Below are 72,089 nucleotides of genomic sequence, written 5' to 3'. Positions count from 1 at the left end.
ATCCATCCCACTGTCTGCTTTCTTTGCTTTATTATCCTCCCCCCACTCACCTAGTTTAAATACTCAGCCACCCCTTCCAGGATTCTCTCCCCCAGCACAGCAGATCCCCTTCCATTCAGGTGCAAATTATCCGTAGAATAGAGTTTGTACCCCAATGAAAAGTCAGCCCAGTGCTCTAAAAACCCAAACCCTTCCCCCTCACACCACGACTTAAGCCATGCATTTAACTCCCTAAGCTCCCGCTGTCTTTCCTGCGATGCGCATGGCACAGGAAGTATTCCAGAGAACACAACCTTAGAGGTCCTTCCCTTCAGCTTGGCACCTAGTTCCTTGTAATTATTCTTCAAGGACCTCCACCTACCATGTATTCTGTCGTTGGTTCCCACATGGACCACGACAGCTGGGTCATCCCCAGCCCCCCTAGTAATTTGTCCACCCTTTCCACCACATGCCGAACCCTGGCACCAGGGAGACAGCAAACCATTCGGTTGAGGTGGTCTTGGCGACAAATTATTCTATCCGTCTTCCTGATTATAGAGTCCCCTACCACAACTAACTGTCTTGGCCTACCTGCGTTACCATCCCCCACACTACTAGTTGAGCTGTTCCCCCGGCTGTTAGGGAGACCAGTATCCACTAGGGTTGCCATCTCTGATACTGAGGCCCTCGCATCATCGCCCAACTTGGCAATTTTACTTGGGAGATCAGAAGCATCTTCCCCTTATCCCCTTACACCCTTCCCTTCAATTCCCTGGTTGAACTTGATGGACGTATGTCTTTTTTCAACCATACTAAGTATGTAACTATGTAACATCAATAGGAGAAAAAACAAGGCAAAAAAACACATGGCTGAATAACGTAGCCCCTAGAGGCAATCATGCATGCAAAAGTTGCAATATATGTCAGTACAATATGCAAAAAGCTGAGTTTACACTAAGTGGCAAAACCATTCAAGTCAAACAATTTATAACATGCCGCAGTACACACGTAGTCTATGTGCTCGTGTGTACTTGCGGCATGTTTTATGTAGGAAAGACTAAAAGAAATCTAAATAAAGGGATTAAGGAACACCTCCATAGTCTGAACACAGGCAAAGGGTCACAGAAGTTCATAGCCCATATGAAAAATGTCCATGGAAACAATGTTTCACATCTCAAATTTGCAGGTATCGAGAGAGTAACTGTTGCAGGACAGGGGATGGATTGGGATAAGATCATGCAAAAAAGGAATTAAGATGGATAAGTTACCTCAATGCGTTAAGCGCTGCAGGTCTTAATGATAGGAACGATCTTTCCCCTTACCTGCAATAAGTTTGCTGTTAGTTTGTTTTAAAGGTGTACACTCTATATATATGGTGAACGGTTTTTGTATGTGTTGTATTCACATTGTCCGTTTTTGCTAAAAGCGAATTTACCCCGCCCAGTATTGGGACTTGGGTATTTAATCACCCCACACCTGTACCTGACCAAGACCGGAAGAAGCATCATTTGATGCGAAACTAGCTGGTCGTCTTGGAACCTCCCCGCACCGTCCACACATTCCTCTCTCCCCCCCCCAGCACAGCCCGATGTCCATATACCAATTGTAAGATGTCTACATGGTAATAAAGACAAGCAACAAGGTGGTGAGTCGCAGCGTTTTCTTTCTACATTGTTTTGCAATATATCTATATGTTTTTTTTTATTTATTTATTTATTTATTTATTTTTTAAATCAACTGGTGCAAGAAAGTTAAACAGATTTGTAAATTACTTCTATTAAAAAAATCTTAACCCTTCCAGTACTTATCAGCTGCTATATGCTACAGAGGAAATTGTGAAGTTCTTTTCAGTCTGACCACAGTGCTCTCTGCTGACACCTCTGTCCATGTCAGGAACTGTCCAGAGTAGGAGCAAATCTCCGTAGCAAACATCTCCTGCTTTGGACTGTTGGCAAAGAGCACTGTGGTCAGATAGAAAAGACCTATACAACTTCCTCTAGAGCATACAGCAGCTGATAAGTACTGGAAGGATTAAGATTTTTTTAATAGAAGTAATTTACAAATCTGTTAACTTTCTAGCACCAGTTGATTTTTTTCCCCCCACCGGAGTACCCTTTTAAGCATTTGGTGATTTACATAGTAACATAGTTAATAAGGTTGAAAAAAGACAAGAGTCCATCAAGTTCAACCTATATCCCTAATGAGTCCCTACTGAGTTGATCCAAAGGAAGGCAAAAAACTCTCATACTAGAGGTAAAAATTCCTTCCCGACTCCAAATATGGCATCAGAATAAATCCCTGGATCAACGTTCTGTCCCTATAAATCTAGTATTCATAACCAGCAATGTTCTTACTCTCCAAAAATGCATCCAGCCCCTTTTGAATTCTTCCCCATGACCACCTCCTCTGGCAGAGAGTTCCATAGTCTCACTGCTCTTACAGTAAAGAACCCCGTCTGTGCTGGTGTAGAAACCTTCTTTCCTCAAGACGTAGAGGATGCCCCCTTGTTATAGATACAGTCCTGGGTATAAATAGATCATGGGAGCGATCTCTGTACTGTCCCCTGATATATTTATGCATAGTTATTAGGTCTCCCCCAAGCCTTCTCTTTTCTAAACTAAATAAACCCAGCTCTGATAATCTTTCTGGGTACTGTAGTCCTCCCATTCCCTGTATTACTATGGTTGCCCGTCTTTGAACCCTCTCCAGCTCCACTATATCTTTCTTGTGCACTGGTGCCCAGTACTGTACACAGTATTCTATGTGTGGCCTGACTAGTGATTTGTACATCTGTAGAATTATTTCCTTGTCGTGGGCATCTATGCACCTTTTTGATGCACCCCATGATTTTATTTGCCTTGGCAGCAGCTGCCCGACACTGGTCACTACAGCTAAATTTACTGTTAACTAAGACCCCTAAGTCCTTTTCCATGTCAGTCGTCGCAAGTGTTCTCCCATTTAATACATAATCCCAACCTGGAGTATTCTTTCCCATGTGCATAACCTTACATTTATCAGTGTTGAACCTCATCTTCCACTTCCCAGCTCAAACCTCCAACCTGTCCAGATGCATTTGTAACAGTGCACTGTCCTCTACTGTGTTTACCGCTTAACAGAGTTTAGTATCATCTGCAAAGATTGCTACTTTACTATTCAACCCCTCTACAAGGTCATTAATGAATATATTAGATAGAACAGGACCCAAGACTGACCCCTTTGGTACCCCACTAGTAACAGTCACCCAATAAGAATAAGTACCATTAATAACCCCACTCTGTTTCCTATCACTGAACCAGTTACTTACCACTTACACACATTCTCCCCCAGCCCCATTCTTCTCATTTTATGCACCAATCTTTTATGTGGCACGGTATCAAATGCTTTGGAAAAATCCAGATTAACGACATCCAGCGATTCTCCCTGGTCCAGTCTGGAGCTCACCTCCTCATAAAAGCTGATCAGGTTAGTTTGACAGGACCGATCCCTCATAAAGCCATGCTGATATGGAGTCATACATTTATTTTTATCTAGATACTTCAAAATAGCATCTCTTAGAAAACCGTAAAACAATTTACATACAATGGAGGTTAAACTAACAGGCCTATAATTCCCGGGGTCACTTTTGACCCCTTTTTTAAATATTGGCACTACATTTGCCATGTGCCAGTCCTGGGGAACAGTCCCTGTCACTATAGAGTCCCAGACAGTAACTATTACAATTAAATTCTAAGTAGACCTTGTGAGTTAAAGTCTCTACAGTGTAAGTAAAGTAACACTCACTGCGATCTCAAACTCCTGCCTTCAAACTCTGAGTTTTATAACTCTCACTTCATCTCTTTGAAAGCCCACTCAAACAGAGCATGCTCAGAACTGAGTCCCCTCCCCCCTAGAGTTTGACTACAGAGAAAGAAAAAAAAAAGAGTGAAAAGGCTGTGATCAGTGATCCCTCTATGTGCAAATGTAAGTACTCACACAAGTTACTCCAATTTCACAGATTCACAGATTTCCATCCTTTTCATCCAGTGTTTTTGAGAGCAAGAATAATATAGCCTGCATAACTAGTATTGCCATCAAAAACAGCAGACTCCTGTCCTCTCCTCATTTCACATGAATAAGATGTGCCATAAAAAAAAAAAACAGATCCATCATAATGGCTCCAATAAGAATGCAAGGTACAAATTAATGGGCCTAGATTTATCAATCTGACTGAGACAAAAATGTTTGCAAATATACAAAAAATTTGGGAGCTCAACGTAAAAACCTATACCGAGGATACTGCGTTGCACATACCCATGTGCCAAAAAAAGAGTACTAATGGTACAAAAATGGAGGCAGTCCTGCTAGGCTAGGTAAGAGTAGAAGATATATGGTCAAAAATTAGAAAGAAGAGAAAGAGAAAACCTGTCTAAAATAGCATAAAATAATGACATAAATGTCATTATTTTATGCTATTTTAGACATGTTTTCTCTTTCTCTTCTTTCTAATTTTTGACCATATATCTTTTACTCTTACCTAGCCTAGCAGGACTGCCTCCCTTTTTATACTATGTGACAAAAATGTGTCTGATTTTTGTCTTAGACAGATATCAACCAATCTCAGCTCAGCTTTTGTTTCTCAAAATGAGCTGTGATTGGTTGCTGTCCGAGACAAAAACACATTAGCTGACATTTATCATTGTCTTTAGACTCTTTTTTTGTGTCTACAAAAGGCGCTAAAAAAGCACAAGCAGGGTTTATTTGCGCCTTTTTTGCGCCTTTTGGTTTACAAATCAGCTGATTTTGAGTTGCAATCCATTGATTTTGGCAATACACATGATATGAAAGGGTTTTATGAACGGTGCCTTTTTGTGAAAAGGCGCAAAAAAGGCGCAAAGCCCTTAAAAAGTCTCTAAAACTACACCAGCCCAGCCTTAGCTTAGCTTTTTTGTGTATGTGAAGAGAGAAATTTCAGAAAATGTGACCTGCACAAAATGTATCAAATGCTCTGTTACCATTTAATAAACTTGGTGCTCCTACACATTACCAGCACACACAAAAAGGTGTAGAAAAATGCTTCACTTACACCTACAATGATAAATGCCAGCCATTGTCCCGAGACACATTTTTGTTTCAAATTAATCTGGCCAGGATCTTTGGTCTGAAAAGCTTTATCCATCCCTGACATTGTTCCTTCAGTCAGGCTGTGTTGACATTACATTTGGGCTGTATGTATATGTATGAATCGTGTATTTATGCCATTCATTAGGATACTGGCAAAATTTTTTAGCTGATATGTACTGCGTACCCTTTCACCCAATGGGACCATTCACTTTAAGGGTATGTTCACAGTACGTAATGTGAACGGAATCTCCGCTCGCAGAATTCTACGAACGGAGATTCCATCTGGCAGCGGACACAGAAATACTTTGGTGGTAGGAGTACGCGGCACTGCACCATCACCATTGATGTCTATGCAATGCTCGCGGATTTCGGTGCAAAGAATGAACATGTTCTTTCCTTGCGCTGAAATTCCTCAGTGTGAATGCCTCTTGTGGAAGACTCATTCACACTAATGTTAATGTTCACTGTGGGTAATTCTGGTAGCGGAATTCCCCTCATGGAATTCTGCGGAAATTACGCAGTGTGAACATATCCTTATGGATCGAATGTAGACTCCTTGGGGGAGATTCATCAAAACCTGTCCAGAGGAAAAGTTGCTGAGTTGCCCATAGAAACCAATCAGATCGCTTCTTTCATTTTGCAGAGGTCTTTTCAAAATGAAAGAAGGAATCTGATTGGTTGCTATGGGCAACTCAGCAACTTTTCCTCTGGACAGGTTTTGAGAAATCTCCTCCTGGTGACTACATTTAGTCTATTTCACAAATGTATACTGTGTATTTTTCAGGACTTTAAACACAGTGGACTATGGGGGAGATTTATCAAAACCCGTCCAGAGCAAAAGTTGTTGAGTTGCCCATAGCAACCAGATCATCAGATCGCTTCTTTCATTTTTCAGAGGCCTTTTCAAAAAGGAAAGAACCGATCTGATTGGTTGTTATGGGCAACTGGGCAACTTTTCCTTTGCGCAAGTTTTGATAAATTTCCCCCTATGTTCTGAGGTTCTGCAGATTAAAGGGGTATAACAGGAATTTTTTTCATTTGACTATGCTACAGGGGCTGTAAAGTTATTGTAGTTCATAATATTGTGTCTGTACATGTGTGTGACAGTTTTCTCACAATTCTGATCTGATTTTCCCCCCAATATTGCTTGTCTCAGATTCTTCCCAGGTTGCAATGCGGCTGAGACCTGACCTCACTAGTCAGCTGATGACAGGGAGCCTGTCTGCTTCAATGGGTGGAGCGATCGTTTGGTGGGAGAGAGATCAATCTACAACTACTGCAACAGCTGTAGGCACCTTGGTTGAAAACCATAGGTTTTTTGAAATGATGCAGCTCATTTATGTTTTAAAGGGTGGGGTGGCTGATGTGTGGGAGAGAGGAAAATGGAATTATGGGATTTGTAGTCAAAAAAAGAAAAAACAAACAGGAAATACCATTTCACAAAAAGCTAGCCACAGTGTTATGGTAATCTCATGGAAGATTCTTCCTAAGCATGTCCATTACTGCCTGCCAGGTACATACTAAAATCACCTTATGGTGGATAACCCTTTCAAGAATATGTTTGGGAAATAAACTGAATGCAGTCACTAGCACACTACATATGGTCCAATAAAGTGAATGGGCCATCCGTGGTATATATTGGCATACCATTTTGCTGATTTGCTGAGCTATATTGACAATTTACAGCCCAAATGAGGTGTAATCCCACAATAGGATTTACACTTATCTCCATTGCATGAGATGCTCCCCCATACCGGTAAAGCACAGTCTAGTGAACAGAGCAGACAACCAGAGCTGGGGATTTACAGTAACTCACCTGTACCTGGTTGGACTGGCCCGTAGTAGTTCAAGAGCATTCTCTGGTGGGCCCAGGCTCTTACACTAAGCCCCAAGCATTCAGCAAAAAATAAACCCATTTGCAGTTGACTTTGGAGCCACTAGTCTATTTTTGCTGAGTAGTAGTCTACTAAAAAACATACAGTTTCCCCTTGCTCACCAGCTCCAGCAACTTCTGAATTGGCGTCCACTGACTGGGTATTAGTAATACCATTGTAGCTCAGCCATAAAGGAATATGTCCAGTGGGGTATGGGCTGTGATGCAGGGTAGATGGAATTACCCTAGGGGCAGAAGGCATTAACCCCTTGTATTAGTGGTGTGGTTTATCCTCAATTCCACCCGAATGTATACCGCTGGATCCTGGGCTAGGCACGGGGGCAATAATGACTCCAATGCCAAGTTAAAGACAACGGTAGCTTTACTGAGTGACAGATTCACAGTACATTCTATACAGTGTAGTCGGACGGAGGTGACCAGTGACTTCAGAGACCTTAAGAGCCTGCTGGAACTTGCAGTGGTTTGGGAAAATTTAGTGCAGGCCATGTTGACTTGACAATAGATGACAGTGACTGACTTGACTTGACTGGAGACAGACTAAGCTGTGACTTTAGCTTACATGTAGACTTGTAACTTGTGACTGCAGACTTGACTTGAGTCTCCTATGACTCCAGACACACTCTTAGGCTTAACTGCACCTTAGCAAAGACTCAGGAACTAAGAGAAAGAAGAGACTCCTACCAGGGCAGGGGAGGGGCTCAGGGGACACTGCAGGGAGGCTGCCCTACAGGCAGGGCCAGATTAAGGCTGCCTGGAAGACGGAGCACTTCATTATGAAGGCCCCCCCCCCCCCGACAGTTCCCCCACATTAGGTGCAGTATAGTTCCCCCACATTAGGTTGGCAGTATAGTTCCCCCGCATTAGGTTGTAGTTCCCCCACATTAGGTGCAGTATAGTTCCCCACATTAGGTGCAGTATAAGTCCCTGCACATTTGGTGTGCAGTACAGTTCCCCCACATTAGGAGTGCAGTACAGTTCCCCCACATTAGGGGTGCAGTACAGTTCCCCACATTAGGGGTGCAGTACAGTTCCCCCACATTAGGGGAGCAGTACAGTTCCCCACATTAGGGGTGCAGTACAGTTCCCCCATATTTGGGGTGCAGTACAGTTCCCCACATTAGGGGTGCAGTACAGTTCCCCACATTAGGTGCAGTACAATTCCCCACATTAGGTACAGTACAGTTCCCCCACATTAGGTGCAGTAAAGTTCCCCCTCATTAGGTTCAGGACAGTTCCCCACATTAGGTGCAGTACAGTTCCCCACATTGGGTGCAGTACAGTTCCCCACATTAGGTGCAGTACAGTTCCCCACATTAGGTGCAGTATAGTTCCCCCACATTAGGTGCAGTACAGTTCCCCAGATTATGTGCAGTATAGTTCCCCCACATTAGGTGCAGTGTAGTTTCCCCATTAGGTGCAGTATAGTTCCCCCCACATTAGGTGCAGTATAGTTCCCCAAGTTCCCCACATTAGGTGCTGTACAGTTCTCCCCATTAGGCGCAGTATAGTTCCCCCCAATTAGGTGCAGTATAGTTCACCCCCATTAGGTGCAGTATAGTTCCCCACATTAGGTGCAGTACAGTTACCCCACATTAGGTGCAGTATAATTCCCCCCACATTAGGTGCAGTATAGTTCCCCCCACATTAGGTGCAGTACAGTTCCCCCCACATTAGGTGCAGTACAGTTCCCCCACATTAGGTGCAGTATAGTTCCCCACATTAGGTGCAGTATAGTTCCCCCACATTAAGTGCAGTACAGTTCCCCCACAGACATACAGCCTTCAGCCACATATACAGTGTATAGCTGGAGGCTGTATGCCTGTTTACTGCCCCAGTGTTCCGACCACCACTCCTCCGGTCCGGGCTCATGATCTACTGCTATGGCCTATGGGCCATAGCAGTAGGTCCAGGGACCAGAGGAGCGGTGGTCGGAACCCTGAACATGACGTGCTGTTGAGTGGTGACTTACCATGCTCATGTCCTCCTCATTGCTCCGCTCCGCTCTACTCTTCTATTCGCGCACGCACGGGATGTCAGTGATGTCCCTGCGTGCGCTACCTCCCGGTGGCCCCTGCATTTTTAAAGTTAATGCGGGCGGCAGAGAGGTAATAGGGACATCCTTTGTCCTGAAAAGATTTTTCGGGGCACAAGGATCTCCCGAATGTGACGGGGGCCCCCTGCGGACACGGGGCCCGGAGCAGGTGCTCCATGAGTGCCAGTGATGATCCAGCCCTGCTGACAAGGCAGCAAGGGTACAGGGTAATAACTCCCGTACTGGGCCACCACATCCAGCACCACCTGGGATGTTAAATCTTGTTTTATTAGGAGCTTGTTGTACATGCATAATGTCTTACACTAAAAAAAAACTATACCTTCCAAGGCCTTAATAAAGAGTGCAGTTAGCATAACATTCCCAAATATTATATGGACAACATGTACTTTTATTTTGACCATCAACTAGCTTTATTCACAACGTACCAGTACATCATTTTCTTTTATTTTATTCTGTTAGTATAAAGTCCCCCAAATAAGGCTACCGGTATTTAGTAAGATTTCCACTTGCATTACTTTTAAAAAGCTCAAACATTTGTTTACAAAGCAATGAATACATATATTTTGGGACTGTCCTGGAAAATTCCCATTTTGGTTAGGTTAAGTCTATATATGTGAAGGCTGGTGAAAATCCACTTGTCACTATGAGTGGCCTTCTCTTCAGAATTGTATAGCCTCAGCCCTGTATATTACTGGTACTGCCATACACATGAGATGTTCTAGAAAGAATATGGAAATAAGCCACTCTTTCTCAACATTGACTACTTAAAATGCCACTTCAATGAAAATTCTTTGGGTCAATGTTTTAGTAGCGCAACACGGAATCGTGCCAACACACAATGGCCCTGATTTACTAAGAGTAATGGGTTTTTATTAGTTTAGAATGTTGTTTCAGACTTGTATGATTCCCTTTTGTTTACTATGGGGGAATCACAGGTCAGGAGCTTTCTGACCAGCTTTTTCTTGGTGAGAATTTCCAGCCATTTACAGAATTTTTTGTCTATTCAATAGAAAATAGGTGGGGTTGTGAGGACACACCCATTTTCATGACCAACCACATCCGTTTTCCAGCCGCCATGCCCCTTGTTCGGGTTTGTAGGTTTATTTTGGTGCATTGTGCCACAAATTCTGGCACAGACTCAATTGATGGTGCTCAGCACCACAGTCTGGCACACAACTCGACAAAGGCAGGTTGGCATGACAACTGTTGGGGCAAGCCGTGTATAACTGCAGAGCTTAAGTTGTAAGGCACTGTAGGGGTTAATTTTCCTTTCCCCAGCTCCAGACTTTGTGTCTCCCTGCTCCTCCCCCCCCCCCCCCCCCTTCTAAGCTGCCTAGTGACGGGAGAGCTGGCAATTACACCAATCACGGGTATGCCTTTTCCCGGGTCTTTTATCCCCCCTCCCACTAGGTTAAAAGGAGCCCCCCCCCCTCTCCTTCACCTCACTCTGCCCCTGTTACCCGGAGAATTTTGTCCCGACCTCCCTCCCCTGTTGGTGTGTTTGTTTTGTGCTTATGTTTGAAGTTACAGCTGGCGGTAGAAGATTGAAGAGTTTACATCCTGGGGTAGACCTGTACACCGGAGGGTGTGGCAGCACCTCTCAGGAGGAACAGAGTTAATTTATACGGTTTATTTTTTATACGGTTATTTAATAAAAAAGTTAATTTTATATTTATAATAAAGCTGTGGCCTACCCTCACCCACAGATAAAAGTTAATTTGTGTTTGTCTTTATTTAACCCCTTAAGGACTCATGACGTACTGCTACGTCATGAGTCCCCTCCCGATCTATAACGCGGGGCCACGGCGTGGCCCTGCATCATAGCGGGTCGGGCCCGGCCTCTAACAACGTCCGGGATTGATCGCGCGCTATTAACCCTTTTGACGCGGCGTTCAATGTTGAACGCCGCGTCTAAAGTGAAAGTGAAAGCATGCTGGTTAGCTCAGGGAGCTGTTCAGGATAGCCGCGGTGAAATCGCGGCATCCCGAACAACTTACAGGACAGCAGGAGGGTCCCTACCGGCCTCCTCGCTGTCTGATTGCCGAATGACTGCTCAGTGCCTGAGATCCAGGCATGAGCAGTCAAGCGGCAGAATCATCGATCATTGGTTTCCTATGAGAAACCAGTGATCAATGTGAAAGATCAGTGTGTGCAGTGTCCCTATGGGACCTATAACACTGCAAAAAAAAAAGTGAAAAAAAAGTGAATGAATATCATTTAACCCCTTCCATATTAAAAGTTTGAACCCTTTTCCCATAAAAAAAAAACAGTGTAAATAAAAATAAGAATAAACATATGTGGTATCGGCACGTGCAGAAATGTCAGAGTTATAAAAATATATTGTAATTAAACCACATGGTCAATAGCGTACGCGCAAAAAAATTCCAAAGTCCAAAATAGTGCATTTTTGGTCACTTTTTATATCAAGAAAAAATGAATAAAAAGCGATAAAAACATCCGATTAATGCAAATATGGTACCGCTAAAAACTTCAGATCACGGCGCAAAAAATGAGCCCTCATACCGCCCCATACGAAAAAAAAAGTTATAGGGGTCAGAATAGGACAATTTTAAACGTAGGAATTTTCCTGCATGTAGTTATGATTTTTTCCAGAAGTATGACAAAATCAAACCTATATAAATTGGGTATCATTTTAATCGTATGGACCTACAGAATAATGATAAGGTGTCATTTTTACTGAAAAATTTACTGTGTAGAAACGGAAGCCCCCAAAAGTTACAAAATGGTGTGTTTTTTTTAAATTTTGTCTCACAATGATTTTTTTTCCCATTTCGCCATAGATTTTTGGGTAAAATGACTGACCTAATTACAAAGTAGAATTGGTGGTGCAAAAAATAAGCCAGCATATGGATTTTTAGGTGCAAAATTGAAAGAGTTATGATTTTTTAAAGGTAAGGAGGGAAAAACGAAAATTCCCTGCACAGCTAGAAATTTTTACCGAAAACCCAACCTTTTTGAAAAGTCCTTTGAACTCTACATACATGATATTCATCTAGATCTGTATAGTTGTGTTTCTTAAGCTATGTTCACATGTCAGAATGTCCGCAAGGAAGATCTCCATGCAGACATTCTGCAGACTGTGGGTGCCGGCATGACATGCCGGCGCTAGGACCACTCAGGAGTGCGCCGTCTTATAGTTGGTAATGCATTCATTGTGTTCACTGACATGTCCATTCTTATTGCGGACACTGCATTTGAATTTCTGCGCCAGATGTTTCTGGCGTGGAAATTCGGCCATGTGCACAATGCAGCAGAATCCCATTGAAATCAAGGGGACTCTGCTGCTGCGAGATCTCTGTGGAAATTAGTGAACATAGCCTTAGTGTAAGCTCACACATGTAGGAATAATACTTTTAAGAATGCACAGAAGAAATTCAAGACATACCCTCTGGTTTATACAGCAATTTTCTATGTGTATTCAGGTTAGCCTGTATTTTAGCTTCATTCTATGAGGGTTACCCACATCTAGGCTGCCTAATGTTGACTATGCATGGACCAGTGTCAAAGAAGTTACATTGATTTGCATTGGAAAAAGTTAGCTATTTTACACATAGAAAGCTAAAGGAAGCCGAATTCATTCAGGTTTTACAGATTTCACAAAGAAATTTGTGAGAAAATAAACTCAGTGTGAACAAGGCCTTACAATAAAAGAATTGTCAAGAAATGAGCTTTTTATTGCCATTTACTGGCCATTATTGCAGCCTGCTTAGCTCTTGATGGCGCACAGAAATGGGGGATACCTTTTGGCCTTCATAAGCTAGACAGTATAGTTAAAGTATACCTGTCATTTGCAAAAACTTTTATGGAATGTAAATATAAACATTATGGCCAACATTTATCATTGTCTTTAGACGTTTTTTTGTGTCTACAAAAGGTGCAAAAAAAACGCGCAAACAGAGTTTATTTGCTCCTTTTTTTCCCACTGATTTTGGCAATACACATGATATCGGAAGGGTTTTATGAACTGCGCCTTTTTGTGAAAAGGCGCAAAAAAGGTGCAAAGCCACTGAAAAGTCTCTAAAACTACATCAGCCCAGACTTAGCTCAGTGAAGAGTGAAATTTCAGAATATGTGTACCTGCACAAAATTTATCAAATGATCTGTGACCATTTAATAAATTTGGCGCTCCTACACATTATTAGCACACACAAAAAAGGTGTAGAGAAATAGTTCACTTGCACCTACAATGATAAATGCCGGCCTATATGTATGTTTGTAATATACATTGGTCAATATGTGTATATATTTGTGTAAAAAAATTAAGTCTGTCTTGTCCCTTCAGCTAATGCTTGTGTGTCTCTGTGCCGAGACAAAATACAGGAAGTTTGGGTGGACAAGCAGGGCTCTGTACACTGAGGACAAGCAGGGCTCTGTACACTGAGGACAAGCAGGGCTATGTGCACTGAGGACAAGCAGGGCTGTGTGCACTGAGGACAAGCAGGGCTCTGTACACTGAGGACAAGCAGGGCTCTGTACACTGAGGACAAGCAGGGCTCTGTGTACTGAGGACAATCATGGCTCTGTGCACTCAAGACAAGCAGGGCTTTGTACACTGAGGACAAGCAGGGCTCTGTACACTGAGGACAAGCAGGGCTCTGTGCACTGAGGACAAGCAGGGCTCTGTGTACTCAGTACAAGCAGGGCTCTGTGCACTGAGGACGAGCAGGGCTCTATACACTGAGGACGAGCAGGGCTCTGTGTACTGAGGACAATCATGGCTCTGTGCACTCAGGACAAGCAGGGCTCTGTACACTCAGGACAAGCAGGGCTCTGTACACTGAGGGCAAGCAGGGCTCTGTACACTGAGGACAAGCAGGGCTCTGTGTACTGAGGACAAGCAGGGCTCTGTGCACTGAGGATAAGCAGGGCTCTGTGCAGTGAGGACAAGAAGGGCTCTGTGTACTCAGTACAAGCAGGGCTCTGTGCACTGAGGACCAGCAGGGCTCTGTACACTGAGGACAAGCAGAGTTCTGTGCAGTGAGGACAAGCAAGGATCTGTACACTGAGGACAAGCAGGGCTCTGTGCACTCAGGACAACCATGGCTCTGTACACTGAGGACAAGCAGGGCTCTGTGCACTGAGGACAAGCAGGGCTCTGTACACTGAGGACAAGCAGGGCTCTATACACTGAGGACAAGCAGGGCTCTGTACACTGAGGACAAGCAGGGATCTATACACTGAGGACAAGCAGGGCTCTGTACACTGAGGACAAGCAGGGTTCTGTACACTGAGGACAAGCAGGGCTCTGTGCACTGAGGACAAGCAGGGCTCTGTACCCTGAGGACAAGCAGTAGAATGGAGGATTTTCACAGATGTGGTGGAAGGTCTCCCTGCGCTTGCCGGTGATGAGGGTCAGAAGAAACGGATCCACGACTGGACAATGGTAGGTAAGTAATCTTTAATTACACGGGGCATGTAATTAAAGATTACTTACCTACCATTGTCCAGTCGTGGATCCGTTTCTTCTGACCCTCATCACCGGCAAGCGCAGGGAGACCTTCCACCACATCTGTGAAAATTCTCACTTCTACTGTTACGCGCCAACCCGGCGTTGCAGCCGTGATCATTATTGCAAGCTTGCATAAGTGTTGTGCCTTATTTATGCACAACCCCTCAAGATTAGCATAACTGATACATTATTGCTATTCCTTCAATATTTATTGGGTTTTGCACATAGGAGCGCTCTGTGTCTTTCTTTTCTTGCTGAGGACAAGCAGGGCTCTGTGCACTGTGGTCAAACAGGGCTCTCAACACTGAGGACAAGCAGGGCTCTGTCCCTTGAGGCTCTATGACACACCCATGGCTTACACAGCAGGATGATTGACAAGCCAGAAGCCTGCACAGATCCCTGCTTGTCCTGCCCTCACTTCCTGTATTTTGTCTTTATACAGACACACAGGCAATAGCTGAAGGGACAACATTTTTTCACCCAAAAATCTACAGATTTTTTAACCCTCTAAAGACGCAGGGTGTAAATGTTTGCCCTGTGCCTGCTCTTGTTCTATGGCATGTGCACTGGAGCTGATGACGGTGATATCCAGCATTAACTCCTTAGATGCTGCAAAGTTGGTCATGCGTGTAAAATGTAAAAAGATGATCCTAGCTGCTCTGTCAGGCTGATCGGGACACCCACGGTGGAATCACGGATCGGTGCTCCAATGCTCCAGGAAGCCATGGCAGGCTGGAGCAATGGAGCGCCGATAACAGTGATCAATACTGTGCAATGGCATAGCATTGAGCAGTGTATGCAAATTAAGGATTGCATGTACACTGTGTTCCAAATTATTATGCAAATTCTATTTAAGTGTCACAAAGATAAATTATATTTCAGTTTAACTCATGGATGGCATTGTGTCTCAGGGCTCTTTTGATCACTGAAAACAATCTCGGACACCTGTTATAATTATATTTTCAGGGGAGCCCAATTTAAGGAAAAACTACTAAAGGTGGGTGTTCCACATTATTAAGCAGAGCACCATTTTCAAGCAATATGGAGAAGAAAAAGGATCTCTCTGCTGCTGAAAAGAGTGAAATAGTTCAATGCCTTGGACAAAGTATGAAAACATGCGATATTTCACAAAAACTTAAGCGTGATCATCGCACTACTAAGAGATTTGTGGCTGATTCAGAGCACAAACAGGTTCTTGCAGATAAAGGCACATTGAGGAAGATTTTTGAAAGATCCATGCATCGGATCAAGAGAGCAGCTTCTAAAATACCATTACATAGCAGCAAACAGATATTTTAAGCTGCTGGTGCCTCTGGAGTCTCTAAGTGGATGCTTAGTGGATGGCCACCCTGTTCCAACAAGGCTGCGACATCAGCAAGGCGGTGGTGGAGTCATGTTTTGGGCTGAAATCATGGGAAGAGAGCTGGTCGGCCCCTTTAGGGTAACCAAAGGTGTAAAGTGTAACGGAGCTGGATGTGGATCCTCTAACCTGTGTGGCTGATGACTCGGACCGTATCAGGGAGCAGAGTCTAAGGTGCCGCTGGTCTTCACCAGAGCCCACCGCAAGGCAGGATGGGCTTGCTGCAGCAGGCGACACCCAGGTCGCTACCTCCAACACGGCTCGACCACACAGGTAGCTGGGCAAGGCGAGGTACCAAAGGATAAGGCAGTAGCGTAGTCAAACGTAGCAGAAGGTCAAGGCAGGCGGCAAAGGTGCGAAGTCTAATAATGTAGCGGAAGGTCTGGAAACACAGGTAAGGCTAACAGGCTATAAGAGTTGCTTAATCTCAGGCTAGGGGCACTGAAGATCAAGCAGGGAAGTGTGGGAGGTGCACGAACTTATAATGTGATGTCAGGTGCAAACACTAATTATGGGTGCACTGGCCCTTTAAATTTCAGAGCTCCAGCGCGTGTCCCCATCTCCTAGGGTGCGTACCGGTGCTGAGACGCAGAGGCAGTGGAACGAGGTGAGTGGCGGGCTGGGATTCGCATGCGGGTGCGTCCCACAATGCGAATCCCAGCCCCGCCGGCAGACGGGGACACTGCGCTCACGGCCGGAGTTTGCAGCAGGAGCACAGAGCGTAACATAAAGATGACCTCTGCAAAGTATATGGAGTTTCTGACTGACCACTTTCTTCCCTGGTACAGAAGGAAGAACTGTGCTTTCCGTAATAAAATCATCTTCATGCATGACAATGCACCATCTCATGCTTCAAAGAGCGCCACTGCATCAATGCCTGCTATGGGGATAAAAGGAGAGAAAGTCATGGTGTGGCCTCCATCCTCCCCTGACCTCTATCCTATTGAGAACCTTTGGAGCATCCTCAAGCAAAAGATCTATGAGGGTGGGAGGCAGTTTACATCCAAACAGCAGCTCTGGGAGGCTATTCTGACATCTTGCAAACAAATTTAAGCAGAAACTGTCCAAAACTCACAAGTTCAATGGATGCAAGACTTGTGAAGCTGCTATCAAATAAAGGGTTCTATGTTAAAATGTAACCTGACCTATTAAAATGTTTAAAAAGTTAAAATGTTGTTAAAAGTTTGATTGAAATAGCTTTTGATTTCAGTAAATATGCTGCAAACACAACAAATGACAATACAGTTCTTTACAACCTATAAAGTGTTTTGAAACTAGTGGCCCACATTTATCATTGTAGGTGTAAGTGAAGCATTTTTCTACACTTATTTTTGTGTGCTGGTAATGTGTAGGAGCACCAAATCTATTAAATGGTCACAGAGCTTTTAATACATTTTGTGCAGGTAAAATTTTTCTGAAATGTCACTCTTCACATACACCAAAAAGCTAAACTAAGTCTGGGCTGGTGTAGTTTTAGAAACTTTTCGGTGATTTTGTGCCTTTTTTTGCGCCTTTTCACAAAAAGGCGCAGTTATAAAACCTGTCTATATCATGCGTATTGTCGAAATCAGTGGATTACAACTCAAAATCAGTAAAAATGTGTAAACCAAAAGGTGCAAGAAAAAAGGAAACTTGCACCAAAATAGCACCAAATATAGACGGAGAAAAAAGTGTAAACACAATGATAAAAGCCGGCCACTGTGCGTAATAATTTGAAACAGTGCATTGTAAGTTTTTTATGTTTAAAAAAAAACATACTGTTATCATTAGGAGATTTTTTCAATATAATTTGAATTGTACTCTTAATAGTTGATAACATAAGAATTATGCTGACTGTTATTTACATCAATTATTTAGGTAAATGAGAAAAATATTATTTGCATAATAATTTGGAACAAGGTGTAATATTCACCTATGGGGACAAAAAAAAATTTGTAAAAATATATTAATAAATGTGAATTAACCACTTCCCTAATAAAAGTTTGAATTGCGCTTACTGAACCTCGGTGTCTACACCGATCCTCCCCACCAGGTGCCCGGGTGACGACCGGAGTTCGTGCCCGAATTGACTTTTACTTCGGATTGTTGAATGTATATGTTGCTCTCACCGGACCTCTCTCTTTCCCTCCCACCCCCCTCGTCCCTTCTCTCCCTCTATCTTGCTCTTTTTCTCTTCCTCCCTGGCTTTGTTCTTTTTCTTATTTCTTTCTCATTTCCTGCCTTATCCCTTCCCACATGTCTTTATCATCACCCTATTGTGGTTAGGTATCCCCCCTTACCGAGGCCCAAGGTAAATGTTTTCTTGGTCACGCTCCCCCATGATCTACCTGAGTATGCTCCCTGGGGTATACAGACCACTCGTGGACCCGTGCGGTCTCCCGCTGGACCTTACCCAATCCATACAGGTCCATGCAATAGACTAGGTTGCTCACATACTTACAAATTTCCTCCAACTGGATAGACTTAGTACGACCCCTGGGGCCCACTAGTCAAGACACCATAGAACCCCTGAGAGTAGTAGTGACTCCCCTGAGGAACATCGTGTCCATGGAAACATTTATCTCACATTCTCAATGTTCTGTTTTTTTTTTTTTGACATTGGCACTGTTATATTTGACTCATTGATAGTCATCGCCTAACGGCCTCGCCTGATATTGTTAAAGTTGTTATTGCTTTTTCTTGACATAAAATCAATAAAAACTTACTTTGGAAAAAAAAAAAATTTGAATTGCCTCTCTTATGTAAAGAAAAATAAGCATAAGCATATGTGGCATTGCTGCGTGCATAAATGTCTAAACTATTAAAATATAATGTTAATTAAACCGCATGGTTAATGGCGTATACGTAAAAATAAAAAAAAAAATACCAAAGTCCAGAATTGTGTATTTTTGGTCATGAAATATTGATTAAAAGAGATTTAAAAAGTCCCATCAAAACTAAAATGTAAAACTACAGATCATGGCACAAAAATGAGCCCTCATCCATCCCCGTATACAGAAAAATAAAAGCATACACATTTTCATACAAAACTTTATAATCTTTTAAAAGTAGTAAAATAGAAAACCTATATAAATTAGGTATTATTTTAATCAAAAGAACCTACGGAATAAAGATAATGGCCCTGATTTATCAATCAGCCTGAAACCCTTCTTGTCTGGTTTTTCTCACAGCAACCAATCACAACTTTCACTTCACCATAGCTTGTTAAAGGGGTACTCCGGTGGAAAACTTTTTGTTTTTAAATCCACTGGTGCGAGAAAATTAAACAAATTTGTAAATTACTTCTATAAAAAATCTTAATCCTTCCAGTACTTACTAGCTGCTGAACCCTACGGAGGAAATTCTTTTCTTTTTTAAACACAGAACTCTCTGCTGACATCACAAGCACAGTGTGCTCTCTGCTGACATCTCTGTCCATTTTAAGAACTGTCCAGAGTAGGAGAAAATCCCCAAAGCAAACATATGCTGCTCTGGACAGTTCCTAAAATGGACAGAGATGTCAGCAGAGATCAATGTGCTCATGATGTCAGCAGAGAGTTCTGTGTTCAAAGAAGAAAATAATTTCAGCCGCTAATAAGTACTGGAAGGATTAAGATTTTTTAATAGAAGTAATTTACAAATCTGTTTAACTTTCTGGCACCAGTTGATTTAAAAAAAAAAAAAGTTTTCCACCAGAGTACCCCTTTAGGAAGCTCTGGTAAAGTGAAGGTTGAGCTGTGATTGGTTGCTGGGAGAAAAACCAGACAAGTAGGGTTTCAGGCTGATAAATATTGATAAATCTCCCAAAATGTATAATTTTTACCGAAAAAGGCCCTGTGGAAAAACGGATGTCTCCAAAAGTTACAAAATGGCTTTCTTTTTCAATCTTGCTCCACAAATAATTTATTTTTGTTTCACAGTAGATTTGGTGGTAAAATGAGTTATGTAATTTCAAAGTACAATTTGTGGTGCAAAAAAGCCCTCATATGAGTCTGTAGGTGGAAAATTGTAAGCGTTATGTTTATTAGAAGGCAAGGAGGAAAAAAAGTGCAAAAGTGACTCCCTGCATCCTTAAAGGGGTACTCCGGCCCTACTACATCTAATACAAGATGTATGATCACGGGGTCCCGCTGCTGGTGACCCCCGCTATCTGTCATTGCACACCTACCTTTGTGAGGTCTCCGCAGCACTGGAGGCTCCGTCACGCCCCCTCCAATAGACTTGCATTGAGGGGGCGGAACGTGACGTGACATGGGGGCGCATACTCCGGCCCCGTGGTCTTCGCGCTACACACTGGGGGCCTCTGGCGCTGTGGAGAGCTCACAAAGGTGGGTGCGCACTGACAGATTGTGGGGCGGGACCCCCACACCATACATCTTATCCCCTAACCTTTGTGTGGTGTCCCGGTACCGTGTTGCATCCAGTACCTAGTGTAGAGGTCCCCAAAGTCAGAGTAACTACGTTCCGGTAGGGTTCCACAGGTGGGACAGACCCTAGTCGCCTCTCCTTAAGTCTAATAAATGTATATATTTAATATTTATATCTATATTCTATAGGATTGTATAGTACTTGTTCAGCGTTGCAGGACCTTCGATCATGTGACCATGTTAGTAACCTCTATGGTATGTTGCAGGAACTTAGGAGGTCCATGGGTCAAATGTTACTCACAAATCTCTGTAATGGTGATTGACATCCGTTTGGACCAATTAGCGTTAGTCCAGCCCAAGCCCATATCATGCATCCAATTATCGCTCTCTTGGGTTGCTGCTCCCGTGGATGCCGGACTAACAGGACGGTGCTACGCAACTTTCAAAGACACGCTAGGCCTCTAAACCTACGGCCTCAGCAAAACCATAATTGTGAGTTCTAATCTAATTCCTGCTAATAGTAGCGTGACTACTGGACCGCAACTAATTCCCCTAAATCCAGTGGAACAGTGCAATAGACTAAAAGACTCTTAAAGCTAAAGTCCCAACCATTGTCAATCTTCCAAGGAAGCTGTTGTTATGATAAGAGACTGTTATGTTGTTGAAGCGTACAGAAAATCTTCAGTAAAAGTTAACGCTGTTTACAGAAGCTTTCCGGTTGTGTACAATCCTTTATTATCTACCTCAAGCATATTAACATCTACCTCCCTATCATTCCTGGGAAGGGTGGCAGTAGGAAAAGCAATATTAAGGAGCCCCCACCCTGGCATCACAAATAGCAAGGGTTAACAAGCACCCTTTAATACCTGCACAGCTACATTCCCCACAGAAATGTGTAAAGTAAGGAATGAATGTATGGTACGATCCTCTGGTCCGGTCAGCACTGCAAGAGTTAACTCGCTGCCGGAAAAGCGTGCGAATAAGGCTCGCGCTGCGCCACGACCCGCCCCTGGGCGTGGCTATCAAGTGAGTGTATCTCAGCCGAAAGGGAACTTAGAGACGTGGTTGTTGTCGGGGCTGCACCGATGACGTTCTTCCATCCGGCAGCCATTTTGGCGAAGCCCAGTATAAAGGGAACCCTGCACAGCGACCTCTTCAGTCTGCACAAAGGAGAGCCGGAAGGTACAGACATGGCGGAGAGCAGAGTTCCACGTGGCTTGCGCACAAAGATGGCACCGGAACAAAGGAAAGTCGCGACGGTCGCAGCCCAGCTGTTCCACGATCTTGCCGACCGTTTGTAGCGGTTGTCATTGGAAGAAGAGGGGGCCTGCAATCTTCCCCCACTGCCCGATGATGACGACTGGGAGGATACCCCTCCGGGGGACACTGCAGGGACACCTGGAACTCCATCACGGGTGAGATTATCCCCTTCCTCCACCAGCCCTGTGCCAGAGATATCCTTATCTGCCTTGCAACATGCACGACTGTGCTCACCAAAATTGCCCCAATGGGTCTTTGGGGATGAACCTGGTTTTATACAATATATGCATGATGTGCTTCAACCCCTGCCTGGGAAATCTCTACCATCGGTTCCTAAGGCACAGCAAGAAAGGGCCCGCCAGGAGGCCGAAATAGCCGACCTGATGGAAAAATTAAAGGCCCGTCACAGAGAACTTTACGCCCCCAAGCGTGTACGTCTGCCTCTTGAGGAGAGGATACGCTATCAGGAGAACACCAAGGAGATGGAGGCACTCTTTATTCGCAGATGGGATCATCCCCAAGAAGGGCCAAGTTCGACAAGGTCAGGTCATATCTACACAAGAAGTTCCATTCCCTGGAGGTGGGTGAGATAGTGGAATGCACCCCCGTCTGGGGCCTGTGAGGAGAGTGAAGGCCGCACTCACCAGGCCAGCAGCTCCAACCCAGTTGCCTTTCAAGTATTTTCCTTCAAATGATTGGGAAGCGGACCCCTTCCAGCTGAGGCCGAAGGGGCCTGCTCCTGATGCCTCCACCAACGTACCCAAGGAGTAGGAGCCTCTGCCATGACCACCAATTCCTACTGTCTGCAACAATGTACCTGGGCCTACTCCCGACAAGGAGCTTTGGTCTACCCCCCAGGTACCAACAAATGTGCTGCGGCCCATGCCTGATGAGGAGGTGGGGCCGAATCAACCAGCACCAACGGTTAACCTCAGTCCTTCAGTGTCACATTCTACCCTGACCAATGTGGTCTGGGAGAGCCACATTAACTCTTTGCCTGGTCGTGATCCTGAGAGGGGTAGAGGCTCTAGGCGAGGAGCAGGATGATGTCGCCAGAGTTTCCGCTAAGCTGACATTTATTCTACTGTGAAAGTTCTTCTGTTTTTGTCTTCACAGACTGTTTGCAACAAGTTCAAGAAACGTGCCTAGCAGGACTATGCTAATACTGTTCAAGTTATAAAGTAACCATCAAGCTTTTGTACCTGGTCTTTAGACCAAGAGACTCCTAGAGGTAGGAGATTTGTAAATGTGTGCCCGACTAAAAGTGTGTGCTAGTCGTGAAAGTTTAGACTCTTAGTGCAGGTGGACTGCTGATCCTTGCATGAACGTTTGCATGCATATACCTCAATCGTAATGTGACATTCTTCGTGAAAGTTGCACTTATCAAGTTAATGCACCTGAACCCTGTTGGAGTGTTTAATAAATATTTATTCTAGAATAACTAAATATAAATATAAAAAATGTACATAATAGGTGTTGTAGTAGGTGCTAGTAAGTGGCTTCCTCGGCTCCTCTGAGGAATAACAATTTTGTCACCCATCACTAACACCTGCTCAAAGGTCCACTCAAGGGAAACTACCCCTAAGGTATCAAGACTGACCCTACACAGTACTAAACACATAGTACTTCACCAAAACAATCACTTAAGTGTACTTACCTCACTTAGATTTAGTACACCAAACAAACAAAAAGCTTATCTCACAATGACATAAATGTCTTGAGAATTGTAGACAATGTCATTTTTCCAATTCCTGCCACTGTCATGCACACTAATTTTCTGTTCTTATACGTGTGCGATATGTTCTGCCTTGCCAGTAGATACTCTAGCGAGCTTAAAAGTAATGCACATAATTAAAGGTAACCTAGGTAAGATTTATCTGTTGTGTTCTAGGGATAGTAGTGTGTAGCCAATAGACACTAGTAGCCACCTTTATTGGTAGAAAGCCTCGGGCAAGCCAATATACTTCCAGTGTACTGAACAGTTAGCTAATATGGCACAAATGTATAGTGAGATTTCAATTGTCTAGTGAACCTAAATAAAAATGTATAGTGAGATTTCAATTGTCTAGTGAGCTAGAGAAAGAGAAAATGTTAAGTAGGATGTATTTCATGTGACTAGTATCATCCTGTTACTAAATTCATGAACTAACCAACCCTGTTTGTGAGTTTACCCAAACCAATTTATGTACACCAAAAGTAAATGTTAAGTAGGTTTATAGGTTGTACCTGACCTTCACTTCGTCCCTCTGTCTTAGGGGACTGATGTTGAGGCCGACTTATCTTAAGTAAGGGGGTTTGTGGTGTCCCAGTACCGTATTGCATCCTGTACCTAGTGTAGAGGTCCCCAAAGTCAGAGTAACTACATTCAGGTAGGGTTCCTCAGGTGGGACAGCCCCTAGTCGCCTCTCCTTAAGTCTAGTTGTAACATTAATAAATGTATGTATTTACTATTTATATCTATATTCTATAGGATTGTATAGTACTTACCTTGTTCAGCGTCGCAGGACCTTCGGTCATGTGGCCATGTTAGTAACCTCTATGGAATGTTGCAGGACCTTAGGAGGTCCTTGGATCACATGTTACCCACAAATCTCTGTAATGATGATTGACATCCGTTTGGACTAATTAGCGTTAGTCCAGCCCCTGCCCATATAAGGGAGCTGCATCCAATTATCGCTCTCATGGGTTGATGCTCTCGTGGATGCTGGACTAACAGGATGGTGTACTACGCAACTTTCAAATACACGTTAGGCCTCAAAACCTACGGCCTCAGCAGAACCAAAATCGTGAGTTCTAATCTAATTCCTGCTAATACTAGCGTGACTACTGGACCGCAACTAATTCCCCTAAATTCAGTGGAACAGCGCAATAGACTAAAAGACTCTTAAAGCTAAAGTCCCAACCATTGTCAATCTTCCAAGGAAGCTGTTGTTATGATAAGAGACTGTTATGTTGTTGAAGTGTACAGAAAATCTTCAGTAAAAGTTAACGCTGTTTACAGAAGCTTTCCGGTTGTGGACAATCCTTTATTATCTACCTCAAGCATATTATCATCTACCTCCCTATCGTTCCTGGGAAGGGCGGCCGTAGAAAAAGCTATATTGAGGAGCCCCACCCTGGCATCACGAATAGCAAAGGTTAACAAGCACCCTATAATACCTGCACAGCTACACTCCCGATACCCTACTTCCCCCACAAGATTACCACATTTGGATAGGGAATAAGATGTATTAGGGCCGGAGTACCCCTTTAAGAGGTTGACTAAGATTGCTCAGCACCTCTGGCAATACTACATACTTGGCTACATGGACTGGCCATTATTGCAGCCCGCCTAGTTCTTTATGGCACACAGCTATGGGGCATACCTTTTGACCTTTATACACTGGATACTTAACTTTACTGCCAATTTCTTGATCTTGCTCATATTTACATGATGCCCCAGTTGATTTCTAATAAATAATTAAAATGAGGAAGTATTACTTGTTTAAGAAAATAAACTGCGTGTGTCTGTGCTTGGACAGGGCTAAAAATAGGAAAAAAATGTGTACTTGCCTGCCCTGATCCCCTAATTCCACCATATGTAAATATGGCCCACGAGATACAATAGGAAAAAAGGACTGCCCTAAGGTTTCTTAAAGGAATACAGCAGCCCAATACAACTTATCCCCAATCCACAGGAAGGGGGAAAAGTGTCTGATCGCACAGGATCTGAATGCTGGGACCCCCGCGATCTTCAATACGGGGCCCCCGGCTCTGCCTTTGCTCTCCCCGTACAGGAGACATGTCAGCCGCAGCATAATGCCGCGGTCGACACGCCCCCTCCATTTATCACTATAAGAGGGGCAGAGATGCAGCACCTCTCCCATAGAGCTGAATGGAAGGGGCATATCTGTTGACCTCTTAGTGAGGTCGACGACACGGGCATTAGCCGCGCAGAGCCGCGGCAGTGCCGAGTCCCTATACAGGGATAGGGGATAAGTTGTATTAGTCTGCAGTACTCCTTCAATGCCTAAGGCAGGAGTGACCGTGCATTTATTGCCTGAGCCTATTGATTGTATGAGTAATCTTATCAGGATGCAAATAGATTTCCTCTGCCAGAAGCCTACAACCAGTGTTTTCTATGTGAAGGGTATAATTATGAAGACTGCTAACAACAATGAGTATGTAAAAAGTCACATCATTACGTTGCTGGCTCTTGTCCTCTATTGTTTTCTGTATATAGCTTATAGCAGCTGATACAACCTGTAGTAGGAAAGTTACACAATGTCATTTCAGATTGTGTGTTTTATACAATTCTGAACATTTACCCTTGATGTATTAGTTTGAAGTATTAAAGGGGTACTCCGGGGGAAACTTTTTTTTTTTTTTTTAATCAACCGGTGCCAGAAAGTCAAACAGATTTTTTAATTACTTCTATAAAAAAAATCTTAATCCTTCCAGTACTTATTAGCTGCTGAATACTACAGTGGAAAGTATTTTCTTTTTTGGAACACTGTGCTCTCTGCTGACATCTCTGTCCATTTTAGGAACTGTCCAGAGCAGCATATGTTTGCTATGGGGATTTTCTCCTACTCTGGACAGTTCTTAAAATGGACAGAGATGTCAGCAGAGAGCACTGTGCTCGTAATTCAGCAGAGAGCTCCGTGTTCCAAAAAGAAAATAATTTCCTTAGTAGTATTCAGCAGCTAATAAGTACTGGAAGGATTAAGGTTTTGTAATAGAAATAATTTACAAATCTGTTTAACTTTCTGGCACCAGTTGATAAAAAAAAAAAAAAGGTTTTCCACCGAAGTACCCCTATAAAGAAGCACTCCATTTATTTTGGTTTATATGGTGCAGCATATGCTTTTTATTAGAGAATAATGTAGAGGTTCTTGTGTATGTCTGGTTTAGCTGATGTGGTAGGTATGAGTTTTTAGCCATCTTGATTCCTAAAATCTCACTTAATGCTGACTACATTTCCCATGATGTCTTTGTGTGGTGTCCCGGTACCGTATTGCATCCAGTACCTAGTGTAGAGGTCCCCAAAGTCAGAGTAACTATGTTCAGGTAGGGTTCCTCAGGTGGGACAGCCCCTAGTCGCCTCTCCTTAAGTTTAACTTGTATATTAATAAATGTATATATTAGTAATTCTATCTATATTATATAGGAATGTATAGTACTTACCTTGTTCAGCGTCACAGGACCTTCGGTCATGTGTCCAAGCTAGTAACCTCTATAATATGTTGCAGGACCTTAGGAGGTCCTTGGGTCACGTGTTACCCAGCATTCTCTGTAATGGTGATTGACATCCGTATGGACCAATTAGCTTTAGTCCAGCCCCTGCCCATATAAGGGAGCTGCGTCCAATTATCGCTCTCTTGGGTTGCTGCTCTCATGGATGCCGGACTAACAGGACGGTGTGCTACGCAACTTTCAAAGACACGCTAGGCCTCAAAACCTACAGCCTCAGCAGAACCAAAATCGTGAGTTTAAACCTCATTCCTGCTAATACTAGCCTGACTACTGGACCGCAACTAATTCTCTAAATCCAGTGGAGCAGCGCAATAGTCTAGAGACTCTTAAAGCTAAAGTCCCAACCATTGTCAATCTCCAAAAGGAAGCTGTATTGACTGTTATGTTGATGAAGTATACAGAAAATCTTCAGTAAAGTTAACGCTGTTTACAGAAGCTTTCCGGTTGTGGACAATCCATTATTACTGCCTACTTAAACTCAGTTATCATCTATCTCCTTATCGTTCCTGGGAAGGGCGGCGGTAGGAAAAGCTTTATTGAGGACCCCTCATCCTGGCGTCACGAATAGCAAGGGTTAACAAGCACCCTTTATTATCTGCACAGCTACACTCCCCATACCCTACACCCCCAAGCTACCACATTTGGCTTTGCAGAGAGCTTATGGAATGAACTTCTGAGACTCAGGTATATTATGCACTGATTTTATGAATTTTCTTTCTCAACGTGTGTTTTTAGAGAAATAATGCTATAGGGAGAAAATTATTTCACCTCAAATCACAACAGAGGTGTTTTTGGAAGATTTAAGTCTTCAGGCCATGTTCACATGTTGTGTTTAACCACATTTTGGATGTGCATCATGAGGGGACGGAACGTCCCCGTTTTGCAGACTGCCTGGGCCCTGTACAGGAGATCGCAGGGGGTCCCAGCGGTTGGACCCCAGTGATCTATAACTTATCCCCTATCCTTCAGATTGGGGATAAGTTATTTTCCACTATTCCTTATATTCCTAAGTTATTTTCCACTATTTCTTTAAGTGTTGAAAACTGATAGTGGTAACTGGAAGTGTAATTTAAAGTTTTTAGGCCATAATGCACAATGGATAAAAAAGAAAAAAGCTATGTTGCATGCTACATTGGCCCATCCTAAGGACTAAGGACAGATATGGACTGTTTTTGGTATTATATATTTAGTCTGGTTTCTAGTAACAATAGTCAAGAAAAGACTATGTATGTTAAAAATATTGTAACCTATGACCATTGTAGCTTGAGGGTTCACTATGTAAATAAAACTCAACCTATATACTGTATGTATGTTCCAGCATATCTTCTATAAAGGCTGGAGATATTTTGATAGGAATTGTTACACATGTTACTTATATGTCAACTAAAAAAAAATAGTGGAGCAAGATTAACCCAACCCACCCCCTAATGCATGGGTGGGGTTTTCGTCTGAAGTTCCATGCAAGTCTAAAGGACTTCCAGTACAATTTCTGATTATTCTCAGGCTGCAGAGATTGCCCTGGCTTCCTAAACAGCTTGCTGCTGGACCAATGTGATGGAAGTATGATTTAACTGTCCAGCAGGCAGGTGCAGAGAGGATGGCATATGAGGACGGGAAATGGGGATGGGCATTTGATTAGTGAATATGAGAACCAGATATGAGGAGAGGATATGAGGACAGGATATGTGGACGCGATATGAGGTCGGGATATGAAAATGGAATATGAAGTCGGGATAGGTTGGGATATAAAGTCGGGATAAGAGGATGGGATATGAGGATGGAATCTTAGGTTAGGCTATGAGTTCAGGATATAAAAACAAAAGTGTCATTTTTGTTTTTTCTTTAACACAAGGATTTAGGAGGGAAGACCAGGTAACAATGGGTACTCTGCTAGTATTATCAATAAAACACCTGACATTTTTTTTAAAGAAACTCTTGCTTCAATTTCTATTTCAGAAATTGGCTAATTTGTTGACTTCTTTGTCCTATGCTAAACATTTATTGGATGGCATTTTATACTGTAAGGCTATGTTCACATGGCAGAAGAGTCCCATTGCATTCAATGGGATTCTGCTGCACTGTACAAACAGAAGAATATCTGCAGCATGTTGATGTTTTATGCTGTGGAAATTTCATTTTGGGCATCCGCAGAAAGAATAGACTTGTCTATTCTTTCTGCGCAATCAGCTTGGAAATGCATTGCCGTCCATGAAGATGGCACATTTCTGAGCGGTCCTAGTGCTGCCATGTTCTGCCAGTGCCAGCTGTCTGCGGCATGTCTGCCTGGAAATTTTCCAGGCAGACATTCCACCATGTGAACATATCCTAAAGGTATAAATAGGCATTAAAAATGCATTAAAAATGCATTAAAAATGAATAGTAAAAATCCAAATAAAAAGTAAAATAGTAATTTTTCTAATAAAGAAAAACTGCATTAAAAAAGTTGGGAAAAGATGATGAAATTATTATAAAAAAAGGCAGATAAAGGGGGGGGAATCGTGCTTTTAAATAAAGAATATTATTTGCAGGAAAGTTATGAAATTTTAAATGATATTAATTATTATAGGAGACTAAAGGATGATCCCACAGACATTTTTTTAAAAACAGCTTGATAGTCTGGTTTCCAGAGGTTTTAATGATGGAGTATTGAGTAAAGCAGAAAAAGAATATTTATTTATATAATAATAACCCAGCAACACCATATATTTACATTTTACCGAAGAACCAAAAAAAAAAAGACCGATTATAGCGGGAGTAAATTCCCTGACTAGTCATTTAGAGGAATATGTGGATCGGATCTTACAGCCATATGTGACTTTGCTGCCTTCATACCTCAGAGATTCTGGGCAATTATTATCTGAAATTGAAAATATGAAATGGAAAAAAAATATGTGTTTGTGACACTGGATGTAATTTCTTTATACTCCAATATTCCTCAACAAAAAGGAGTAGAAGTGGTAGCTGAGTTTTTAAAGGAGGATCTTTTAATGTCTAATGCACATAAAGCTTTTTTAAAAGTTTAGATTTTATACTTACAAAAAAAGTTTAGTTTTTAATTACACATTTTTTATACAGCATAATGGTACAGCGATGGGCACGAAATGCACACCAGTTTTCGCTCATTTATTTATGGGGGCTTTTTTATTTATTTTTTAATGGAAAATAATGTTTTTTCTTCATGTATAAAATATTTTAAGCGCTATATAGATGACCTCTTCATTATTTGGGAAGGGAGCAAAGAGGATTTTTATGAGTTTTTTTTTCATATGCTTAATTTTAATGAGTGGAGTATAAAATTCACAGAGAATATAAATAAAAATAAAATAGTTTTTTTGGATCTTGAAATTTATACAAAAGATAATGTATTCCATAGCCAAACTCATTTTAAGGCAGTTGATGCCAATGGATACCTTCATTTTGAAAGTGAACATCTGAAAAGTTGGAAAATAAATATACCTTTTGGCCAGCTAACTAGAATAAAAATAAATTGTTCAGAAAAGAAGATTTATGAAGAACAAGCGAAAATAATAGAGGATCGTTTTTTGGAGAAAAAATATCCAGTACAGATTATAAAAGGAGTAAGAAAAAAAGCAAATGAAATACACCGAAATGAGCAAATAAAATATCTGAAATTTGAGAAAAATGAAGAAAATAAGAAAAAGAAAAAAAATTATGGTATATTTTGTTTCTCGCTATTCTAGTAATGCGAAACAAATAGAAAAAAATTATAACCAAACATTGGAATATCATCGAGAGTGATTTTTAATAGAAGCATTAGGAGAAGCCGGGAATAAACCTAAATTTATTTATAGGAGAGCAAAAACAATTTGCCAAAAAATTGCTCCATCTTATCCATGTTTAAAGAAAAACATAGATAAAATTAAAGGGGTATTCCAGGGAAAAACTTTTATATATATATCAACTGGCTCCAAAAAGGTAAACAGATTTGTAAATTACTTCTATCAAAAAATCTTAATCCTTTCAGTATTTATGAGCTTCTGAAGATAAGGTTGTTCTTTTCTGTCTAAGTGCTCTCTGATGACACTTGTCTTGGGAAACGCCCAGTTTAGAAAAGGTTTGCTATGGGGATTGGCTTCTAAACTGGGTGTTTCCTGAGACAGGTGTCATCAGAGAGGACTTAGACAGAAAAGAACAACCTTAACTTCAGAAGCTCATAAGTACTGAAAGGATTAAGATTTTTTAATAGAAGTAATTTACAAATCTGTTTAACTTTCTGGAGCCAGTTGATATATATAAAAAAGTTTTTTCCAGGATAACCCCTTTAAGAATAAAAATAGTATTTATTCTGAAAAAGGCATTTTTAAATGTGGACACAAAAATGCGGGACGTGCAATATTATCCAACTCGGTGTGAAGTCAATCAAAAGTAAATCCACCGGTGAAGAAATAGCTATAAAAACAGCTTTAAATTGTAGTTCAAATTTTGTTATTTATGTTTTGGAATGTCCTTGTGGAATTCAGTATGTAGGGAGAACTACACAATCCCTAAGAAAAAATATAACATCACACAGGTTTAAAATTAGAGATAGGTATTTAAAACATAGTATGTCCTGGCATTTTTCTGTAGCCCATAATGCAGACTCGGATCTCCTGTCAGTTTTCCCAATAGAACAAATTGAGGATAGTTTAAGAAGGTATTCCAAATTGTGCAAGAGAGAGAGTGTGATTACCGTATACATTTTTAAATTAGATACTTTGATACTGAAAGGTTTTAATGAAATGTTAGAAAGAGTATGAAATTGATGTTTTATAAATATTTATTTTTGTATTTTATATTGATTGTGAATTGACTATGTTCATACCCGGGGGAGTTTTTTTTATTTTTTTTTTAAGAATAGAAATAAGTGGATAGCGTGTGATGTATTAGTCCCTGAGGAAGGAGGAAACTCCGCAATCGGATTTATTTGAAATGTTCCAAATAAATGCACATACTTGTTATACACTGAGTACTCTCTGATCTGTAAAAAAGGAACAGAACCTCCAGGTGGATTCTTAGCAATAGAGATCGAGACCTGTATAAATACCGGAGGAACGTTAAAAGGAGATTCAAGCTTACCGGCACGAGGGGATAAGGACGAAAATTGGCTCCCCTCGTTGAAGTGCACAGTAGTAATAATTTGGAAAAGCCATCGTTTTGAATAGGTGTGTCCGCTAATTTTTTTCCAGCATTAAAGGTATAAATAGAGATTAGTTTTGTCGTAGAATTCCATGCGCAGGCTTCAGTAACAACCCCACCCATATTTACACAACTGTTTTTTTGTAGCAGATTGTATTACAAGAAATAAATATGTGAATATAGCTGGAAAGTACTTAAATACACAGCCATAAAAATCCATAATAAATTCACATGAGTCGCTGCAATTTCTTGCTGCTAATTTACCTGCAGACAGACTGTGGATTTCTGCGGAACTTCTTCCAATGTAAAGCACAAACTGCTCCTGTCTTCTGGGGAACCATTGCACAAGGTCCAAGCAAGAAGGGGTATATACTTTATTAGAGCTCTCACAGGTGGGGTGTGGGTATGGAGAGGCCAAGCTAAAATTTGCAAGCTAGCTCCTGCTCAAGGATTTAGCAGCTCATGATGAATCCTTACAGGATCATTGTGATGGGCTTTGGCATTTGGCCAGTGACATCATGCAATGCTTACGTAAAGTAGTCTGCTAACCAATTAGAATGCATATACAATATGCTACGCCCTTGTGGTGGCCCAGTACAGAAGTGGCACAGGGAAATGTCGAGAAAAAAAATTGCCATTTACTTTGCAGAAGGGACACTGAAGGGAAGTTTTTATTCTCCTACTGCAGTCTTTCCCAATCCTTGGTTAGGAAATACTGTTCTACTGCTTAAAGGGGTACTCCACTGGCCAGCATTCCGAACATTTAGTTCTGAACGCTGTGTATATGCTGCGGACTGTCATGCCCCCTCCCATAGACTTGCATTGAGGGGCATGGCCCGACATCACTAGGGGGCTTGGTCGATCCCCGCAGCGCGTGCACAGCGTGCCAGAAGGCTGGCCAATGGAGTACCCCTTTAAGCTGTACCGATCAGATCTCACAAAAGCAAGACAAAACCATTATATGTTACACAGTACCTCATCCTGATCACTGATATTTCACTAAAAAGTAGCTTTTTACAGCTGCTCAATGTCTTTTCCATTTTGTTAAAAGGATGGAGTTGTGCTTACTTCCTGTTTTTGTTTGGGCTTCCTCCTGGTTCTCCAGTTTCCTTCCACACTACAACGACACACTGGTTAATTTGGAATGTAGATTGTCAGCCCCCTGTGGGATATGTGGGATATGTTTACACTATTTAAATGAATAACATAACTAAACATGCTAATCTTTAGAATTACTCCAGTCTCCTTCACAATTGTATAGTAAACACTGAATAATATGCCTTGTGACTTTGAGGACCCTGTTCGACACTTATCACGTGAATGTGTCCTGTCATCCCATGCTTATATTCAGTGAGTCTTCTTTTTTACAATGTTAACTCGTTCCACAAACTAAATAAAAATATTGTAAAATGAGACCTAAACCCCATAGAATGAGGTTCATTCTTTGCAGAAACAGGTGAGACACCAGACATTAGAAAAAAAAAAGCCCCATGCAGGGTTGCTCTAAAAATACCCAGCTTTCCTATTTACTATGATAACTGGTGAAAGGTGCTTATTCATCATTCTGTACTGCACTATAAACATGATGGGTCATTATGTTCATCAAGCTATGGAGTTCTTGTTTCTCTCTTCTCCCCCTTGTTTTTGTATTTATTTATCTTTCATTGATTGTATGTCACGGGTGTTATCCATTCACTAAAAATCACTTATACAATCAATTGTACCTACCTTGTATATGGCAAATGGCTTGTATATATCTTGGAAGATTTGTAGGTAACCCAGATTTAATGTTGGCCTGTTCTCATCACCATATCCTTGCATTCTTGAATTTGTTACTTTGTAACCCTCTTTTATTATATCACTAGCTGAGTACCCAGCGTTGCCCAGTTTTTCCTTCCTAATCCTTGTTGGGGAGTAAAATCAACAAAGGAGGAAGCTTTTGACTTCATATCCCATCCTCATATATTGTTGTGATATCCCGTCCTCATATATTGTTGTCATATCCCGTCCCCATATTCCATCCTCATATTTCAACCTCATATCCCATCCTCATATTCCGTCCTCATATCTCGTCCTCATATCTCGACTTCATATCCTGACCTCCTATCCCGTCCTCATATCTCAACCTTATGTCCCGTCCTCATATCCCGACCTCCTATCTCGACCTCAAATCCAATCCTCATATTCTTACCTCCTATCTCATCCTCCTATCTCGACCTCATATCCTGTCCTCATATCCCACCTCCTGTACCTGCAGCTCCTTCCGGATCCAAGCTTCATTTATCCTTGCCCACGAAATATGGAGGAGATCCTAAGGTGTGTAGAGGCTTTGTGACTCAGTGCTCTATGCATTTGGAGCTCATGGCAGATCAGTACCCGACAGGGCGAGCTAAAGTGGCAATTGAGTTCAGTCTATTGTCCGGAAAAGCCTTGGCCTGGGCTACTCTTCTCTGAGATCATAATGACCTGGTCTCCTCTAACCTGCTGGCCTTCCTAGCTGAATTCCGCAGTGTATTTGAAGAACCCACATGAGCCTCCTTGGCCGAGACAGGTGCTTCTGAACCTCAGCCAAGGGAACTCCTCTCTTGGCGACTACATGGTTCAATTCCGCACTCTTGCCTCTGAACTGGCTTGGAACGTCATAGCCTTATGTGCTACATTTAGAAAAGGATTGTCCAATAGAATCAAGGATTCTCTTGCTGCATGAGATCCTCCGTCTACCCTGAGTGAACTTATCCATTTAGCAATTCGTATTGATGTGCATTTTGCCTTAAGGCAGGAAGAACTTCATCCGGAAAGAGAGCCTGCCCGAACATGGTGATTTCCTCGTCTGGCACCCGTGTTCCAATGTCCACCTCTACAGTTTTCTTTGCCTCCTGCCGAAGAGGCTATGCATGTGGATCGCTTTCGCCTAACGCAGCTGGAAAGATCCTGTCGACGCAATGAGAATTTGTGCCTATATTGTGCCAGTCCGGAGCACTTTTTCAAAGACTGTTCTATACGACCTCAGCATCTGGAAAAAGCTCTCACCTAGGATACGTGAAAGCATACTACCTCTCCTCGATTCACCATGCCGGTTCAAGTCTTTACTCCTGCCAAGACTTCTTTCTCCGCTTCTGCCTTTTTGGACACTGGTTCTGCTTGAGATTTCATTGATGCCTCTCTGGTCCAAAAACATCGTATTCCATTGACTCAACTTGCTAATCCCTTGTATATTTCCTCTGTTAATGGAGAAAAGCTGAACTGTAAGGTACTGTTCCACACAGAACCTCTCATCATGAAAGTGGGAGTCTTGCAGAGGGAAAAAAAATTGAGTTCTATGTGCTTCCACATTGTACTTCGGAGCTTCTTCTCGATCTACCTTGGCTTCAATGACACTCTCCTCAACTCGACTGGAAATCTGGTGAAGTCACACGTTGGGGACTGTTTTGCCGAAATCACTAGTGTTGAGCGGCATAAGCCATATTCGAATTCGCAATATTTAGCGAATATATGGACGAATGAATATTCATAATTGCAATATTGGCGAATAAAATTCGCATTGCGAATATTCGTGAGCAACACTAGAAATCACTGTCTTGTGGCTATCCAGTCTAAGGCGGTCTGTTCACCTCCTCCTTTGCCTGGCCTGCCTCTTCCATATCAAGACTATTCAGACATATTCTGCGAAAAGCAGGCAGAGACTCTTTCACCACATCGTCCCTACGACTGTCCTGTTGACTTACAGCCTGGGCCCACACCTCCCCAAGGAAGAATTTATCCATTATCAGTTCCTGAGACACAAGTCATGGCAAAATATATCCAAGAGAATCTCTAAAAGGGCTTTATCCGAAAGTCCTCCTCTCCAGCTGGAGCTGGTTTCTTCTTTGTAGGGAAGAAGGGTGGTTCTCTCTGTCCTTGTATTGACTACAGGGGACTTTACAAGATCACAATCCTCTATCCTCTTCCACTAATTTCTGAGCTTTTTGATCATCTACGGGGTGCCATGGTCTTCTCCAAGTTGGATTTTCAGGGAGCATATAATCTTATTCGTATCCACAAGGGAGACGAATGGAAGACGGCCTTTAATACCCAACACTTTGAGTATCTCGTGATGCCTTTCGGTCTCTGTAATGCCCCAACTGTCTTCCAAGAAGTTGTCCGTGATATCTTCCGAAATCTTCTCTGCACGTGTGTTGTTGTATACCTTGAGGACATCTTGATCTTCTCCCCCAATTTGGAGGAGCATCGCTCACATGTCCGTCAGGTCCTACAGTGCCTCCGGGAGAATTATCTTTGAGCCAAACTGGAAAAATGCTTATTCGAGAGATCTAGTCTTCTGTTCCTCGGTTACATAGTTTCTCATCAAGGCCTTCAAATGGATCCTGACAAGCTAAATGCGGATTTGGATTGGCCTCGTCCCACTGGTCTACAGGCTATTCAATGCTTTTTGGAATTTGCCAATTATTATCGTCAGTTCATCCCACATTTTTCTTCCTTGGTTGCTCCGATTGTGGCTCTCAGTGAGAAGGACTGTAACCCCAAGACTCCTGAGGCTTAAGAGGCCTTCACTCGCTTAAAGTCTGCATTTGCCTCTGTACCCCTTCTTTCAAGACCAGATCCAGAAAAACCCTTTGCTTTGGAAGTAGACACATCATCCGTAGGAGCTGTGTTGTTTTAACTCAGTAAAACTCCAAGGGCAAGATAATAACCTGTGGTTTCTTCTCCAAGAATGCCGACATTTATTAGAAGGTTCTTCTCACCCGGTCAGCATCTATTCAGACCATAAGAATCTCCTATATCTTCAGTCTGCTCAGCGACTGAACCCTCGGAAGGCTAGATGGTCTCTTTTTTCTTTTCCAGATTTAATTTCTTTATTCATTTTCACCCAGTGAACAAAAACGTCAGAGCCGATGTTCTTTCTAGGTCCTCCGATGTGGTAGGATTGGACTCCACGTCAAGGCATATTATTCCTCCTGAGTGATTGATTTCTATAGCTCCTGCCAATCTTCAGCAAGTCCCACCTGGGAAATCTTTTGTGCCTGCTAAATGTAGACATATATTCTTGATTTGGGGACATTCTTCTTTGCTGGCTGGTCATCCTGGAGTACGGAAGTCCATTCAACTTATCTCTCGGCATTACTGGTGGCCGCACCTTGAATGTAATGTCACAGATTTTGTCTGTTCCTGTGTAACCTGTGCCCGCGACAAAACTCCATGACAGATGCCTGCGGGTCTCTTACAGCCTTTGCCCATTCCGGAAACTCCTTGGTCTCACATAGCTATGGACTTTATTACTGATCTGCCCCCTTCCGGTAATAATACGATCATCTGGGTGGTGGTCGATCGATTCTCCAAGATGGCTCATTTCATTCCGTTACCAGGTCTTCCATCTGCTCCACAGCTGGTGAAACATTTTCTTCAACATATTTTTGAGTTCATGGCCTTCCAAATCGCATCATCTCAGATCGTGGAGTACAATTTGTTTCCAGGTTCTGGCGAGCTCTCTGCTCCCGTCTTAACATCAATCTGGACTTTTCCTCTGCCTACCATCCTCAGACCAACGGTCAGGTGGAGAGAGTGAATCAAATCCTGGGAAGCCATCTCCATAATTTTGTCTCAGCTTGACGGAATGATTGGGTCGACCTCCTACCTTGGTCAGAGTTCTCTTACAATCATAAGGATTCTGAGTCTACAAGGACTTCACTGTTCTTTGTTGTCTATGGTCATCATCTTCTTTCTACTCTTCCTCTTCCAGTCTCCTCTGGCGTGCCAGCTGTTGATGAACTAGTTCAAGACTTCACCTCCATTTGGCAACAGACTCTGTATTTTCTGTTTCAAGCCTCCTCTCATATGAAACTCCAGGCGGATAAGAAGAGAAGACCTCCTCCTTCTATCTTTCCCGGTGATAAGGTTTGGTTGTCCTCCAACTATATCCGTTTCAAAATTCCCAGCTACAAGTTGGGTCCTCGTTTCCTGGGCCCATTTGAGGTGTTGCAAAGAATTAATCCGTCTCCTATAAACTTTGTCTAACTTTTTCTCTGCGTATTTCTAATTCTTTCAATGTTTCTCTCATCAAGCCACTTGTGATCAACCGGTTCTTGCAAAAGAATGTTGTTTCCACGCCTGTTTCTGGTTCTTCAGATGTCTACAATGTCAAGGAGATCTTAGCTACAAAAACCGTGAGAGGGAAACAATACTTTTTGGTAGACTGGAAAGGATTTAGCCCGGAGGAGAGATCTTGGAAGTCAGAGGAATATATCCCAGATCATGACTTGCTCCAGAAGACCAAGGAGGGGGAGACCAAGGCGGGGGGGGGGGGGGGGGTTTAATGATACGAGCTGCGCTTGGGTCATTCATTCTGACCATGAGCGCTCCCCTCCTCCTGTTACCGGCGGCTCTGGGATTCGCATGCAAATCCCGGGTATCTCCTTACCCCACGCTGTCTCCAGGACCTCTCTGCCTCCGCATCACCGGCAAGCGCATCCCAGTTCCTTAGGGTGTGCGCACTGGCGCTATGCGATTTGAAGGGCCAGTACACCCTTAATTGTGGTCACCTGTGCTGACTTTTATAGAGTCAGCACTTCCCTTTCCCTGAGCCGGATCTTTGTTTGCCTAGTGCCTTAGAGAAAGCTTTGCTGTGTTTGTCCTGCCGTGTTCTGACATTCTGTTCCGTGACCTGACCTTGCTCCTGTGCCGCCTGCCTATTGACCTCCTACTATGTTCCTGACCACACACCTGTGCCGCCTGCCCTCACCATCCTGACTATGAGTTGTCAGATCCCTCTTGTGCAACGTATGTCCTCATCAGGCTGTGTGGGCAAGTGGTGTCAGGGGTAGCGACCTTGGTGCCGCCTGCTGAAGCAAGTCCATCCTGCTTTGTGGCGGACTCTGGTGACAACCAGCGGCACCTTAGACTCCGCTCCCTGACACGGCCCAAGCCATCATCCACACAGGTACAGTGGATCTACTACCTCCGTGAGTGTTACATATGTGAGTAGAAGGAGCATGTTAGGGTTCCAGAAGTGAGGTCACCTCTCATGATGGATGGGGGGACACTTTTTAATCAAAAATTGGCTAAATTATACTTTCCTTTTCTGGCAAAGGCAGACCCCTTTCCTGTCACAGTCTCTTAAGTTTTGTCATGCAATATTATATGGAAATGTCATAAATGTTCCTCGTTGTAATTTCCCTTTACAATTACTGATTGTATTCAGCAAACCATACAATGCATCTGAATGAGGTTTTATTGAATACAATACTTATGCTGCTCAACAGGAGGTTCACATATATGTTGCAGACAAGGCACCAGTTTTCACTCAACATGATGCAGATGTGATTCATATTTGGAATGTGTTGTCTACATAAGATTTATGCTGCTTAATGTGAACTAAGAAAAGGGCCCTTCAAAGTCAACTCACTGATCCAGGAGATCATCTGATCAGGACTTCTCTAAGGTTGCACTGTCCATGTGCCCCTCACTGGGATTACTGTATTCCAATGAAACACAAGATTACATGCAGTTGGAGTTACAGGGGTTAACAGTGTAGTCTGTTAAATATTCCATGGTCTGGTTCTCCATTTTGAAAATTTAGAATTTCTACCCTATGGCTTTTTTCCTCTACTCCTCTCCAACCAATGAGAGGCGAGGCAGGCTATATGTACAGTATACACTGACAGCATGCACAGGAATGCTCTGCCTCTGTATACAAATAGATAAGCTAGAAGGAAGGAGAAAAAAAGGTGAAAGATGCAGCTATGTGTTTCTTCTCCTCCAGACCAGTCAGATCCTGCACATTAGCAAGAAGAATCCTGCATACAAAGCCTGAGTGTTACATCACATTACAGGGCAGCGAGCAGGAAGCCTGCAGAAGACACAGCAAAGAGGAGAGCAGATGCAGTCTTTGTTATAATACTGGGAAGGCATTGGCTACTGGGAAAGATGACTGTATAGTGATGGTGAGCCTGTGAGGGAAAAAAATAGTCTACCATGGCTTCTCGGCAAAACACAAAGGCTTAGAATGAGATGAATTTGAAAGAGAAAAAAAAACATCTTTCAAAGAGAGCATCAAAAGGAGGAGACAAAGGAAAGATCAGGATGGAGAGCACTCCTGTCATTTGCTGTGGATGCTGATAACCTAAACATCTCTACATGTCCATGACCGGTCACATTCACTAAGGCAAGACGAGGCTGTGACATTTCTTTACTCCTTCTGGGAACCTCAGCTCTTGTGAGTATCCCTACCTTTACTGTATTCCTTATATTCATGTTATGTATGTGAGGTCGTATCAGGTGAATTAAAATAACCATAGCCAGGCCTCTATGAGAATAAACATATATGGGCAATGCGAGCAGTGGGCATCAAAGTCTTCATCTATATCGCATTGTATTGGGAAAGAATGCATTGCTCTCTAGATCAGAATTTTGCCCAATTTAATATTGAAATCACATGACTATAGGTGCACAACATAACAATGACCGATTCCACCTGTACGTCTTGATGCACCTTACTACAAGACAAAGATGCAGCTTACTGCGACTATGACACAATAGTGGTATTGAATTAAATGGGTACTCCAGATGGCGACTAAAATGGTCGCCAATACGAATTAGAATTTGTAAATTGCAACAAGGCTGTTTTCAGTCCTGTTGCCATTTACGACTAGCCCTATTGTACTGTGCAGTTGTGGAAAATAGCAAAAACAAACTTTTCTCCTCTAGCAGACGTGCCACATGCTGAATGCGTCTGCTAGTGGACCCGCCTGTGGCACTTCCTCCAGGAGAAGTATAAGTAGGGAAGTACAAGTAGGAGCGTGACTCTGTCCTGCCTCTATCGGCAATGATTAGATTTATGAGGGCTACAGGGTCAGTGCACTGCATTTATTATACTGTGTGTAAGGGGGGGGGTTGGCTCTCATTTTTCAGTTATCATATGCAGAGGCCACTATATTTATTTTATAGTGTGGAGGGGTTCTACATTTATTGTACGGTGAGGAGGGTCTCTACATTTATTATACAGGGAGGTTTAGCTCTACACTTATTACACAGTGTGAAGGGACTCTAATTGTGTCATACAGTGAGGAGGAACTCTACATTTATTACACAGTGTGAAGGGACTCTACATGTATTATACACTGAGGAGGGACTCTACAATTATTATACTGTGTGTAAGGGGGGGGTGGCTCTAATTTTTTAGTTATCATATGCAGATGCTGCTACCGTATATTTATTTTATAGTTTCGAGGGGCTCTACATTTATTGTACGGTTAGGAGGGGCTCTACATTTATTATACAGTGTGAAGGGACTCTAAATTTATTATACAGTGAGGAGGGACTTTACATTTATTATGCAGAGTGGAGATGCTCTACATTTATTATGCAGTAAGAGAAGACCCTACATTCATAATACATTATGGAGGGGCTCTACATGTATTATACAGTGTGTGGAGGGGCTCTACATTTATTATACAGTGTGAAGGGACTCTAAATGTATTATACAGTGAAGAGGGACTTTACATTTATTATGCAGAGTGGAGATGCTCTACATTTATTATGCAGTAAGAAAAGACCCTACATTCATAATACATTATGGAGGGGCTCTACATGTATTATACAGTGTGTGGAGGGGCTCTACATTTATTATACAGTGAGCAGGAGCTCTACCTTATTTATACCAAGTGGAGGGGCTTTATATTTATTATACAGTGAGCAGGGCCACCTATGTACTATACATTGTGAAAGGGCTCTACATGTATTATACAGTGAAGAGGGGCTCTACATTTATTATACATTGTGGAGGGGCTCTACATATATCACACAGTGTGGAGGGGCTCATTCTGTGTAGATGATAATACTTGGACTGCTTTCAGATAACTCGAGATGTATATATATATGTCATTTATATTAGGAAAGGAGGGAACTCGATAAAACAACAGGGGGCAATGTTAGAATATGAAAATAGTTACAGTACAGGAGTCATGAGGTCAGTGCTGCTTTCCTGAAGAGCCGCACAGTTTGATCTCCAAACCATTCTTTCAGTTCAGCATACTTGTCTGACATCTGTTTGGCTACAGCCTCCTTTTTACCAGCCTCCTCTGAATTTCCTGGAATGCTCAGTGCAGCGGTGAATCTGGGCATTATGCACCCCTACTTCACTGGGCATTCTTAAGAGATTTGGAGAAAGCAGAGGGTTGTCAAGTAAGCACGAAAAGGGAGGTTTAGAGACCTCTGCATAGGATAACTGAAAAGAAAGTGCTTTCCCCCCACCACCCTGTACACAGTATAATAAATGCAGAGCAACCCAGTGTAGTTACACTCACCCCCACCATGCGTTGTTACTCTTATACAATGCATTCAGAAAGTTTCCTGACCCTTTTACTTTTTTTCACATTATATTGCCAAAAAAACAACAACAACACTTTGGCCATTTTTCAATACATCATAATGACAAAGTGAAATGAGAATTTTAGACATTTTTGCTAATTTATTAAAAAGGAGAAACATAAATTTTGCATGGACACAAGTATTCAGATCTTTTATTATGTCACTTGAAATTTAGCTCTGGGGACTCCCGTTTCTCATGTTTATCTTTGAGATGTTTCTTCACCTTAGGGCGCGTTCACACGCTATTACTAGCAGTGGGTTTCACGCTGCAGGAAACCTGCTGCGAGTTATGCTACCATTGATTTGAATGGGTCCTCAGACAGTCCGCAATAGTGTCAGATTTGCGGACTGTCCGCAGACTCATTTAAATCAATGGTAGCGTAACTCGCAGCGGGTTTCCCGCAGCGGGAAACTCGCTGCTAGCTACTAGCGTGTGAACGCACCCTTAATCGGTAATTTCAGTGGTCTGGCTATGTTTTGTTAAGACACAGCCCTGTCTATATAAGATCTTACAGCTGAAAATACATCTCAGAGCAAAAAGAAAGCCACGAGGAGGGAAAGTACTGCCTGTAGAGCTCTGAGACAGGATTGTGTGGAGGCCCAGATTTGGAGAAGAGTAGAAACATTTTTAGCTGTACTGAATTTTCTCCATAATTTAAAAAAAAAATTTTTTTGTCTTTCTGCATAAAAGTGCCCAGCCTGTGTGATAACATAAAAAAAGCCTATACTTACCTTCCTTGCTCATTTGCAGCCTTTGAACATTGTGAACATTGCTTCCTAGTACTGCAGACGATACATCACATTGCTGCTCAGCCAATCACTTACCCAGTGATTGGCTCAGCGGAAATGTATGTATTTTCTGCAGTACCAGAAAGCAAAGTTTACAGGAGACCAGGTGCCAGGGAGAGAACAACTTTTTTTGCTGGTTAACCTCTTGCCCCATCTCCATTTTTCTGGCTTTTCTGGCTCCTCCGGCCTGTTTGCACGGGTCGAGGGTGGACAGGAAAGCACAAAGCAGCCAAAGCTGTGAAGTTACGCATTTTTCTCAACTCTCATTGACTTTAATAGAAGTTACACAAATAGTGCAGCCCCAAAAGCCACACTGTTTATGTAACTCCCAAAATTATGTAAACAGAGCAGCCTGCCCCTCTGCAAACAGGCCGTAGGATCTGCACTGAGCCTGCAAAAGCATAGCATGGTAAAAAGGCAGATGGAAAAACCCCTTTAAAGGGGTATTCCAGGAAAAAACTTTTTTTTAAATATCAGCTCCAGAAAGTTAAACAGATTTGTAAATTACTTCTATTAAAATTTTTTAATCCTTTCAGTACTTATGAGCTTCTGAAGTTAAGGTTGTTGTTTTGTGTCTAAATCCTCACTGATGACACCTTTCTCGGGAAACGCCCAGTTTAGAAGCAAATCCCCATAGCAAACCTCTTCTAAACTGGGCGTTTCCCGAGACAGGTGTCATCAAAGAGGATTTAGACACAAAAGAACAACCTTAACTTCAGAAGCTCATAAGTACTGAAAGGATTAAGATTTTTTAATAGAAGTAATTTACAAATCTGTTTAATTTTCTGGAGGCAGTTGATATATATAAAAAAGTTTTTTCCTGGAATACCCCTTTAACAGATTTAGGGCCTACTTTTTCTCAGGTGAACAAGATACTTTTTTCTGCAATGATTGGCTAGGATTAGCATGTGACCAAATCATCATTTTTCTATATGCAGTATTTGCAAGAAACTGCAATTTAGAAATGTACCAGTACCACACACATTATATGCACAAAGCAAACCTGAAATTCATCCATTTGACACCTTTCTTAGAATGGATGCTGGCACAGTCATACTGGGACATTACAGTCAGGTTGAGGAAAAACTGAATGCAACACTGAGATATTTTTAATGGAAACCTAATTCAGAATGCTCTGAACTACAGAGTAGGCTGAAGGTTCACTTTCAAACAAGACAATGAGTTGGGGTGGGGAAATTAGTTGCTACACCTGCATTTAGGCTTACAAAAGTCACACATTCTGTGCAACTTTTTACCATTTTGCGCCAGCAATTTACCATATATTGTATCTGAAATCCACACTAGCTCAGAGCTGGTGTAGATTTCAGTGCACAACTTTTTGGGACATCTGCAGCATTGCCTTTTTCAATAGGAGGACAATAGCCTCTTAATGAATCGACCGAATCCTACGGCTGTCAGAATCTTACAAAGACTTGCGAGTGGAACACCAGTGTTCCTGAATTCCCCAATGACCCTAAGCAGACGACCAAGACAACACAGGAGTAGCTTTGGGACAACCCTGCGAATGTCCTTGAGTGGCCCATTCAGAACCTCCAACATAAAAATGGCTTTCACTGACAGTCCCCATCCAATCTGACAGAGCTTGAGAGGATCTGCAGAGAAGAATGGCATAAAATCCCCACATCCAGGTTTAAACCTTGTGGCATCATGTCCAAGTAGACTGAAGGCTGTAACCGCTACCGCTAAAGAGGCTTCAGGTAAGTACTAAGTACAGGGTCTGAATACTTATGTCAATGCAATATTTTAGTTTTTCCTTTTCAATTAATTAGTAAATATTTCTAACATTCTGGTTTCACGTATTACCCTTGTTATGCGGTATTGAGTATAAATGTTTTGGAAAACTTGTTTGATTGTTTTTTTATTTTTTATTTTAGAAGTCCACAACATAACAAAATGGGAAAACAGTGAAAAGGTCAGGAAACTTTCTGAATACTCTGTTGGTGCACACTGTGGCAGACTAGTCGCAAATGACGTCAAGACTGAAAAATCTTGTTGCACTGTTTACTATTCACTAGTCACTATCTGGAGAACAGCTATTTAATAAGGAAATTTCATACATAATTAAACAATCTAGAGTCATTCTAGGGCAATCTTTATATACATATTCCTGTTTCGTATAATGCCTTGGTGCCAGTTTAGGGGCCTAAAAACTCCTGCCAGTCTTAGAATGCTGTAAAGGAGGAGAGATGCAGAGTACTGCAGTATAAAAAAATTTGTATTTGTATTTGAATTTGTCAGTTATAAATTTAATAAATTTTTTATCTACAGGTAAAAACGTAAAAATGCTGCAGAAGTATGTAGTATTGTTTACCTGTCTGCCCCAGTTCTGAAACCAACATCGAATTGTTTTTGGTGTCTTAGTCTCGTACTTCCGGGTTAAGCAGTTACTCAGATCTACTATTCCCAAAATATTTTTTCCCCTCAGCTCTTAATTATCATGCTCCCATAGCACTTTAGCAATTTTACAGCTATCATGCAAATTGCAGTAAAACCCGTAATTTTTCATTTAGATATGGTAATTTACGTACAAATGGGGTTAAAACACACACAGTACCGTGACAGCACCACTAATAAAGTGCAACATGGGAACACAGCCTGGATGTCCCAATAAAGATATATATTTATATATGGATAACAGGGAGATGGTATAGGGACTGGTCAGAGGTGATGACATCACTCGGGGGCAGAGTTAAAGCTCAAAGGCAAGATCCAGCCAAGCTCCCTGACACAGCAGATGATGATCCGTTGTTTTAGGAGAGAGAGTAGCCGGAGAGCTGGAGACAACACCACACTGACCATGAAAGGACTACACAACTTCCTGTCAGGGAAGCCAAAAGCATGCTGAAGCCAGTATGTGATATTAGCTAATAGTTATATGATATATATCCTTATTTAAATACAATTTTCTGAATCGGAGTACCCCTTTAAGTGTCAATGATTCCTAGGTAATTTTTTTTAGTCTGAAGTGCTTTACATAAGAATCAAAGAACAATGTTTCCCAATTTCATCAATTGATTGATCCGATTAAGCGATTTAAATCCTGTGGCCCAACTTCTCCCGAAATCTCTTCATCTACCAGCAGTCTTATAACATAGATGTTTTCGATGCTGTATGAGTTATAATAATCTTTCTTTGTTTTAGTGTGTGCCAGCTGGTAAAAGACAAGGCATGGGCATAGCATAGGCACCCTGGCATGAAGACAAGCATGGCGGCAAACCAGGCCAGTGGCTCGGACCTCACCCTTTATGAGGAGTATGAATGTAAGATCTGCTACAACTACTTTGATCTGGACAGGAGGGCCCCCAAGCTCCTGGAGTGTCTCCACACTTTCTGCCAGGAGTGTCTGAGCACACTTCACCGCAGGGAAGACCGACCATGGCGCCTCTCCTGTCCAATATGCCGGCACCGGACTGTCGTCCCAGACTCCAGAGTGGAAGCTTTGCCTGTGAACACTAAGGTGGCTGAGGCCTTCCCTATGTACATGCGGCAGGATGACCCCTTTCCCCAGGACATTCTTCCCCCCATCACCTATCACCAACATCATCATCATCCTTCTATGCAGCGGGAGCTGCAGTACCACCATGGCATGGCTGGTGGCGCTGTGTTACATGCAGCTGCCGAATATCGCTACGCACTGCAGCAGGGGCAGGACGCAGCTTTGGCAGCTGCTGCTGCAGCTAATCGAGGCCAGGGATCTTTTTCAGCCTTAGACCAGCCACAGCCAGTGACTGCTCCCTCGCCTAGGAGAGGCTACGAGAGATGCCAGAGTTGCAAAAGGGCCGTGCTGACTGCAGGCTGCGTGTGCGTGGTGTTCTCCTTTATAGCCATGGTGGTTCTATTGTTTGCAGGTCTGGTGTTTGTGAACAGATACAGCGGGGCCCCAGCGCCCTCCCCTGCAGGACCTATATGCTTGTCGGTGGCCAGTGTGCTGGCCCTCTTCTCAGTGGTGGTCACCTGGGTGATATGTTGGTTAAAGTACAGGCCAGACCCTGCAGAGGGGAGTAGGGGGGCATCGAGCAGGAGAGACACCTAAACTATGGACCGCCTGTGTAATGGCGAGGAATTGTTATTTTATCCCTATAGTGATGTAAACACAAAGAATTGGCCACTGCGTGATTGTGTGAATGTTCCAATATCATAACATAGTGATATTGTATTGCTACAAAGTAAGATGTGTTACAATATACAGAAGATTCACATCTTATTTTTAATAGTGACCAAAGACTTGTGAAAACATGGAATACATTATAGGCCTCCATGGGCTGGAACATATCACGTTGGTACTATAGTCTTTGTTCTTCAGCCTGAAGTGTTTCAAGATTAAACTCCCAGCATTCTCTCACAGCCCTGTTAGGGCAAGCCGGAGTTGTAGTTTTGCAACAGCTGGAGAGCGGCTGGTTGGGGAACACTGGCAAGAGATGTATCAGTTATTGGTCTGACTGCTATGAGGCTGCGGCTGCCACATACAGACAAAGCCATGCCCACATGCGGTAACCAATAGCCACTGTTTTACTACACAAATTATGCAGCTGTCGGCCGCCATATTGAATCTGGTCTTATCATAGCTATGGCTGCCTTAAAGGGGATTTCCATCCAAAACTTAAAAGGGAATATTTTTCAAGGCTTGCTGTTTGGGGTAACAATGTGCACATTTTTGTTTAAGCAGCAGCTAATTAACAAATTTGACATTTTTATGTGTTTTAGTCATCTTTGCACCTCCTCCTACAGAGGGATGTGACTTTGGTATTAAAAAGTGAGCTTTACATATGGCCACATTTTCAAAAAGGTACTAAGTTTGTGTGCAACTCTACTGCAATTAAAGGGGTTGTCCCATTTTCCCTTATTTGCATTGTTTTTGCTTAGTGGCAATGGACATGTTGGTTGTCACCTTTAAATAACTTTCCTGTAAATTGTCACTTGCAAGGCCACCACTCCATTCACTGCAATAGGACCAATGGAGATTGCGCTCGGCTGTTGTTGACAGAATGGAGTGGTGGCCACACAAAAGCACTACTGCTCTTTTTACAAGGGGTATTTAGGGACCATTGCTTCTTTGATTAGTGGAAGTCATGGCAGGCAGACCCCCAGAGATTATAGAATTATCATCTGTCTTGTGAATAGGGATACATGCTATTAGTGGACCTGTCCCTTTACCGTAAAGATGACGAACAATACAGCTGCTTTTCCTGGTGCCAAAAATAGTCAACATAGCAAACCATAAAAATGCCAATATCACTTATGTAAACATAACACAGTTACCAAGCCTTGGCTGTTTTTATCACTACTTATTTACAAGTCTTATTTACAAAATAATTTACAAATGCCGCTGTTTTTTCTCTCGATTATGTTAAGTTACACATGTGGAGAAAATATTTGGATTAGTCTAATTGCCAACAATCATTGACCTGTGGAGACTGATTCAGCCTTATTGATGGAGGCTCCACACATGAACAAATCCTTTCAGACATCTAAACTCAGTGGAGTAGATTTCTCAATGGTTTTGTTAGAACAGCACTTTACAAATCAAACATAAGGCATGTAATTTGTGCCAAATATAAAAAATGATATGCTGCTGGGGTGGGGAGAAATAGAAAGAAAGCAACTCCCATTTGGCTCCTTCTGGTCCCCAAATCTTCTCTTATTCTTCCTGCTCCTAAAACAAGTGGCAGTGCAGGACCTGTCTGCTCAGTCAACTGCTGGTCGAGATGGACATTTCTGCGGCCAGTGATTGGCCGAGTGAGCAGGTCAGAGCAGAGAGACGATCAGAGGACAGGAAGGAGCTGAATGGGAGTTGTGGGGACTAGCAGGAGACCAGGGTTACTAAAGTATGGCTTTAAAATATAGAAAGATGAAATTAATGGCAGTACTGGATTGTGTGTCAGATATCAATGGCACCAATAAATCCCACTGACCAAAATGGGGTTCATTGCTTTTCTATCACAGTGTATGTTGTTTTACTGTAAAAATGTGTCCTAACTGATCCTCATGGCATCAGCTTTATGAAAGTCAGATTTTACAAATCTGTGTTTAAGGCTGGTTTTATTCTGTGTTGAGCGGTGTCTGTTTGACGTAAGAGCCCGTATAGGTCCCAGCGTGTGCATTAAATAGATCCATAGACCACCTTTAACTAACAGGGGCCAAAATTGTGTTATTTTGGCCACCGATTGTGTGAAGGGCAGGATGTAATCTTGGCTTGGCCCTAGATTTGCCGTTCCTACATCTATCCATAGAGAAGTAGGCAGGTAGTCCAGCTCACCCAATAATCCCTCTGTGTTGCATATGGTGTGGGACAGTACCCACCCAAATGGGAACCAGAAAAGCAGAAGTCCAGTGCAGGTAAAGTGCAAACACAGAAGTCTTTATTCTTTAAAATCCAACATCAGAACATGGAACAAAGTGATGCGTTTCAGGTGCCTAAGACATGTGCACCCTTAGTCATACAAAATACACAGTACATAAAAGATTCCTTAAATAGGGGTCACATGACAGGACCAGGTGTATCAATCCTGACATGTGTCAACCTTTACATCATAGAATCTAAAATGTTGTAAGAAAAAGAAAATAATAATATAGAAACCAAATGCTGCTGAATATAAATACATATGTAGAATTAGTCAAACTATCATAAAAAATCATGAAATTCTCTACATGCATATTGAATATTACAGAATAGCAGCAACAACGCATTGGACACATGGAAAATACTGAAAGAACTGCATGGAAAAAGCATGTAATGTGCATTAAGATGGAACAAAAAAAAAAAAAAAGCATGGAAAACGCATGTAGTGTGATTTAGGATAGAAAAAAAAAGCATGGAAAACGCATGTAGTGTGAATTAGGATAGGAAAAAAAAAGCATTCACACTACATGCGGTTTCCATGCTTTTTTTTTTTGCTATTCTAATTCACACTACATGCGTTTTCCATACTTTTTTTTTAAATCCTAATTCACACTACATGCGATTTCCATGCTTTATTTTAATCCTAATTCACACTACATGCGTTTTCCATGCTCTTTTTTCTATCCTAATTCACACTACATGCTTTTTCCATGCCCTCTTTTTTATCCTAATTCACACTACATGCGTTTTCCATGCTTTTTTTTCATCCTAATTCACACTACATGTGTATTCCATGCTATTGTTTATCCTAATTCACACTACATGCGTTTTCCATGCCTTTTCTCTATCCTAATTCACACTACATGCATTTTCCAAGCTTTTTCCATCCTTATTTACATTACATGCGTTTTCCATGTAGTTTCTGCATTTTCCATGTGTCCAATGCGTTGTTGCTGCTGTTCTGTAATATTCAATATGCATATGTAGAGAATTTAATGATTTTTTTTATGATTGTTTGACTAATTCTACATATGTATTTATATTCAGCAGCATTTGGTTTCTATTTTATTAGTTTTCTTTTTCTTACAAGATTTTAGATTCTATGATGTAAAGGGTAACACATGTCAGGATCGATACACCTGGTCCTGTCATGTGACCACCTATTTAAAGGGGTATTCCGCTGTCCCATCGTTTGGAACATGTTGTGTCGAACGCTTGGAGCAGGCGGTGGAGGTTGTGGCGTCATGGTCATGCCCCCTCGTGACGTCACGCCACGCCCCCATCAATGCAAGTCTATGGGAGGGGGCATGGCGGACATCATGATGGGCATGACCATGATGTCACGACCCCTGCCGCCCGCACCCAGCATTCTAAACGAATGCCTGGTGCTGCACAGAGATCGCGGGGTACCCAGCTGCGGGACCCCCGCGATCAGACATCTTATCCCCTATCCTTTGCATAGGGGATACGATGTCTAGGGGGTGGAGTACCCCTTTAAGGAACCTTTTATGCACTGTGTATTTTGTATGACTAAGGGTGCACATGTTTTAGGCATCTGAAACACGTCACTTTGTTTCATGTTCTGATGTTGGATTTTATAGAATAAAGACTTTACCTCCTCTGGACTTCTGCATTTCTACATCTATCCATGATACATTTGTCTGCAGAGATACCTTTTATGTTTTCCGGTGCTGATTTTTCTGGAACATCTTGGAACATTCATCTTTACAGTGGTCGATTTTTGTCTCTACAGTCACCTTTACCAAGACTGACCAGTTAGCAATATTTAGAAATGATTGGCTAAATACAGGATTATACCATAAAAGAGCATTTTATACAAGATTTCAATATCTATTTCCATACAGCTACTAGGGATGGAGTTTACGTTTACTATTAAAGGGAACCTGTTATCCCTTTTATGCTGTCCTGAGCAGTGACAAGTACATTGATATCAGTGCACCCCCGACCCCCTCCTGTCACAGATTGACAGTTTTTCCACTATTATTATGTATAGGAAAATCAGTAAACGCTGGGAGGGTGGGCAGGGGCAGTTTACTTCTCCCGAATACATTGGGCTTCTGCCTCACAGCGCTGGCTTTGTGTTGAAATGAATAACCTGTATGTTTTAGAAAACTAGTCACTATAAGAGATTATACACACTATTACACACTGGTATCACTTCACTTCTGTACTGTATCACTACTGTCACTGCTGTATGCTGAATTCAGAGAGGACAACATAAAAGGGCGGACACATTGGGGGAGATTTATCAAAACCTGTCTGGAGGAAAAGTTGCTGAGTTGCACATATGGCAACCAATCAGATTGCTTCTTTCATTTTTCATCTGATTGGTTGCCATGGGCAACTCAGCAACTTTTCCTCAGGACAGGTTTTGATAAATCTCCCCCATTCTCTTTAATACTTTATTTAACTTTTATATTTCAATTTTGTGCCATGAATAAAGCCCCCAGTTAAAACATAAGTCCCAAAACCTCCAAAAATTTATTTGTGAATGTATAAAATGTGTTGTAATTTGTAATTTCAGTTTTATTTAATGAACAAATGTGATTAGTGATGCTACCTGAACACACTGGGCACAAACATAAAGGACATATACAACCGACTTATGGGCTTTTCTGAGAAATGACCTTTAGGACACATCAGTCAGGCTTTACTATTGGAGTAACTTTGCTTTTGAGTAAAGAAGAAACCCAAGCAAATGCAGAACACACAAACTCCATAGACATGTTGCCCCTGGTTGTATTTAAAGGGGTACTCCACCCCTAGACATCTTATCCCCTACAAAGGATAGAGGATAAGATATCTGATCGTGGGGTCCCGCCGCTGGGGACCCCCGCAATATAGCATGCGGCACCCACCTGTTTCTTCTCTGAAAACGCTGGAGGGTCTGGGTCCCGACCACGGGAAAGGAAGCTAGTGACGTCACGACTCCGCCCCCGTCTGACATCACGCCCCGTCCCCTCAATGCAAGTCTATGGGAGGGGGCGTGACGGCCGTCACGCCCCCTCCCATAGACTTGCATTGAGGGGGCAGGATGTGACGTCACTAAAATCTTCTAGTGATTTTAGGGATCTGGTTATTGGACACCCCGTCATGAATAAAGGGATTGCGACCACTGCTCCTCATGAAAAGGATTGTATATGTATTGTGAGCTCTTTACTGAAATGAATGGGAATTACGAAATCCTAAGCACCTCCAGTTATCCATAACTCCCTTACATCTCAATAGGTGTCATGTCTGTACCACCATTGGGCTCCCAACCTGATTTTAGTTCTTGCATATAACTTGTATGTTAGACGTATCATCAAGGTCATTCATCAGAAAAGCCCTTTTACCTCTAACCAATTTGGGAGCATTGACCTAGCACACACTTGAGGTAATGATGAGTTTGAATACATAAATATTTCTAATGATTCATATTTAGAATCCAGGTAATAGAAATGTACATAAGCACAACACACATACACATGCAGACACACATACATTCTTACATGTTGTGTTTTATACAGGGATAACAAGATTGATTTATAATAATGGTTATTTATAAAATGCAATCAATAATCTTTGTGGCAGTTTATATACTTGTATGGTATTTTATTATACTCAGTGGTGATTCACAATACTTTTTGAGTAATCCTCTTGTTCCTTAGCTTAAAACTTAATCTACCTTTTAAAATTAAAATGGTTTTTCCTCTTCTGTATTTCCTTCATGGTATTTGCTCACTACCATGTGTTATTTTATTCAGTCAAATGTTACCTGTTAGAAAACAACAGAACACCGTAAGAAAATTTGCAGCTAAACATACATTTCCAATAACTGGCTGTTCAAGTAATATATTGAAAGGCTAGGTTAGCCAGACTGGGAGCTGCTGCTATTGAACAACCCTTTACTCTTGCTTATAGAGTCGTCCCAAGTTCTGGAGACAACCCTTTTAAGGGGGTTGGTGGAGAGCAGAAAAATTACAAGGGTGAGATTAAAACTTTTAACTACAGGTTGGTGTGATGGATGCTTGCGATATAATTGTTGCAGAATTTTTTTCCCTCTGTAGTAATCTAATATACCAATTGACAGGTAAGGGTAAAGTACTAAAGACATTTTTACCATACATCTTCCAGTATGACCTTAGCAATGGTAAGGGTATGCTGGGAGTTGTTTCACCCAAAATGACTGAAGAACTTACAAGTTACTACATCATGATGTGACATGGTCAGCTTAATACATCATGATGTGACATCTTCTCTGTAGTCTTTTCTTCTTCATCTGATCCAGACTGCCAAAACTACTTCCAGCTATAGCTCATCTCTGCAGCGTTTGATGCCCAGACATCATTGGTTTCTCACTTTGTTTGCAGATCTGCATCCTTTATATGAAGACAATCAATATATCCCTGCAAGACACTGTACCCTGTGAATATAACCCTGCCACACACTATGCACTCTGAATATAACATTGCCACACCTTCTGCCCCTGAATATAACCCTAACACATTCCATATCCTCTGAATTTAACACTGCCACACACTGAATCCTTAGAATATAACACTGCCACATACTGTGCAATCTGATTGTAACACTGCCATATACTGTGCCTCTAATTATAACACTGCCACACAATTATCTTCTAATTATAATCCTGCCAGACCTGGTACCCTCTGAATATAACAATGCCATACACAGTGCCCTCTGAATATAATACTGCCACACTGTGTACCCTCTAAATATAACCATGCCACACACTGTCCCTTCTGAATGTAACACTGCCACACACTGCAACCTTTTAATGCAATACTGCCAAAACTAAAAGCAGTGCCCTCCCAGAAACTCCTTATAAAATATACCATACCCCTGAAATGCAATTCCCACTGTGCCCCCTAAAATCCATTATGATACAATGTGCCCCACAAATGAATAATTATATACTGACCCTGATGAATTAATTAATTATATACTGTGCCACAAAAAATAAATTATATACTGAGCCCAATATATGAATTGATTTACTGTGTCTCCATATGATTAGTGCATGGTGCTCCGATATATTAAAGAGGCACTATCATCATGAAAAACTTTTTATATTTTGCAGTACTACTGATAAGATTACTTTTTTAAATATACTTTTATTTAACAAAAATGTTAATTTTATGCAGACAGACTACTCTGTATTTTGCAGCTTACTGGATACCGACCGTAAAGTGTTTTGGTATCCAGTATAGAAGATCACCATTGTACTATTACAGCCTTCAGCTGTTCATAAAATCCCATGATGGGAGTTGTAGTTTTACAACAGCTGGAGGTACAATCTTTGTAAATCTCTGTGTTAGGCCCCTTTTACACTATAAAGTTGCTCCGTTAAAAGACGCGTTATAAACTTCCGTTAGAAAAGCCTTAAAAACTTATGTTGATTATCCATTATGACCTGTTATAACCCGTCATGAATAACGGACGTTATTTGTGACGGAAGAAAAAACGGCACACGCACTCATTTTTCTTCCGTCACAAGAAACGGGTAAATTAACGGCCGTTATTTATAACATTGAAGTCTATGGCAAACAGAGGAGCCTTCATGTCATCTGTTTGCACCTGGTTTATAATATCCGTTATTACTTCTGAGCATGCTTAGAAGAGGTGAGATCAGCAGACTCCTGCAGTGCTGAGGGACTACTACTACTCCCATCATGGAACAGACTTGTTTCCATGATGGGAGTAGTAATTCCCGGCTGCAGGAGTCTGCCGGTGGCTGGGGAGGCTACATTAGTGATTGTACTACAACCTGCATCATGGAACAGACTCTGTTCCATGATGGGGGTTGTAGTACAAGGGATGGGGGATTGATCGCACCAGGTCTAATTTCTGAGACCTGATGCCATTAGAAGTTATTAAACAGGGGGATCTCAGAAGTGAGATCCGGTGCGATCATTCCCTCAGCCTCTGTACTACAACCCCCATCATGGAACAGAGTCTGTTTCATGATGGGGTTAGTAGTACAAACATTAATGTAGCTTCCCCAGCCACCGGCAGACTCCCGCAGCTGGGGAACTACTACTCCTATCATGGAAACAAGTAGTAGTCCCGGCTGTGGGAGTCTGTAGGCAGAGGTGTTAAAACGGCTGTACATGATGGATGAATATGCCCATTATTTTAATGGATGTTATTTAGCCGTTAACACCCGTTATTTCATCCGTTGTTATACGTCCATTTTTTTTTATTTTACAATACAGAAAATGGATGTTTAATAACGGATGAATGAACTATAGTGTGAAAGGAGCCTTAGAGATGTATATTCTCCAATTGTGTAGCCTCCTGCTCTTGCAAAACTACAGACAAAGGATGTGTGGGCATGCTGGGAGTTGTATTTTTGCAACAGCTAAAGGCAACACTGCTCTAATGCAGTGCTTTATAAACACTGCAGCTCCAGCTGTTGCAATGCAAAACTGCAAATACCAGCATGCTTGAACAGCCAAAGCTTTCTCTGACTCCTGAATGACAAAGAAGCTGATCAGACACTCAGGAGTCTTTGAAAGCTGAATTACACACTTAGTGACAGCTATGTTGATTAGCATCCAGCTTTACTAGGAACAGATAGAAAATGTATGAATAAAAACTACTGTGCAGTGATTTGCAGACTGCCAGGCTGTTCCCAGACTCAGAGCAGATGAGTCGTCAAAGTGAAGGAGAGACACAAACACGCCCCCTCCACAAGGCAAGAAGGCAAAGCAAGTGAACAAGATATAAATTCTATTTGTTAGGGATATATAGGTCCTAGACACATAAATGATTAGGATTTGGTACTGAGCAACATAATTTTTTTTATGCACTATGGCAGGAACACTTTAATTAATTATATACTATGCTCCATATACAGACTAAGTATATGATATCTCCCACAAATAAATACATTAATTTAAGTGATTAACTTATTATACAATATGCCCCATATATCAATGAATTAAAACACTTAGATGACAAGGACTGTAGGGTAACAGCACTTCCGTAGGTCACTGCAGGAGATCTGGGTCCTAAGCATGCGAGTCAGGCGATGCTGGGAAGCAGAGAACTTAAAGTCACAATATAGTAAACTCAAAGAGAAAAGTGGTTACCCGCACTCACCGCTAGGCTTCAGTGCCGATGTAGCAGAGTCGTCCTACTGAAGCCTAGCGGTGAATGCGGGAAACCGCTTTTCTCTTTGAGTTTACCATATATGAATATATTAATACACTGTGTCCCATATATGAATATATTAATACACTGTGCCCCATATAGGAATTATTATACTTTGCCCCATAAATTAATCAATATACTGTGTCCCCGAATATTCATTTATGTACTGATGCTTACATTAAATAATACATTGTATTTCCTATATGAATTCATTATATAGTGTGCCTCCATATTTGAATAATACATTGTGCCCCATATATGAATTAACACACTGTGCCCCATATATGAATGAATACACTGTGCCCCATATTTTAATGAATATATTGTGTCCCCATGGTTGTGTGTTGTATTACAATTTGGCTCTTTTCACTTTAATGGAACTATCTTGTAATACCATACACAACCTGAGGACAGGTGTAATGCTGTTTTTGGAAGAAATAATTTTTTTTTTTTAATAGACTATGCCCAATATATGAATTAATATATTATGCCCCACATAAGAATTAATACACTGTGTCCCACTGTGTATTAGATATTCACTTGTGTTGGTCTGTGCCATCCTCAGAAGGTGCTGATTTGGCCTCAACTTCGGCCTAGATAAGGATGCAGGCCCCATTACATAATCACACTACCTCTGTCCTACAGGGAGTGTCAAACGATGATATCAGAAGCCTAGGGTTCCCGTACACCACTGGCCACTGCTAGTTAAACTGTAAATGTGTCCTAAGGATGCACTTACAATTGATTTACAGCCAGGGAGACCTGTTTCAGGGTTTCTCCCTGGTTCATTGAACTGCTTCCAAGAACTGGGGAGAATCCGCTAAATCCCACCCCTCTGTATTACCTCTTTTGGTCCTCGGCACTCCACTCCTGCCCTGAGCACGTCTCATGAAAGTGGGTGGGTACCAAATTACGATTATAGAATGTGGACGAAACCATACTTGCTAGAATGTTGGACATCCCATGTGGGAATAGTTTCACTCGCATGCAATGATCATGTTTTGATACCTTCTCCCACTACTTTGAAAAGGTATAATTTCAAGACGTGCCCAGGACCAAAGTGGAATACTGGGAAGCACAAGAGGGAATATATTTTCTGCCTCCAGAGAGTCCCTATAAGTAGCTTGAAGGGGTTATTCAGGATTAGAAAAAGAGCTGATTTTTTTCCAAAAACAGCACCGCAACTGTCCACAGCAGTCGTCAGGTTGTGTGTGGTATTGCAGCTCTATTCAGTTCTATTGAAGTGAAAGGAGCAAAATTATAATACCACACACACAACTTGAGGACAGGTTTGGGGCTGGTTTTGGAAGAAATTAGCTCTGATTTTCTATACAGGACAACCCCTTTAATAAGCAGGAAATGTGCTGTATATAAAGCAACATGTATTTCAACTGGGAGGTAGTAAGCAGCACTAAGAGTTAATCACTCTTTCTTCCCCTTTTTGGAAGACCGTTCCTAAAAGTCATGTAGGTATTAAAAAAACTTTTATTTGGGGGAGGAGAATAGAAAATAACTTGTGGGGATTTATTATTTTGGGTTTTCTTTTTATGGAATTCTATATATGTATAAATAACATGTATATGGTATAAATAACATGTTAACATTATATACTACAAGTCAGTGCGATTCCGGCAATACCAAATTTATATATAGCTTTTTTTTTTTTTTTTTTTAGGTTTTACTAATTGTACACAATAAAAACAAAATTTTTGAATTGTTTTTGTGTCTCACCATTCCATGTCCTGTAACCTTTTCTTTATTTAAAGTTGTGTTTGGGCTTGTTTTTTTTTTATTTATTTTTTTAGATTGTTTTAGTTTTGATACAGTATAGCTTTCAGTTGCTTTTAAATCTCTTTCATAGGAGGAAGGATAAACCGATTTTTCTTTTTTATGTGTGTAGGTTAAAATTATGGGTTGTTAAAGCAGCAGCAGTACAAAGTAATACTTTTTTTTGACATAATAAAGCATTTTTATTTGGAAAGAAAAGGTTTTTTTTGTATATTCTTTTTCATATTTTTAAACATTTTATTTTTGCAGCTAAGGTTATATTACCATGTTTGAACTTGATCACTCATGTACTACATGCTTCAGTATTATGTGTGTTAATAATAAGTCTAGGAACATGGCAGACCTAGGTCCCCCACTACCATGCAACCCAGTGGCAAGTTGGGATCACAATGAGGATGATCTGTCTAGGGGTGATCGGTTTGTACAACGCTGCTGAAATGTTCATGCTATATAGGGGAGATAAATATTAAACAAATCCACAGCGGTTCCAGAGACTGGCCGTATAAGTGTGTCTTCAGTATAAGATTTGGGCTCAGGGCCTTTTTTCAGAAAGTGTGATATAAGAACCAGTTAATGACATCTATATAGCATACTTATCAGGATTTTAATCTGCAACATCGGGACATATATAAGCCCTGACTTAGGACTGCAAGGGAATGTGCGTAAGCCACCTTGAAACATCCTCAAAATGTCCTCTTTTGGGCAAGCTTTGCATTATCCGTGCCCCCTTTTCAGGATATTCCAACCATTTTAATCTGCAAAATTGGGACATATAAGCCTTTCCTTAGGACTGCAAGGGAATCTGCCGAAGCCACCATAAAATGTCCTCAAAATGTCCTCTTTTGGGCAAGCTTTGTAATTATTCCTGCCCCCTTTGAAGGATAGTCCATCCAAAATTGGGACTATTGGCAAGCATGAAATAGGGGCTACAGGAAGATTGATGGATGATTGTAAATAACAAATACAAGTCCATTGCATTTTAGAAAATAGCATTGCACCCAGTGGAGATTTTTTAGATGTTTAAGCATTCACATAATATCAATGTGTGTTTAATGATGGCTCATTAGAACTTTTATTATCCGCAGACATAGGAACTTTCATGGCCTCTACTTTATGATCTCGTATTCGGTATAAGTTTCCAAGGCTCTATTATAATAAGAAAGCGTCCAGATGAATCACCCTTCTAATTACAGTGAGAGAACCCACAATGGTACAAGGGATTCAGTGAACAATTACCTCCAGATTTCTTTCTTTGTTCCTCTCAGGATTGCTGTGTTCCATTGCTGTTGGGTTGATAAACTGTGCAACGTGTTACAATTGAATCTGTTTTCTTGTGGTTTTCTTCTATTCATTTAATTTTGTAATGTAACAAGCAAAACCACTTGTATAGTGCACTCTAAGGACTGAAGCACAGGGAAAACACAACCAAATATGACACTAGATGCTGATCCCCAATGGAAAAGTAGTTTACCTGTAGGTTTGACAGGTGTGTTACCATGTGGCTACTAAATGAACATTTAGTAGACATGCCCAGGATCTAAAATCTTATAGAATACTTGAATTGTTTTCTTAAAAATGTTCTTCAGGGAGGGAAAAATTTTAAAAAACATACTCACCCCTCCAGTCATTCCCAGTTAAGTAACGCTGCTCTGGAGTCCCTGAAGAAAGTGTTTGATGACATCTCCATACACTGTGCAAGGGACGCTGCAACCAATCTATGTCCGAAGTGGTCACATGAACTTGAGTGACCGAAGGGGTGAATTTTTTTTCTTCCATTCCCTGCCCTCTGGCATTTGTTTGTTAAGCCCAGAAAAACCATTTTATGTACATGTTAAGGCAACCTGAACAAAATCTAGTTGCAGCTAGAGAATCTATGAAGTGGTGAAATGTCCACCTACATCTCTTGCACTAGAGGTGGTCACAGAATGCTTATGCTGGGCTGAGACATTATGATAAATCTCTGTGCTCCTCCAATGACAAGCTGTGTCAGCAGAGATTAATATAGTAACAGGAACCCAGCCAGGAATAGGCTGGTAATATGTAATTTCCTGTCAGAAAAGAGTGCACTATGGGACTGTGAGCAAGTTTATTACTGGAAGCAGAGGTAGAGTCTTCATTCTGTCACCAATTGGGAAAAGAAAGGGACGCAACGCACTGCTATGACTACGGGGGGGGGGTGTTAAGTGAAAAACGAGGCATTGCTCGAATCAAATGGCTATGGCGCTGATATGGGATAAGTCACTGTTGTTGCCACTTATCAAGGCAAGGAGCAAGCATGCACGGAAGAGGGTTGCAAGTGGGAATAAGAGCACTTGCAAAAGAGGGAGGGTAACCCTGATATTTACTTCCTTACATACAATTGTGTATTTACATGGAAAAGTTTCATGTTGACATATGACAAGAGGAGGCAACAATCATCAATGCATGCTCACGCAGAGCCCGATGCCAACATGGTGATTGGTGAGTATGATAGTGCTTACTGTTGCACCAGGGCTCTATTAGGGAGGAGCCTGGAGACATTTAGGAGAGTTTAAGGCATCTAGAGTCAAAGTATGAAGTAGCCACATGTACTGTAGCTCCAGTGGGGCCTGCTGAGGTTAACTTAAGTTAAGTAGGCCAGTGATGTCGCTGTGAGATAGGTCAGCGGGTTGCAGGAAAAGGTTACAGACACTCAGAGCTTATGTGTAGCCGTGCAATATGGGCTGAGCAGAGCCACTGTAAGACAAGCTCATAGACTGAGGTCTGGGATGGGGTGGCATCAAAAGCAAGAGAGGTGTTGTGCAGCAAAGCTTCGAGGGGTTACCGTGAGATGAGTCGGTGAGTTGTAAAGAGACTCGGAGATTTTGACAGCCAGCTGGGTCATTGTGAACTTAAGGTGCCTTAGCCCTGAGAGAAAAAAAGAGAGGCCTATCCATTCAAGGCTGAATAAGAAAATGTAAATTTAAAGAATAGTGAGATCCCTCCTATGCAAAAGAAAGGATGTATAGAGTTGAGCCTCTTTTTCAACCTTCAAGCATTTTGTACATGAAACTGCTGTTACATTATGCTATATGCCCATTGCACATATACAACCATAGTTAGCTGAATGTCTGCAAAAGGTAGTGGTGTATTAGGAACGAGGACCAACAGACATGTAGAGATTTGACTGGTACAACCTCACACATAGTCAGGGCAGGCTGTAGCAGGGGAGTAGCCTTCTGGACTACCTGGCACTAGTGAAAGGGATAACTGCACATTGTACTCCCATTGGACACAATGGGATGTGTATTTACACTGTTTTAATGTCTATTTTACTGTGGAATACACATGAAAAATAAGCTGTCTCAAATATCCATTGTGGAATCCATGCTATAAACATGTATACTGCAGATTCAGTCACTGTTTTGGATGCGGGTTAGCCCATGGCAGTGAGGCCAACCAGCAGTGGGGTTCACTGAACCATCACAGGAGGCTAGGAGCAGCTAAAGACTTCTGACAGTCCATCTCACCAGAAAGTTGATGTCTTTAGCTGCTCCTGGCCTACTGTGGCAGAGCAGAGAGCTGATGGCTTTCTGCTTTAACACAGAAAAAAAAACAGGTAGAAGGTAAGTTTAAAGGGCAAATGTGGGGAATATTTTTTACAAATAAATAAGTTCAGGCTGGGGTTCAAAAAAAAAAAAACTGTACTTACCTTCTCTCATCCCCCACTGACACCATTCTAAAGGTGCCTCGCCCTGCTGCTTAGCACTTCCTGTTTTTGGTCTTGACACAGGAAAGCACCCGTTCAAGTAATCACTGGTTGCAGCAGTGTACCACCTCAGCCAGTAAGTGGCACTTCCCATTGTCACTACCAACACCAGAAAGTGCTCAGCACCAGGACTGGGTATTACAGGAAAGGTAAATTCAGGGTTTGGTTGTTTGTTTATTTGTTTTAGTTTTTGACTATCCCGTTAATATTTTTATCAATCCAAAGGGGGCATTAATAATGAATTAAGGGGATCAACTGGTGTGTTGGATCATATTACTCTAGGTACATGGTTCCATGTTGCTGTATGGTGCGCAAATGTGGGCCATATTACTACATAGGAGCTCATGCTGTGGCCATATTACTATATGGGGTCACATATGGGTCCATATTATTAAGTAGGAATATAAAGGGGTTCATATGTTTATACTGTGGAAATTCCTCAAGAGATATTTCTGCTGAATTTCCTCAGTGGATCTGCACTGCTTATTTTGCACAGAATTTGCCCTGAAATTCAAGGTCCCATTGATAATGGGCTTTTCTGCACAGATTCTGCTGAAAGAATAAACATGTTCATTCTTCTAGTAGAATTCCATCATCCAGTGGAAACCAATCAACTGAACTAAGCAGCAAAATCTCATTGAAATCAAAAGGGGGGCTACTGCAAGCGGATTCATCTTTGTGGTGTGAAAGGGGCCTAACTTAAAGGGAACCTGTCATGAGATAGATAACAAGTGGCAAGTACAGCAGTCATATACAGTCATGGCCGTAAATGTTGGCACCCCTGACATTTTTCAAGAAAATGAAGAATTTCTCACAGAAAAGGATTGCAGAAACAAATGTTTTGCTATACACATGTGTATTCCCTTTGTGTATTGGAACTAAACCAAAAAGGGAGGAAAAATAGCAAATTGGACATAATGTCACCCCAAACTCCAAAAAGGGTCTGGACAAAATTATTTGCACCCTTAACTTAATATTTGGTTGCACACCCTTTGGAAAAAATAACTGAAATCAGTCGCTTCCTATAACCATCAATAGGCTTCTTACGCCTCTCAGCCGGAATGTTGTACCACTCTTCCTGCAAACTGCTCCAGGTCTCTCTTATCTCTCTTATCTCTTCCCAACAGCAAATTTAAAATCTCTCTACAGGTGTTCAATGGGATTTAGATCTGGACTCATTGCTGGCCACTTCAGAACTCTCCAGCGCTTTGTTGCCATCCATTTCTGGGTGCTTTTTGACGTATGTTTGGGGTCATTGTCCTGCTGGAAGACCAAAGATCTCAGACGCAAACCCAGCTTTCTGACACTGGGCTGTACAGTGTGACCCAAAATCCATTGGTAATCCTCAGATTCATGATTCCTTGCACACATTCAAGGCACCCAGTGCCAGAGGTAGAAAAACAGACCCAAAATATCAGTGAGCCTCCACCATATTTCACTCTAGGTACTGTGATCTTTTGTTTGTAGGCCTCATTCCGTTTTCGGAAAACAGTAGAATGATGTGCTTTACCAAAAAGCTCTATCTTGGTCTCATCTGTCCACAAGACATTTTCCCAGAAGAATTTTGGCTTCCTCAAGTTCATTTTGGCAAAATGTAGTCTTGCTTTTTACGTCTCTTCTGCCATAGCATTTGATTTCATTTAAATGTTGACGAATAGTTTACACACATTTTTTGTATCTAGAATCAAGCCAACCGGCACTACTGAGCTGGAAAAAATTATAGATAAATGAGTATAGTCCAGGGTCCCGTATTCGGGTTAGGGCCAATAATACAAGCAGGTGTGTGGAGGTGCTAACAGTCCAGAAATACAGCATAATATACCAGTGAAAAGAATGAAAGTTGCACTCACCACAGACACTGCAGGGTATTTGTCAGTTCAAGATTTATTTCATGTTGCAGACAAGGTTACAAATCACGCAGTGGAGGGAAGGGAGAGAGCAGACATCAGCTCCGGGGAGCTGACAAGAAACAGCTACGAATCGTTTCGCAGATAAAACTGCTTGTTCACGCTTCTGTAAGAGAGTCCGGCGCCGGCTCATATATGCGGCGCCTGCTTATATATGCGACGTATATGATGTCCTCCACCTGGGTCACAGACGCTGCGTATATAAGCCAGCACTGGACTCTCTTACAGCAGCGTGAACAAGCAGTTTTATCTGCGAAACGATTCGTAGCTGTTTCTTGTCAGCTCCCCGGAGCTGATGTCTGCTCTCCCCCTTCCCTCCACAGCGTGATTTTTAACCTTGTCTGCAACATGAAATAAATCTTGAACTGAAAAATACCCTCCAGTGTCTGTGGTGAGTGCAACTTTCATTCTTTTCACTGGAATAGTTTACACTGACACTGATGCTCCCTTAGCCTGCAGGACAGCTTGAATATCTTCGGAACTTGTTTGGGGCTGCTTATCCACCATCCGGACTATCCTGTGTTGATACCTTTCATCAATTTTTCTCTTCCGTCCATGCCCAGGGAGATTAGCTACAGTGCCATGGGTTGCAAACTTCTTGATAATGTTGCGCACTGTGGACAAAGGCAAACTAGATCTCTGGAGATGGACGTGTAACCTCGAGATTGAAAATATTTTTCCACAATTTTGTTTCTCAAGTCCTCAGACAGTTCTCTTCTCCTCTTTCTGTTGTCCATGCTTAGTGTGGCACACACAAACACACAATGTAAAAATTAAGTGAACTTCTCTCCTTTTTATCTGCTTTCATGTGTGATTTTTATATTGTGCACCTGTTATTTACCCAGGCAAGTTTAAAGGAGCATCACATGCTTGAAACAATCTTATTTTTCCACAATTTTAAAAGGGTGCCAATCATTTTGTCCAACCCATTTTTAGAGTTTGGTGTGACATTACGTCCAATTTGCTTTTTTTTCTTCCTTTTTTGGATTAGTTCCAATACACACAGAGGGAATAAACATGTGTATAGCAAAACATGTGTTACTGCAATCCTTTTCTGTGAGAAATACTTCATTTCCTAGAAACATTTCAGGGGGGCCAACATTTACGGCCATGACTGTATGATAAAATCATCCTGCTCATCATCCCCTGGACATGGTGGGGATATGAAGTTAAAAAGTCCACCCCAAGATGGTGCTGATCTCCTAAGGAGTTATGCAGTCCTGGCTTGATTAAAGTGTCACAGACCAGTTAGGGGACTGTAGGACTCCTCAGGAGATTGGGGTCACCTTCATGACTCTTTTTAGGTAATTTACATACAGGGTGCTGTATTATAAGTTCTTTGTATACATAATACTAAAACACTTATCATGTAACAGAATTGTAGTTTAGTGGCCCTAAATCTAGTAGCAGGTTCCGCTGAAGGAATAACGATGATGCATCTCAATTCATTGACCTCAATGGAAGTGATTCATGAAAGCAGTCATATTTTAGGCAGACTAGCTGTCTAGCTCCTGGGATTTTTATACCCTTGATCTAAGTGATTTCTATATACAGTCTGTCAGACTCTATCAGCCTCCACCTTTCACAGGACTGGAAGTATCTGAAAACTTTCTGTACCTTGCAAAAAATAACCATGTTGTTAACCCTTTCAATACAACAGCTGAAGAATACAGTCCTATCGATAAATATGTTTTGTGTCATTATTACAGTGTTTAAAATTATTGAGACCCTCCAATCTTGAAAGGGTACATACTCATCTGTATGAAACGTAAGATAATGTATAAGGTTAGTGTCCCCTTAATCAATGTCAGGACTGACTAAGTGGTCCAGCAGATGATCAGGCTGGGTTCACACTGCATTCAGGCTTCATTGCCAATATATGTCAGGGTGCTGGTGAAAAAGTATAGACTATTGACTTTAATAGCTCTTTAAGATGAAATGTGAAATAGGTCCTTTTTGGGAAAGTATACAGAATAAAAATATGTAAAATAAATATGTAAAAAAACAGAGACGTTGTCCAGCTACATTTGGTTCAATAAAGTGAATCTTTTCTTTATATTTCATATTGCTTTTTATTCCATTCCTGGCTTTGGATAAAAAAAAGCCTTAAAAAAATGTGTGTGAAACTCACTTTGAGGCTGTTTGAGGCCATGCCTACTTGGCATTTTTATTTCTTTGGAGTTTTTTTTTTTTTTTTTTTTTTGCTCCTCTTTGGTGTTTTTTTTTTTTGTGTTTTTGGCCTTAGTTTTTTTTTTATTAGATTTTTTAAATCACAGCATATTGACTTTAGCGTTTACTTCACAGAATACTTGGCATTTCTCTCCCAAAGTAGTCTATGGGGGAGCCAAACCACTATTTAAAACACAATGGCCGACATTTATCATTGTCTTTAGACAGTTTTTTGTGTCTACAAAAGGCGCAAAAAAGGCACAAGCAGGGTTTATTTGAGCCTTTTTTGCGCTTTTGGTTTACACATTTCTGCTGATTTTGAGTTGCAATCCCCTGATTTTGGCAATACATAGGATGTGGAAGAGATTTATGAACTGCGCCTTTTTGTAAAAAGGCACAAAGCCACTGAAAAGTTTCTAAACAACACCAGCCCAGACTTAGCTTAGCTTTTTTGTGTATGTGAAGAGAGAAATTTCAGAAAATGTGACCTACACAAAATTTATCAAACGCTCTGTGACCATTTAAATAAACTTGGTGCTCCTACACATTACCAGCACACAACAAAAAAGTGTAAAAAAAAAGGCTTAACTTACACCTACAATGATAAATGCCAGTCAATGTGGGGGTTTGGGCGTTTTTCACAAAAATCTTGGGGTTTCTCTTCCTTAGTAGTCTATAAGAGAGACAAACTATTATTAAAAACACATTGAGGGACATGTATCAATAATGGTGTAGCAATGTGTGATTTTATGTATGTTTTTTTGCAACAAATTGTGCGTTTTTGCGCCAGATTTATCATTCGTCGCAAACCACTTGTTAAATTTGGCGCAATTGATGCGCCTATAAAATGCGCTGAATCCTGCCCCAGAATTCCAGGCAACATTTTCTGGCTGTGTTGTAGCAGCTGAAACTTGTTAATTCTCCACTTGGATTTTGCGCTGCTTCACAAACTTAAATCTAACTAAGTTAGTTTCTTTTTTCCAACTTAAAAATCTGTTCCTAGGGTTGATAAATGTTTGACTGGGATAAATGTTTCTTTTTACCTTAGCTAAACATCATTTTTTGGGGTTATTTGCTTTGTGGTCCTTTTAAACAAGCTCTTTTTTTTTCTTAACATGGGTTAAGGTTTTTGTTTTGTTTGTGAACTTGAAAACATGACATAAATTGCACACCAATAAGGTCCTGTACACGACCGATTTAATAAACCTCTTAGCCAAGTATCAATGTAACTAATAATCACCAACTGACCAACACCAGTGAGTAGAGGTGGCTTAAAACATCACTTTTAATATATACTCAATAAAAGTAGAAAGTACAATCAGTGCCATTCTGTGCATGTACTCAATAATCTTTAATCCAAATTATAACTGCTAAAAGCAAATATAATTATATCCAAGCTAGGAGTGCTATACTGTAATACAAGCACATCCAACCATGAAAAAAGTGTGCTACATCAAGGCACAATCTAGCTGATGTGACAAATCACTTGGGGTCACCCAGCAAATAATTACTCCTTCAGACATCCAATGATGGCGACTGAGTCTCCCAACGCGTTTCTATCGCCTGTTACGGCGGTGTCATCAGGGGAGGTATTGACATAGGAGTCAATAAAAAATAGACCGTCAGGGTATGTACCAACTGACCGGACTAAGTCAAGGGGCTGCAGCATGTAACCATACACAACACGCGGCAGCCTCTTAGCTATGGTACTTAGATATATAAAACATCAAAATAAGATTTTCTTTTTAAATAAAAGGACCATATGATTATGTTACTTGAAGTCCAGCACCAACAGAGGCCTTTCCTGTAAAAGAAAAGAACATATATGTAGACAAGTGGCCATATGAAGCTGATCTTGTTTATAAGTCAGCATTGCATTGCTTACTCACTTAACCACCTCCGATTGGCTGCCCTGCAAAACAAGAGAAACACAACCCCATTCAGTATTCCCTGCGTTAAATCCACCTGTAGGGAAGGAATACTCCATATGGAGTGTACTCACTATTGTGTGACTTCAAGAAAAATTACCGGTGGCGCGCACTCCCGCAGTGGCGAAGAGGCCGGCTGACATCCAGCCCAGCGCGCTGCCGGGGAAGCCGGCGTCTGACGTTATATCCTGTGCGACCATTACCTCACGTCCGGCGCATCCGCCCCGCTTCCCAGGGTGACGCGTCCTAGGGCGGTGCTAAGTTATCTGCACTCGCCAAACGTGTTAACCATTTGTGGTCCATACAGGACGTTCACTCTCTTTATAACAGGTCAGTAAACTAACTTTGCTGGTATCTCTTAACATAGAACAATGCAATTATCCCGGTTGTCACTAAGGTCTGTCTATATATGAATAAGTAGGTGACAAGATTACTACAGTTCCCAGAAAGTTTGGAAAAAGGGTTGGGGAGGCTGCATCTTTTCCCCTAAAGAGGGGAGGGGCAACTGGTTAAAGCGGCGTGTGGGGCAAACCTATTATTCATATAGAGAATTGGGGTAGTCAACTGGGTGGAATATATTGAGTGTACCCTAGTGATTATATATATGTGAACGGGGAGAATACATGGCCCTTTGTGTAATTGCCACCCTAGTTGGCCCTCTCATCATAGCCCTATGCCTAGGCGGCTTCATCCCTAATGGATGGCCCCGCTCAGGAACCTCCTATACGCCCTAGCACTCCTAACCGCCTATTGGAGGTCTACCTGTTAGACCCACTAGGGTCTCCCCTATCTACCTAGGTCCTCCAATTATATTTCCACCCAGTAAATCCCTACAGAAAACAAGAAAAATGTATCTGTTCATTCAAGCCATGGGGGGCATAGGTTTTTAACTTATGAATCCATTTGCACTCCCTTTGGAGTAGCAAACGGTCCAGATCACCTCCTCTAGGAGAGCTATGTACATGCTCAATGCCCCTAAATCTAACACTGTACATGTCATTGCCATGATAGTCCCGCATATGTTTGGCTAGGGGCGTATCTCTATTGTTACGAATATCGCCAATATGTTCAAGAACACGTCTACGCAGCTCTCGTAGTGTTTTGCCTACATAATAGGTAGGGCACGGGCATTGGGCCAAATAAATCACAGCTCTCGAGCTACAGTTGATAAATTGCTTAATTTTTGGATTGCCACCACGTACGCCACTCATCACCTCTTTCGTTTTAACCAAGTATGCACACGCCTTACAATGGCCACATTTATAGCAACCCGAGGGCTGTACATATACATCCAACCATGTATTTGCCCCTCCCCTCCTCGGGGCCAGATGACTCCTAACCACCGTGTCACCTATACTACGCCCTTTACGGTAGGTGATCAGTGGTCTCTCACCTACAACTTCTCCCAGGTCTTTATCTAATTTCAGGATGTCCCAGTGTCTTGTCAGGGATTCCCGAACCTCAATTGCCGCATTATCAAAGGTACCTATTATGCGTAACTCCTTATCCGTATTAACCTTATTATTCGGTCTCAGAAGTGTCTCTCGCGGGGTCATTAGGGCATGTTTATATGCCCTTCGAAGCACATAATCAGGATAACCCCTGTTCTTAAATCTTGTACGCAGTACAATCGCCTCCTGTTTGAAGATCTGCAGATTCGAACAGTTTCTCCTCAATCGAAGGTATTGACCTTTGGGAATACCCCTTTTGAGGCTGCCTGGATGGCAACTAGTCCATCCCAGCAGGCTATTGGTTGCTGTCTGCTTACGATAAATTGTAGTTTGCTTTGATGTAGCACACTTTTTTCATGGTTGGATGTGCTTGTATTACAGTATAGCACTCCTAGCTTGGATATAATTATATCTGCTTTTAGCAGTTATAATTTGGATTAAAGATTATTGAGTACATGCACGAAATGGCACTGATTGTACTTTCTACTTTTATTGAGTATATATTAAAAGTGATATTTTAAGCCACCTCTATTCACTGGTGTTGGTCAGTTGGTGATTATTAGTTACATAGAACTTGAAAACAGCCATGTACTAAGACATTGGTAAGCCACTTTGTTTGGCCCGTGTTCTACCTTGTAATGTTGTTTAGCTACTTTCTGTGTCACTTTTTTCTTGGTGCAAGTTTGCGACCTAACGGGCATGATTGCGCACGAAAATGCGCCAAAACAAAAGTCGCAAATGATGAATTTCATACCAAGGCATGATTGTAACTGAAATCCCGACTAACAAAGTGAAATCAGTGATTTTGTTCTAAACCATTTGGCGCATACATTTGTCGCAAAAAAATAACATAAAGGAAAAATTGTGACAAATCACGGACAAAAAAAAAAAAGGGTAAAAAGCATCATACATACCCCCCATTGTGTGGGTTTGGAGTTTTTTACTTCACTTTGGCATTTTTCTGTGTTTTTTCAGCGTTTTTTTTCTTTTTCTGGCATGTTGACTATAGCAGGTTTTTTTTCACAAAAATCTTAGCATCTCTCTTCCATAGTAGTCTGTGAGAGAGACCAACCACCATTAACCCCTTAAGGGAACGTACTGGAACGTCATGTGTCCGCTCCCAATCTATAACGCGGGGCCACGGCCGGGACCCGTGGCTAATAGCGCGCGGCATTGATTGCGGTGCCGCTCGCTATTAACCGGCATACTTTCACTTTCACTTTAGACGCGGCGTTCAACTTTGAACGCCGCGTCTAAAGTGAAAGTGAAAGTATGCCGGTTAGTTCAGTGGGCTGTTCGGGATAGCCATGGCGAAATCGCGGCATCCCGAACAGCTTACAGGGTAGCAGGAGGGTCCCTACCTGCCTCCTTGCTGTCCGATCGCCGAATGACTGCTCAGTGCCTGAGATCCAGGCTTGAGCAGTCAAGCGGCAGAATCATCGATCACTGGTTTCCTATGAGAAACCATTAATCAATGTAAAAGATCAGTGTGTGCAGTGTTATAGGTTCCTATGGGAGCTATAACACTGCAAAAAAAAAAGTGAAAAAAAAAGTGAATAAAGATCATTTAACCTCTTCCCTATTAAAAGTTTGAATCAATTTTGTCTCACAATGATTTTTTTTTTCCGTTTCGCCGTAGATTTTTGGGCAAAATGACTGACGTCATTACAAAGTAGAATTGGAGGCACAAAAAATAAGCCATCATATGGATTTTAGGTGCAAAATTGAAAGAGTTATGATTTTTTAAAGGCAAGGAGGAAAAAACAAAAATGCAAAAACGGAAAACCGACCGGTCCTTAAGGGGTTAAATCACAATGTGGGGTATACATTGGCGTTTTTCTGCCATTTTTACATCTTTTTTTTTTAGTTAAAAAAATGGTAGACACAGGAACAGGAAAAACTTGCAAAAAAAAAAAAACAGTTTCCACACAAAGAAAAAAACGTTAAAAAAAAAAGCACAAATGCAGGAAAATGCAGGGACAGTTGCATATGAGCCTGTATTAAGTACATCCTGTACCTGTATCACAACCACATGTCCTGGGCAGGCTACTGGTTTAATGACCCAAAGTAACAGTGTTATATGTATCCTTCTGAGTTAAGGTTTTTCACAGGTAAAATCGCAGGTAAAATCTGCATCTTTTCCATTCCGTGTGAATTCACTGGGCCTAAATCTATGAGAATTTTTCGGCAGCATAACCAATAAACACAATTTGCAGATTTTCAGTAAGAAATCCATAGCAAATCTTTACTAAACTATTTGATTTTGGCCTTCAGCTACATACAATTGTTATGAATAATAAAAAAAAATGTTTTATATATATCATCATAAAGCTGTAATTAAGAATTCAAGAAAAGAAACTCTTTTTAAGGAATGGGTAATAGTATAAAGATTCAAATTTTTAGTTTTCCTTATCCTTATAGTGTAAAAAAGGATTTGTAGTGGTTGTATGTTGCCAGTGGGTTAATACAACTGTTATATGATCCTGTCCGCATTAACAAGAATGAATCAAGAAGTGATATTATAGATATTGCACTGGAGCGGCCTCTGCTGGTCACTCTTTGAATTGGCGGCTAGAATTCTGATCGCTGTTTTCA

The 72,089-nt window shown here is 41.7% G+C and overlaps 1 protein-coding gene across 2 annotated transcripts; it reads left to right on the top strand.

The window, feature by feature from the left end:
* The first annotated feature begins 39,448 nt into the window (after nucleotides 1–39,448).
* LOC130360618 (uncharacterized) lies at nucleotides 39,449–49,442 on the top strand. 2 transcript variants are annotated; one of them, XM_056563162.1, is made up of 3 exons: nucleotides 39,449–40,042; nucleotides 44,880–44,917; nucleotides 46,147–49,442. In XM_056563162.1, the coding sequence occupies exon 3, from the start codon at nucleotides 46,199–46,201 to the stop codon at nucleotides 47,036–47,038; it is 840 nt and encodes a 279-aa protein (XP_056419137.1). In that variant the 5' UTR covers nucleotides 39,449–40,042; nucleotides 44,880–44,917; nucleotides 46,147–46,198; the 3' UTR covers nucleotides 47,039–49,442. The 2 variants fall into 2 exon arrangements, with proteins under 2 accessions (XP_056419137.1, XP_056419136.1); XM_056563161.1 differs by lacking the exon at nucleotides 44,880–44,917 and having other exon boundaries at nucleotides 39,452–40,042.
* The last annotated feature ends 22,647 nt before the right edge of the window (nucleotides 49,443–72,089 follow it).

The sequence above is a fragment of the Hyla sarda genome, chromosome 3, assembly GCF_029499605.1.
Source record: "Hyla sarda isolate aHylSar1 chromosome 3, aHylSar1.hap1, whole genome shotgun sequence".
NCBI classification, from domain to species: domain Eukaryota; kingdom Metazoa; phylum Chordata; class Amphibia; order Anura; family Hylidae; genus Hyla; species Hyla sarda.
The sequence above is the reverse complement of the archived record's forward strand: the minus strand, read 5'-3'. Positions and strand labels throughout refer to the sequence as shown.

Excerpts from the sequence above, each read along its gene's own strand:
- LOC130360618 (XM_056563162.1), top strand. The coding sequence starts at position 46,199 with ATGAAGACAAGCATGGCGGCAAACCAGGCCAGTGGCTCGGACCTCACC.